Source organism: Trichechus manatus, unplaced genomic scaffold, assembly GCF_000243295.1.
Source record: "Trichechus manatus latirostris isolate Lorelei unplaced genomic scaffold, TriManLat1.0 scaffold00134, whole genome shotgun sequence".
Classification (NCBI taxonomy): domain Eukaryota; kingdom Metazoa; phylum Chordata; class Mammalia; order Sirenia; family Trichechidae; genus Trichechus; species Trichechus manatus.
The window spans coordinates 4818299-4890387 of NW_004444070.1; the positions used below are offsets into that span (position 1 = coordinate 4818299).

General features: G+C 41.2%; 2 protein-coding genes across 3 annotated transcripts in view; both read left to right on the forward strand.

Moving 5' to 3' along the window:
- The first annotated feature begins 4408 nt into the window (after nucleotides 1–4408).
- Nucleotides 4409–37713, forward strand: LOC111818989 (zinc finger protein 883-like). The gene is made up of 4 exons (XM_023739428.1): nucleotides 4409–6364; nucleotides 29847–29973; nucleotides 30945–31098; nucleotides 31789–37713. Exons 1-4 carry the CDS (start codon nucleotides 6362–6364, stop codon nucleotides 33629–33631), a joined length of 2127 nt encoding a protein of 708 aa, XP_023595196.1. The 5' UTR covers nucleotides 4409–6361; the 3' UTR covers nucleotides 33632–37713.
- A 19176-nt stretch (nucleotides 37714–56889) lies between these two features.
- The window catches only part of LOC101354457 (zinc finger protein 883-like), a 17541-nt gene continuing 2341 nt past the window's right edge, over nucleotides 56890–72089 (forward strand). Inside the window, exons 1-4 of one of the 2 annotated variants that reach the window (XM_023739429.1) lie at nucleotides 56890–57054; nucleotides 68426–68552; nucleotides 70138–70285; nucleotides 71216–72089. The exon at nucleotides 71216–72089 is cut by the window's right edge and continues 2341 nt beyond it. In XM_023739429.1, the coding sequence (XP_023595197.1) occupies nucleotides 57052–57054; nucleotides 68426–68552; nucleotides 70138–70285; nucleotides 71216–72089 (1152 nt within the window). In that variant the 5' untranslated portion in view covers nucleotides 56890–57051. The remainder of the gene's footprint in view (nucleotides 57055–68425; nucleotides 68553–70137; nucleotides 70286–71215) is intronic. The other variant, XM_023739430.1, reaches the window with a different exon arrangement.

Below are 72089 nucleotides of genomic sequence, written 5' to 3' on the forward strand. Positions count from 1 at the left end.
GAACAGTGACTTCCAATTTCTCCAACCTGTCTCTTAAAGGTGGACTCCCTCTCACAGAGTCCTGTTATCTTGAAAGGTGGACTCTCTCACACAGAATCCTCTTGTTTTAATTGGGACAAAAGATTTTTGCCCTCAAAAAAAATTTAGAACTCAGTTTCTCTTCTTGGTGTCCTGGTAAAGGTTTTTTTGCTACCCTTAGGCATGAATCTCTTATCGGAGAAATTTTAACCAGCAAAACTACAGCCTGATGCTACACATCTGCCTTTATGCTTCCCTTATCAACAGAGAAACCTGAAAATAAAATAGACTAAGATCTTTAAACAGGAAACTCAAGAGACAACAAAAAGAAAAGCTTTCAAAAAAATCCTCAAAAGAGCCACATGAAGCTTCATTTTGAGAGGACTCACCTTGGCCTCCTCTGAAGACCTATGAAAAATTTGATGGGATGCAATGGATTCAAGCCAGCACCTGGCTTCCAAATCCATGATACCTCAGGGGTCTGCTGAGTGGGCTCCTTTAAAATCTTATCCTTATTGCCAATTTGTGTCTATGTCAAAGTAGCTTAACTGATGTCATGGATTGAATTGTGTCCCCCAAAAATATCTGTCAACTTGATTAGGCCATGGTTTCCAGTATTATGTTGTTGTCCTCCATTTTGTGCTTGTAATTTTCCTATTTGTTGTAAGTCCTGATCCCTGCCTGTTGTTAATGAGGCAAGATTGGATTATGTTGAAGAGGATTAGAGGGGGTTCTAACACCCTTGCTCAGGTCATATCCCTGATCCAACGTAAAGGGAGTTTCCCTGGGGTGTGGCCTGCACCACCTTTTATCTTACAAGAGATAAAAGGAGAGGGAAGGAAGCAGAGAGGGGGGACTTCATGCCACCAAGAAAGCAGTGCCGGGAGCAGAGTGCGTCCTTGGTACCTGAAGTCCCTGCACTGAAATGCTCCTAGAGCAGGGGAAGATTGATGACAAGGACCTTCCTCCAGAGCTGACAGAGAGAGAAAGCTTTTCCCTGGAGCTGACACCCTGAATTTGGACTTGTAACCTACTAGACTATGAGAGAATAAATTTTTCTTTGTTAAAGCCATCTACTTGTGGTATTTCTGTTAGAGCAGTATTAGATGACTAAGACAACTGATAAATAAGTAATCTGTAAAATAAATGATTTTAGAGGTTTTACTGAAGCACGCAACACACAATTTCTAAATTGGAGAAGTACCAAACCCACAGAGTGAAAACAAGTCTCACAAGTGAAATCAGTGTTTGGAGGAATGGGGGATAGTATCAAGAAATTATACATTCAAAAAAGGAACTAAATCATGGGGAGGGCAGTTGTGGTGAAATCAATGAATATTGTAATGATCACACTTTGGATAAACATCACACAGTTACAGTAAATGTTGTGGTAAAACTCACACATATTATAATAAATTTATAAATAGCTTGAGACTGATGGATCTAACCAACTACCACATCAGAAAACCCATCACCTTAGACTGAAGGAGGCAGAGTGAAAGGAAAGAACACTTTCTACCTGTTGGAATTCTACAGGCAGGAAACAGGCCAAAGGATCTATATCTGTTGTCCTCTAAGGAAAGAAAAGAACCTTCCCAGGAGCAGCTCAGAGATCAGAACTGTTGGAAGGAGCACAGTGAGAACTGCCTTGATCTCAAAGGGTGGGCCATGGAGTCTAAAAGAATGGGGCCATGGCCTCTGGGGTGTCAAAGGGTAGAGTCAAATCTTCACCAACTCAGTTTCAAAGCATGGGGCTACCATTCGGTTTGGCCAAGAGGATGAACCTAAAGCTGAGGGGGCAGGGCTGCCATGCTCAAGGGACAGAAGAAGGAGGCCTGTCAGGGTGAGGGTCGTGGTCACCACTGAGATGGACTAGGAGGATGGGGCCACCCAAATCCGAGGGAGTAGAGTTGCCATCCCAGTAGACCTGAAAGGCTCAGCTGAAGCCTAGGGCTCAGGGATCTCCACCCAGAATCCAGAGAGCATGGCCAACATCCAGAGTCTGGATGGCAGGGCCATTGCCTAGATGTTCTCAGAGAACAGAGAGTTATTTTCAAAACTTAAGAGCTAATATAATTTACTCCGCTGGGTTTTGGACTTGCTTGATGCCCATTATCCCTTCTTTCCCTCCAATTTTTCCCATTTGTGGTGGAAATGTCTACCTTATGCATGCTTCACCATTGTACTTTGGAATCAGATAACTTGTAATCTAGATGTCACAGGTTCACCGGTGAAGAAGTATTTTGCCTCAGGATGGAATATGCCTAAAGTCTTTCCAGTGTTTGATTTAGATGATTTGGAAGATGAGATTTTGGACTTAGAACTGATTGAAGATTTTGGAATGATATAATGGGGTGAATGTGTTTTGCATCTGGGGAGGATATGAATTTTAGGGAGCCAAACAAAGGATGGAATGTTATGGATTGAATTATGTCCCCCCCAAAATATGTGTTATAAATCCTAACCTCTACGCCTGTGGTTATAAACCCATTTGGGAATGGGTTGTCTTTGTTATGTTAATGACATAGGTTAATGTAGGATGTGTCTTGATTCAGTCTCTTTAGAGATATAAAAGAGATCAAACAAGCAAGGAAGAGAAGCAGAGTTGGGGAAGTCATGCAAAGCCAAATGAACATCGCCCAGGAGCAGATACTCAGAGACAAGGAACTTCCTCTAGAGTAGACAGAAAGCCTCCCACTAGAGCCAGCACCCTAAATTTGGACTTCTAGCCTCCTAAAGTGTGAGAAAATAAATTTCTGTTTGTTAAAGCCGCTCACTTGTGGTATTTCTGTTATAGCATCACTAGACAACTAAGACAAACACCATCAACTATCTTCACCTAATTGACATTCTTTGAATACTCCACCCAACAATAACATAAGGTACATTCTTTCTAAGTGCTCATTAAACATTCAGCAAGATAGACCGTATGGTGTGTTATAATACAAACTTTAATATAAGAATAAAATGAATGAATAAGTGAATACGAAAAATGGTTATATATCCATCCATTGGAATAAAACATGGCAGAAAAAAATAACAAATCACTGCTAAGTGCAGCAACATAGATAAAATCTGACAGATACTATGCTGACCAGATGAAGTCAGACACAATACACGTCTTACAGTATGATTCTCATTGTATGAAGTCCGAGAATGGGCAAACCGTATCTCTGGCAGTAACAGAGTACTGGTTACCCCTACCGTGAATATCAACCGGGAAAAGCGCAGGAGGAAAGCTTGTGTGTTGGAAAATTTCTCTAACATGATCTCAGAGGAGGTTACATGAGTGTATATCCAGATGTAAAAGTTCATTACATTCAACACTTAACACGTTATGCATTTTATTACACGTGTATATATGAGACAAACGTAAAAACTGTTTATAATGGTCATTTTCAAAGGTTCTTGACCTTTTACCTACTGGCCCTGAGAACGACTGATACCTTTCTGCCTCTCACCCTGGAAAACTACTGTCTCCAGAGTCCTCAGCAGTTGGAGAGGTCAGACTGGGTGTGCACAGGCTGTGCCCTGCTCCTAGGGAAAGATACCTAAAACCCAAGAGATGACAAACCATGAAACAGAAGCCAGACTAGGGTCTTCAACAGTTCTAAAGATGGGCAAATATCTATGAGGAGTAACGAAATTAATTCTCTAAAGAACATGGTAAAATTTTTTCAAATGGCCAAATATGCAAACACTAACTTCCTCTGCTCCCGAAGATATCTTTGATTACTGAAATTCGCATTTCAGTACATATACACATTTAAGAAAACCCAGGCGTTTCTCTATAGAGGAAATAAACCGTGGGCAAATCCCAAACATCAGGGGGAACTACTGAACCCCACGGTCCCTAGTTGGAGGGCTCTGGGTTCCCGAACGGAAGCCCTCCCCTGAGCACCGAGTGACTCCTAAACCGGAAGCGGAAGCGAGCGTCCTTGTCCTCGGTTTGGAACCTCGGTCGTGCCTCTCCTACTGAGGTGTGAGGTCGGTGTGGCCCTGTTGCCGGTTGGCCCGCTCCGCTAGCGGGTGACCCGCAGCTCCTGTCCCGGGTCTGAGGGCGCTGCGCCCGCTCCGCGCGCACTCCTGGTCTCTCCGCTCCCGGAGCCTCGGGACTCCCTGTAGCCGGGGAGCCGCCGCCGCTTGGCGGCTTCTGCGCCCCCGGCCCCGCGGCCGCAGCTGCTTCCTGGAGGCCGCGGAAGTGGGACCTGTGTCTCTCGGTGCGTTCACAGGTGAGGTCGTGGGAACCCTCGCCGCGCACACGCGTGTTTCTCGGGGCAGCGGCGTCAGCGGCACAGGGAGCGCGTGGGAAATGCAGGGTCCCGGGCCTTACGGGCGCCGGGGTCGCTCGCCTGCCTCTCAGTGCCCTGCCCCCACCTCCCGCCCGCCGCCCCCGCGCCGTTTTGTCGTCTTTTCTTTACAAGCCAGCCTCAGCCAGACTTTCCGGGCTCTTGTTAAGATGCGGATTTTGATTCAGCAATTCGGAGGTGGGGTTTGAAAGTCTACATGCTGAACAGGCTGCTAGTTGATGTTGGAGATAATAAGTCTGTAAATAAGAATGTGAATTAAAATTAGAGAGTGCTCCTAGAGAAGAGGATAGAAGGAAGGATAATCCTTAAAGGGGAGACACCGCTGTAAAGATGACGCGCGAGAGAGAACATTGACCTGAGGCCAAGAAATGGAAGACTAGGAGACAGCTTGGAGGGGAGCAGGGCGGAAAGAAATGGGAACACCGGGGGGAGATGCTCCTCAGAGAAAACCTCATGATTTCCTGATTTATTTGTTGATCGATTTATTAGAAGGTTGAAAGCACAAAGGTGTTCAGGAATCCTCCCAGATCTCTCAACAGCTTAGGGATTGGTGCTGTCATGGTTTGAGAACGAAGGAAAAAGAAAAAACTCAAGAGAAAGAAAGAAATATTAATTGTAAAAGTAATAGTAAAAATATTTATCTCATACTACAGTGGTATAAATGCAATGAAAAATTGTTTATAAAGCACAAGAACCCCCGCGGATACCTAAATCTGTGGGTGCTCAAGTGCCTTATATAAAATGGTGTATTTCCATATAACTTATACCCACCCTAGCATATACTTTAAATCCTTTCCTGATTATTTGTAATACTTAATACAACGAACAGGTTATGTAGATAGTTGTTATTTCATATTGCTTAGGAAATAAAGACAAGACAGGGCAACAATGCTCAGACGGGTAGTGCTGGAGTGAGACTGAGGATCTGTGACATGGTAGGAGGATACAGCAGGGTGTGCCTACACGTCACTTCCTGCCTGTGGATTCAGCTTAGTGCTAAGCATGCTGCACATTCAAGTTCTGGTGTTTGGAATTTTTTTCCTCAGTTATTTCCGATCCACAGTTGGTTCAGTGCACGGATATGGAACCCGCAGATACTTAGGGCCAGCTGTAGAATGAAAAAATTGTTGAAACAGCATATTAAAATGGTTATTACTGCACATAATTAAAAATGAATGAACCATGATGAGTTCGTTGACAAAAGTTGAAAAATATGTTACTTATAATTTGAAAAAACCAGAAAACCAAACCTGTTGCCATCGAGTCCATTCCAACTCCTAGCGACCCTATAGGACAGAGTAGAACTGCCCCAGAGGGTTTCCAGGGAGCTCCTGGTAGATTTGAACTGCCGACCTTCTGGTTAGCAGCCATAACTCTTAACCACTACGCCACCAGGGTTTCCCCAGATAGTTTACCCATGTTAGTATCAAATAACAGTGTGTGTGTTGATGTATAAGAGACAAAGTTACACAGGTGAACCCACAACTTCAACGCTGGACCCCTGACTCCCTGGAGGAAATCAGGTTCAAGTTTTGCAGCCTGGCCAGGCCTGGTTGCTTCCCATGCTCTGGGATAAGTAAATTCCTCCGTCTGTGATCTTGCTGGCAGAAAGAAGAGGCCCATGGAGCCGCATGAAGAATGCAGGTGTGTGCTCTGGAGGCTGGAGCCTGTTCTGCCTTCAGTGCAAATGCTCTCAGGGTGGAGCGTGGCCCTGAGCCTGGGAGGAGGCCAGAGACCTGTCACTCCCTGCTTCCTCAACACTTTCCTCCCCATCCTTCTTCCATTTCAGGTCTCAGGTGTGGTGCAGGGAGAACTAGGCCAGTCCAGGCAGCTGGGGACCTAGGGTGACCATCTTGCACATCCGTAAATCACAGGGAAGGATTTCAGCTGCTCAGACTAGTGTGTGGACCAAACATTATTCATCTGCCTCCAAACTGCCCAGTGCTCTGCTTCCACTCCCGTCCCTCTTCCTGACGTGGCTTCATGGGCTCAGAGACGACATTCCCTTAGACTTCCAGAAGCTGGAGAAGGAAATGGTGAGTTCTACGGAGAACTGGGTTATCCTTAAGTGCGTGAGGCTGGGTATGAATTGTTGGGGCAGGAGCTATGTGCTGCGGGAATGGGGTTCTTCAGTGAAAAAGAAAGGTGGCAGAGGAGGCCAGGGGTCAGAGCCCTAGGAGGCACCTTGAGGCCCTGCTCCACTGTCAGTTGGCCTTTCCTGTATACATATGTGGCTTTTCAGGGTTTGGATGCCTGGGTCACCTTCCTTACGTGACTCTCAGAGCTGGCACCATGGGGCGTTAACGTCCCCACCCTGGGCCTTGGTGCTCTGTGTTGAATGACAGAGTCTCCTGACAAGAGCCTGAAGACACAGCAGCTCTGGCTGTGGAGGCTGAGCCCCGCCCTCCAGAGCCATCCCTGTCCCATCTCGCTGAGCAGTGTTCTTGACCCTCCCCAGGCACTGGAGCATTTTCTGTGTGGTTCTAAAACTGCAGCACCCGCTGTCACACTGTGTTATATTTCAGAAAATGGGGGGAGAGTTCATAGGGGAAGGTTCCACCTGTTTATGGGGTCCTGGTGGTGGAGCTCTCCCGCTGTCACAAAGGCATGAAGCTGGGGACAGTGAGTCCAGTTGGGTCCTGTGTGAGGTGTGCAGACCCATTTTTCCCCCAGTGGGGAAGGCTTTTGTCTTGAGGCTTTCAGGTGTGTGGAAAGCATGACTCCCCAGTCTAGGTCCTTAGTCTCCCACCAGTGCCTAGAGCTGGTATTTAATCCTCTAATTGATGATGTTCTTCATATTATTGAGCTAGAATCTAAACGTATTCTCTTTTGCTAGAGAAGCGTAACATATGAGATGTGTGTAGTTACATTATTGGGTTTACATTTTCCACTGAATGAAAATTTCTTAGGTTACTTACTATGTTTCTGCTAAAAAATTTTCAATTTACTTTAGCAGCAAGGGAGAATGAAGAAAACAAGATACAAGGAAAAGATTAGTGCAGAGGACTAATGGACCACAACTACCACGTCTTCCACCAGACTGAGTCCAGCACAGCTGGATGGTGCCTGGCTATCACCACCGACTGCTCTGACCAGGATCACAACAGAGGGTCCTGGACAGAGCTGGAGAAAAATGTAGAATAAAATTCTAACTCACAAAAAAAGACCAGACTTACTGGCCTGACAGAGACTGGAGAAACCCCAAGAGTACGGCCCCCGACACCCTTTTAGCTCAGTAATGAAGTCACTCCCGAGGTTCACCCTTCAGCCAAAGATTAGACAGCCCCATAAAACAAAACGAGACTAATGGGGCACAACAGTCCAGGGAGAAGGACTAGAAGACAGGAGGGGACAGGAAAGCTGGTAATAGAGAACCCAGGGTCAAGAAGGGGGAGTGTTGACATGTCGTGTGGTTGGTAACCATTGTTATAAAACAATACGTGTACTGTTTAATGAGAAACTGTTTTGTAAACCTTCACCTAAAGTGCAATAAAAAGAAAATTTTAATTTAATAGATATAAACTTCTCAAACACAGAGGAATGCCTATCTTAACTGACATAAGTATTACTCTAAAGCTTACTTAAATCTTGAGAAGGTTGTTGAAGACTCCTATTACATTTAACAGGTCATGCCAGAACTCCTAATGTGTTAAGTATTTCAGCCATTTTAGAAACGTTCTCCTGGCTGAGAGAAAATGAATGTAGAGACTCTGACATCCATGATTACTGTGTTTAGAAAAAGAGCTCTTATTTATGCTTTTGTGATCTGCACAAGTACATTATACCATTTAACGACACTTGGGTCCTAAATTTTATTCTATTATTAACATGAACTTCTAGTAAAAACACTTAATATCACATTTGACTTATGTTTAAAAGGACAGTATAGTTTGCTGAAATTATGTTTTTCCAATAGGTAAGACCTTCGAAGTTCGAAACTCAGTAGGAAATTTAAAAGTATGCTTTATGGAGACTTGTTTCTACTCTTGTCCTCATCCAGCCCACCCTCTTCTCTTGGCTTCCTGTAAATAACCAGCTTTAGTACTTTCTGAGGCATCTTGCCAGTGTTTGTGTAGAAGCAACCAAAGAGAAGTAGAAATTTTTTATTTCACCTACTTTGTTCCACAGAAGATAGCATGGAATTTACTCTCTTTTTTTATATTGTAATTTAGATGAAGGTTTACCGAGCAAGTTAGTTTCTCATTAAACAGTTAATACACAAATTGTTTTGTGACCTTGATTGCCAACTCCATGATGTGTCAACACTCTCCCCTTCTCCACCCCAGGTTCCCTGTTGCCATTCCTATAGTTTTCCTGTCCCTTCCTGTCTTCTCGTCTTCGCTTTTGCGCCGATGTGCCCGTTAGTCTCGTATGCACGATTGAACTATGAAGCACATCTCTCCTGTGTTGTTGTTGGCCCTGTAGACCTGTTTAATCTTTGCCTAAGGGTGAACTTCAGGAGTGACTTTAGTGCTGAGTTAAAAGTACTGAGAGTACTGGGGGCCATACTCTGGGGTTCTTGCAGTCTCAGTCCAGTAAGCTTGGTCTTTTTTTTATGAATTTCAATTTTCTACAATTTTTTCCCATTCTGTCTGGGATCCTCTTTTGTGATCCCTGCCAGATCAGTCAATGATGGTATCCAGGCATCATCTAGTTCTGGGTTCACGCACTTTTTGATGAACAAACTACCTTGGTTATCTTTTCATAACAGTACATGTTGTTAGGTGTTGTCGGGTCACATCCCACTCACAGTGACCCCGTGTACAACAGAATGAAACACTGCCCAGTCCTGCGCCATCCTTAAAAGGGTTGTTAATGCTTCAGCCCATTGTTGCAGCCACTATGTCAGTCCATCTAGTTGAAGATCTTCCTCTTTTTTGCTGACTCTCTATTTTACCAAGCATGATGCCCTTCTCCAGGGTCTGATCCTCCTGATAACATGTCCAAAGTATGTGAGATGAAGTACTGCCATCCTCAATTCTAAGCAGCGTTCTGGCTGTTACTTCTTCCAAGACAGATTTGTTCATTCTTTTGGAAGTCGAGGTATATTAATATTCTTTGCTAACACCATAATTCAAAGGCGTCAGTTCTTCTTCGGTTTTATTCATTGTCGAGCCTTCAGGTGCATATGAGGCGATTGAAAACACCATGGTTTGGGTCAGGCCCACCTTAGTCTTGAAGGTGATATCTTTGCTTTTTAACACTTCAAAGAGGTCTTTTGCAGCAGATTTGCCCATTGCAATGTGTCTTGATTTCTTGACCGCTGCTTCCATGGGTGTTGATTATGGATCCAAGTAAAATGAAATCTCTGACAACTTCACAATCTTTTCTCCATTTATCATGATGTTGCTTATTGGTCCAGTAGTGAGGATTTTTGTTTTCTGTATGTTAAGGTGTAATCCATACTGAAGGCTGTAGTCTTTGATCTCATCCGTAAGTGCTTCAGGTCACCTTCACTTTTAGCAAGCAAGGTTGTGTCATCTGCATAACCCAGGTTATTAATGAATCTTCCTCCAATCCAGATGCCTTGTTCTTTTTCAGATAGTCCAGCTTCTCAGGTTATTTTTTCAGCATACAGATTGAATAAGTATGGTGAAAGGACACAAACCTGACACACAGCTTTCCTGACTTTAAACCACACAGTATTCCCTTGTCCTGTTCAAACAACTGTCTCTTGATCTATATACAGGTTCCTCATGAGCACAGTTAAGTGGTTCTAGAATTCCCATTCTTCATAATGTTATCCATAATTTTTTGTGATCCACACAGTCGAATGCTTTTTTAGTCAGTAAAACACAGGTAAACATCTTGGTATTCTCTGCTTTCAGCCAGGATCCATCTGACATCAGCAATGATATCCCTCATTCCATGTCCTCTTCTGAATCTGGCTTGAGTTTCTGTCAGTTCCTTGTTGATGTACCGCTGCAGCCATTTTTGAATGATCTTCAACAAAAATTTTACTTGCGTGTGATACTAATGATATTGTTTGGTAATTTCCACATTCGGTGGGATCACCTTTCTTTAGGATAGGCATAAATATGGATCGCTTCCAGTCGATTGGCTAGGTAGTTGTCTTCCAGGTTTCCTGGCATAGACAAGTGATTACTTCCAGCGCTTCATCCGTTTGTTGAAACATCTCAGTTGATATTCCGTCCATTCCTGGAGCCTTGTTTTTTGCCAGTGCCATCAGCACAGCTTGGACCTCTTTCTTCAGTACCCTCGGTTCCTGATCATATGCTACCTCCTGAAATGGTTAAACGTCGTCCGGTTCTTTTTGGTGGCTCTGTGTATGCCTTCGATCTTCTTTTGATGTTTCTTACGTTGCTTAACATTTTCCCCGTAGAATCGTTCAGTATTGCAACCCGAGGCTTGAATTTTCTCTTCAGTTCTTTCAGCTTGAGAAATGCCAAGCATGTTTGTCATGGATTGAATTATGTCCCCCAAAAAACGTGTGTATCAGTTTGGCTGGGCCATGATTCTTGGTATCGTGTGATTTTCTTATATGTTGTAAATCCTGCCTCTTTGATGTTAATGAGGGAGGATGGGTGGCAGTCCTGTTAGTAAGGCAGGACTCAATCTACAAGATTGAATTGTGTCCTGAGGCAGTCTCTTGAGATATAGAAGAGAGAAGTGAGCAGAGAGACGGGGACCTCAAACCATTAAGAAAGCAGTGCGAGGAGCAGAGCGTGTCCTTTGGACCTGGGATCCCTGTGCGGAGAAGCTCCTAGTCCAGGGGAACACTGATGAGAAGAAGGGCGACAGAGAGAGCCTTCCCTTGGAGCTGACGCCCTGAATTTGGACTTTTAGCCTACTTTACTGTGAAGAAATAAATTTTTCATTGTTAAAACCATCCACTTGTATTTCTGTTGCAGCAGAACTAGATGACTAAGACAGAATTTGATACCGAGAGTGGGGTGCTGCTCTAACAGATATCTAAAACGTCTAAGTGGTTTTAAAACTGAATGGATAGAGAAGCGGCAGTGGCAGAGGACCAGCAACAGCGGAGAACCTGCAGTGGCGGAGAAGCGGAAGCGGCAGAGAACCAACAGCAGCAGATCCGGGAGACCAGTGCAAGACAGCGCTGGAGCTGACCCACAGAACGAGAGAGCTGAGTGCCTGTGCGCAGGAGGCTCTCTGGCAGAGTGGGGTGCCTCTGGGTACTTATCGGTGGAGCTAGGTTTGCTGATCCATGGAGCGAGAGAGCTGAGTGCTTGTGGGCATGAGGCTTTCTGGTGGAGTGGGGTGCCTCCAGGCACTTATTGGTGGAGCTACCGAGCTTTGGAACAGTTGCCCCAGCAAGGCAGATGTGGACCTGAGGCCCGAGGGCCAAGAGGCCACAGGAAACAAGCAGAAGCTGAAGAGACCAGGGACACAAGAAGCTAAACTGGTTCAGGTGCGGCCATGACCTCGGGTTTCTAAGGATGGAGCCATGGCCTCTGGTGCTTCTAAGTGTGGAGTCGCCACTCAGATGGACTGGGAGGATGGTGCGCCTAAAGCCAAGGGAGCAGATTTGCTGTCCCAGTGGGCCTGGAAGGCAGAGCTGAAGCCCAGGGTCTAGGGACCTCCACTCAGAATCTGGAGAGTGTGGTTAAAATCTAGAGTCTGGAGGGCAGGACCATTGTGTAAATTGTCTCACAGGACAGAAGATTATTTACAAAGCCTTGAGGGCTAATGTAATGTGTTCTCCTGACTTGCTTGGGGCCTGTTATGCCTTTTTTCCCTCCAGTTTCTCCCATTTGTAATGGAAATGTCTAGCTTGTGCCTGTTCTGCCATTGTACCTTTGGGAGCAGATAACTTGTATTCTAGATTTCACAGATGAAGAGGAATTATTGGATTTTGGACTTGGAGTTAAGACTTTTGCTATGATATGCCGGGTGAATATGTTTTCCATGTTGAAAGGATGTGATTTTTGGTGGGCCAAAGGACCTAATGTCATGGATTGAAATATGTCTCCCAAAGAACGTGTGTATCAATTTGGCTGAGCCATGATTCCTAGTATTGTGTGATTTTCCTATGTGTTGTAAATCCTGCGTTTGTGATGTTAATGGGGGAGGATGGGTGGCAGTCCTGTTAGTAAGGCAGGACTGAATCTACAAGATTGGATTGTGTCCTGAGGCAATCTCGAGATTAAAAGAAGTGAGCAGAGAGACGGGGGACCTCATACCATCAAGAAAGCAGTGCCAGGAGCAGAGTGTGTCCTTTGGACCTGGGATCCCTGTGTGGAGAAGCTCCTATTCCGGGGGAACACTGATGAGAAGAAGGCCAACAGAGAGAGCCTTCCCGTGGAGCTGACGCCCTGAGTTAGGACTTTAGCCTACCTTACTGTGAAGAAATAAGTTTCTCTTTGTTAAGACCATCCACTTGTGGTATTTCTGTTATAGGAACGCTAGATGACTAAGACAGTGTTCTTCCCTTTTGTTTTTGCACTCCAGGTCTTTGCATGTGTGATTATAATATTTTACTTTGTCTTATTGATCTGCTCTTTGAAATCTTCTGTTCAGCTATTTTACCTCATCGTTTCTTCTGTTTGCTTAATCTACTCGATGTTCAAGAGTAAGTTTCAATCTCTTCTGACATCCATTTTGGTCTTTTTTTTTGTATTTTTAATGGTCTCTTGCTTCACGTATAATGTCCTTGATATCGTTCCACAGCTCGTCTGGTCTTCGGTCATCTGTATTCAGTGCGTCAAATCTATTCTTGGGATGGCGTCTAAATTCAGGTGGGATATACTGAAGGTCGTACTTTGGCTCTCGTTGACTTGTTCTAATTTTCTTCAGCTTCAGCTTGAACTTACACATGAGCAATTGATGGTCTCTTCCATAGTCTGTCTCTAGCCTTGTTCTGACTGATGATACTGAGCTTTTCCATCATCTCTTTCCACAGATGTAGTTGATTTGGTTCCTGTGTGTTCCATCCGTTGAGGTCCACGTGTATAGTCGCTGTTTATGTTGTTGAAGAAAGGTATTGCAATGAAGAAGTCGTTGGTCTTACAGAATTCTGTCCTACCATCTCCTGCATCGTTTCTGTCACCAAGGCCATATTTTCAACTATCGATCTTTGTTTCCGACTTTCGCCTTCCAGTCACCAGTAATTATCAATGCATCCTGATTGCATGTTCGATCAGTTTCAGACCGCAGAAGTGGGTAAAAGTCTCTATCTTTGGTCTTAGTGGTTGGTACGTAAATTTGAATAATAGTCGGATTAACTCGTCTTCCTTGTAGGCATATGGATATTATTCTATCACTGATAGCATTGTACTTCAGGATAGATCTTGAAATGTTCTTTTTTGATGATGAATTCACATCATTCCTCTTCAAGTTGTCTTTCCCGGCATAGTAGGCCATGTGGTTGTCCAATTCAAAATGGCCAATACCAGTCCATTTCAGGTCACTAACGCCTAGGATATCGATGTTTATGCATTCCATTTCATTTTTGATGATTTCTAGTTTTCCTAGATTCATACGAAGATAAGTAAAATCAAAATGATGGAGTTTGCAGGTGACTTTGTAAAATTAATACATGAAAATTACATTTGTATTATGGTTTAAGTAATGGGTGACAGCTTCCGTTGCCAAGTATATTATTAACAAAGAGTTGGTAACTTTCCATATATAATTTAAATAGTAATCTGAGTTGATAATGAATAGATCTTGGTAAGTTTTTATGGCCTCCCAGTGTGTCCCACCTGATCTCATCTCCTCCTGCCTGGACAATGTTACTATGTATTCAAAAGTATATGAATATTACTAATATTATTGCTATTATTATGGTTTTATCACCTAACTCTTAATCCATAAGTTCTATATTGTTTCGTTTTGCCTTTTTTAAGTTTCTGTAAATTCAGTTATTACTCTGTGTGGGTTTTTCAGTGACTTGTTTTCTCAGGATGCTTTTAAGTTTCATATGTGTTGGTGTCTGTAGTTGTAGTCTACCCCTATGTGTATGTATTTATGTCCCCACAGTATGAATGGGCCACAATCTCCCTAGCCATTGTAGAGCTTCCAGGATTTGGGTGGTTCAAGTGTCATTTTTGCTCTTGTCAGTCTTACTGCTCTCTGGTTCATTGTCTTTCCACACTCCACGTGGTTCTGCACAATAACTTTGCAGTGAGGGAAAATGGCTGAGTTGTAGACCATAAAACCAAAAAAAAAAACGAAACCTGTTGCCCTTGCTCGATTTCAACTCATAGCTACCCTATAGGACAGAGTAGAACTGCCCCATAGGGTGTCCAAGGAGCGCCTGGTGGATTCAAACTACTGACGTTTTGGTTAGCAGCTGTAGCTCTTAACCACTACGCCACCAGGGTTTACTTGGTAGACTGTAGCTACGTTCAAATATACTAGGAAATACGGATGTATTTTACAGCTTTTTCTCCACAAAGTAAGCACGTGGGTTTTATTCTACTTATGTAATGAATTTTTGCTGTCATAAAGAGTATGAAATGGTATCTTTGATTTTATTCTGTAGTTACTTTACACTACTTCGCTACTGACAAAGCTGTGCATATTTTCCCACTGTTTATTTCTATGAGTTTTTGGAGCCCTAGTGGCATAGTGGTTAAGAGCTCGGTTGGTAACCAAAAGATTGGCAGCTGGAATCCACCAGCTACTCCTTGGAAACCCTATGTGGCAGTTCTAGTCGGTCGTATAGGGTCACTGAGTCGATATCAACTCAAGGGCAATGGGTTTGGTTTTTGTGATAGTAAACCTTTGATACTTATTTTGTAATCTGAGTATTTCTTAAGTTTTCTTAGTCATATAATCATCTATACCTTCTTTTGGGGTTCTCCATTTAAAATTAATCTATAAAATGGGGTACCCTGCCCCCCCCCCCCCGTTAACATTCTTATTTACCTTTTTTTCTTCCTTGTTGTTTTGGCACGTACCAGCTGTAACAGGATAACGTTGAATAGGAATGGAATAATGGGTAGCATTGTTTGCTGTCTTCTTTTCTTAGGAAAATGAGAAATTTTTCAATGTGTATGTTTTTTGGTCTGTTTCTTTTTTCTTTTTACGTTTTCTTTTTATTGTAGTTTAAGTGAAAGTTTACAATTCAAGTTAGTCTCTCATACAGAAATTTATACATACATTGTTATGTGATCCTAATTGTTCTCCCTACACTGTGACAGCACACTCTTCCTTTCCACCCCTGATTTCCCATGTCCATTCAACCAGCTCCTAACCCTCTCTGGTTTCTCACCTCACCTCCGGACAAAAGGTGCTCATTTAGTCTCATGTATTTACTTGAGCTAAGAAGCACGCTCTTCACGAGTATCATTTTATATCCCACAGTCCAGTCTAATCTTTGAAGAGTTGGCCTCGGGAATTGTTTTAGTTCTGGGTTGACAGAGTCCAGGGACCATTCTTTCTGGGATTCCTCCAGTCTCAGACCATTAAGTCTGGTCTTTTTACTGGAATTTGAGTTCTACATCCCACCCCTCCCACGCTCCATCAAGGACCCTCTGTTGTATTCCCTGTCAGGGCGATCATTGATGATGGGCACCATCCAGTTTTTCTGGTCTCAGGCTGATGAAGTCTCTGGTCTCTGTGGCGCTGTCTCTTGGGCTAATGTTTTCTTTGTGTCTTTGGTGTTCTTCATTCTCCTTTTCTCCAGGTGGCTGGGACCAATTGATGCATCTTAGATGGCCGCTTGCTAGCTTTTAAGACCCCAGACGCCACTCAACTTTGGTCTATTTCTTGACTGCTGCTGCTTTTTTTGTTGTTGCATTTCCTTTAATTATGTTCACTTTAATTTTTTTTATTGTGCTTTAGATGAAGGTTTACAGAGCAAAGTAGTTTCTCATTAAACAATTGATGCATATATTTTGTGACATTTATTGCCAACCATGCAATGTGTCAGCACTCTTCCCTTCTTGAACTTGAGTCCCGTTTTCATTTATCCAGCTTTCCTGTCCCATCCTGCATTTTCGTCCTTGCTCCTGGGCTTTTGTGCCCATTAAGTCTCATATACATGGTTGAGCTGTGTATATTAGTTTGTTTTATGGGTCTGTCTAATCTTTGGCTGAAGGGTGAACCTCAGGAGTGACTTCAGTATTGAGTTAAAAGGGTGTCCAGGAGCAATACTCTGAGGGTTTCTTCAGTTTCAGACCAGTAAGTATGGTATTTTGTGAGTTTGAATTTTGTTCTACATTTTTCTCCAGCTCTGTCTTGAACCCTCTGTTGTGATATTGTCAGAGCAGTTGGTGGTGGTTGCCAGGCACATTATAGTTGTGCTGTACCTCTTCTGGTGGAGGCTGTGGTAGTTGTGGTCTATTAGTCCTTCTGACTAATTTTTTCCTTGTGTGTTAGTTTTCTTCATTCTCCCTTGCTGCAGACGGGATGGGACCAGTGGAGTATCTTAGATGGCCACTCTCAAGCTTTTCAGACTGCAGGGACAGCTACTTACCAAAGAATGGTGTAGAACATTTTCTTTATAAACTATGTTATTCCAGTTGAGCTAGATGTCCCGAGACCATGGTCTTCAGCCCTCAGTCCAGTAATTCAGTCCTGCAAGGAGCTAAGATGTGTCTATGAAGCTTCTATGGCTTTGCTTTAGTGAAGTTCTGACTTCCCCAGTACTGTGTATTGTCTTACCTTTCACAATTGACTGCTGCTTGTAGGGGTGTTGTCTTAGTCATGTAGTGCTGCTATAACAGAAATACCACCAGTGGAAGTTTTTAACAAAGAGAAGTTTATTTCCTTACATTAAAGTAGGCTAAAATTCCAAATTCAGGGTGTCAGCTCCAGGGGAAGGCTTTCTCTTTCTCTTGGCCTTCTCATCAGTGTTCCCCTGGACTAGGAGCTTATCGGCACAGGGACCCCGGTCCAAAGGACGCGCTCTGCTCCTGGCACTGCTTTCTTGATGGTATGAGGTTCCCTTGTCTCACTACTCACTTCTGTCTTTTATGTCTCAGGAGATTGCCTGAGGATACAATTCAGTCTTGTAAATTGAGTCCTGCCGCCCATCCTCCCTCATTAACATCATACAAGCAGGATTTACTACACATGGGAAATCACACATTACAAGGAATCACGGCCCAGCCAAATTGATACACACATTTTTGGGGGGACATAATTCAGTCCATGACATTCAGTCCTTTGGCCCCCCAAAAATCACATGCTTGCAACATTGAAAACATATTTACCCCATTGTATCATAGCAAAAGTCTTAATTCCAAGTCCAAAACCCAAAAATTTTTCATCTGTGAAATCTAAAATACAAGTTATCTGCTTCCAAAGGTACAATGGCAGAACAGGCACAAGCTAGACATTTCCATTACAAACAAGAGAAACTGGAGGGAAAGAAGGGGTAACAGGCACCAAGCAAGTCAGAAGAACACGTTTCATTAGCTCTCAAGGCTGTGAAAATAATCGTCTGTACTCTGAGACAATTTACACAATGGTCCTGCCTTCCAGACTGTAGGTAGTGGCCACATTCTCCAGATTCTGACTGAAGGCCCCTCAGCCCTGGGCTTCAGCTCCGCCTTCCGGGCCCACTGGGACAGCAACTCTGCTCTCGGCTTTAGGCGCAGCATTCTCTCAATCCATCTGAGTGGCGACTCCACCATTAGAAGCACCAGAGGCCATGGCTCCACCCTTTGAAACCCCTGAGGTCATGGCCATAGCTTTTAAGACTGAGGCAGCTCGGCTTCTTGTGTCCCTAATTGCTTCAGCTCCTGCTTCCTGTGGCCTCTTGGCCCTTGGGCCTCACGTCCATATCTGCCCTGCTGAGGCAAGTGTTCCAAAGCTCTGTAGCTCCACCGATAAGTGCCCGGAGGCACCCCACTCCGCCAGAAAGTCTCGTGTACACAGGCACTCAGCTCTCTTGCTCCATGGGTTGGCAAACCTAGCTCTACCAATAAGTACCCAGAGGCACCCCACTTTGCCAGGAAGCCTCCTCCGCACAGGCACTCAGCTCTCTTGCTCCGTGGGTCGGCTCCAGCGCTGTCTTGCACTGGTCTCCAGGTTCTGCTGCTGTTGGTTCTCTGCCACTGTCGCTCCTTTGCCACTGCAGGTTCTCTGCCGCTGCCACTTCTCTGCTGTTGCAGGTTCTCTGCTGCTGGTGGTCCTTTGTTGCTGTCACTGCTCTATCCATTGACAGTTTCAAAACTGCTTCCACATTTTAGGTATCCGTTAGAGTAGCACCCTAGTCTCAGTACCAAATGTCTTAGGCTGGGTTCTCTAGAGAAGCAAAACCAGTAAAGCATGTAAATATGTATACAGAGAGATTTATATCAACGAAATAGCTCATGCAATTGTAGAGGCTAAAACGTCCCAAGTCCACACATCAGGGTAGAGGCCTCTCCCAGTTCACATAGCCACAGAGGCTGGTGAACCCAAGGTCAGCGGGTCGGAGAGGGGCTCCCACTCACAGGCCGTGAAGGTCAGTGAATTCCAAGATCAGCAGACAAGACGGAAAGGTTTCTCCTGATTCACATAGCTGCAGGGGCTGGCAAACCTAAGGTCAGCAGGTTGGGGAACCCGACTCTTGCTCGCAGACGAAGTTTGACAAATTCCAAGATCACCAGGTAAGCTGCTAACTCAGGTCCCATGAACCAGAGGTGAGACAACAAGAGGCACTGCTGAGTCTGGGACAAGCCAAAAATCTTGGCAAGGCGAGCAGGCAGAAAGTAACCGGTGGAAGGCAGGGAGATGAAACAGAGGGTGGTGAGCTGCCACAGGTCCTGCCTCTGCCAGTACCACTCAGCAGATTGCATCATGGGGGTGATCACAACATTATACAACTGCTAAAACACTGAGAATAATGGTCTAGCTAAGTTGACATACAATCGTAAACATCACAGGTGTTGATTATATATTAAAGTAAAATCAAATTCTTCACAACTTCAACGTTTTTTTCTTTATTATGATGTTGCTGATCGGTATAGTTACGATTTTTGTTTTCTTTATGTTGAGGTTTAATCCATACCGAAGGCTGTAGTTCTTGATCTTCATGAGTGCTTCAAGTTCTCTTTAAGCGAGCAAGATTGTGTTACCTGCATATTGCAGGCTGTTAATCTTTCTGCAATCCTGATGACTCATTTTTCATATGTCTAGCATTTCACATTATTTGATCAGTATACTGACTAAATAAGATGGTGAAAGGATACACCCCTGGCTATAGGAGAAATGTCACCATGTGTTGGACGCTGGTTTAGAGCATATGCAACCTCCTAGAGAACATTACCACAACCCTGCAAAGTATTGCCACCTAGGTGGTGCCGTAATTGTGTCTTTAGAAGGCTTTTCCATGTTCTATCAAGCCAGCTGCTTCAGGATGATGGAAACGTGGTAAGAATAGTGAATTTCATTAGCATGGGCCCATTGCCAAACTTCATCTGCTGTGAAGTGAGTCCCTTTATCTGAGACGATTCTGTGTGGGATACCAAGATGGTGGATAAGGCATTCTGTAAGCATGGATGGTAGTTTTTGTAGAAGGATTGTGTGCAGGGAAGGCAAATCCATATCCAGAGTATCTATTCCAGTGAGAACAAAACACTGCCCTTCCCATGATGGAAATGGTCCAATGTAATCAACCTCCCACTAGTTTGCTGGCTGATGACCTCAAGCAATGGTACTATATCAGAGATTCAGTGTTGCTGTCTGCTGTTGGCATATTGAGCATTCAGCAGTGGCTGTAGCCAGGTTGGCTTTGGTGAGTGGAAGCCTGTGTTGCTGAGCCCATGATAACCTCCATTCCTGCCACCATGGCCACTTTGTTCATGATCCCACTGGGGAACGACAGGAGTGGCTGTGGAAAGAGGATGACTGATTTCCACAGTACGCGTCATCCTATGCACTGAATTGTTAAAATCCTCCTCTGTTGAGATCACTCTTTGGTGAGCATTCACATGAGACGCAATTATTTTCACTTCTTTGGTCTGTTCAGAGGTCTATCCATATACCTTTTCCCTATACCTCCTTGTCACCAACTTTCCAATCGTGTTCCTTCCAAGTCCCTCACCTTCCAGCCAAACCATTAGCCAGAGCCCATGAATTAGTATACAATCACATATCTAGGCATTTCTCCTGCCAAGCAAGGTGAATAAGGTACACTACTTGAAGTTCTGCCCTTTTGGAGGATTTCCCTTCACCACTGTCCTTCAGATAGGTCCCAGAAAGGGCTGTAGTGCTGCTGCTGGCCCCTTTCCAGTGGTGCCTGCATATCATGCAGAACATCTGTAAACCAGGCATGAGTTTTCCCTTCTTCAAGCAACTGATCGTGAGGAACTCTCCATGAGGCCATAGGTGCAGACTGAGGGAGAGAGCAGGTAATGTGACAGGAGTGGAGACCATGGGCTTTTGGGCCACTTCTTCATGCAACTTGTCTCTTAGGTCCTGCTAAGGCCCCATCTTGTATATACCATTTCTGTTTAATGATGGAGTGCTGCTGTCCGACTTTATGGCTTTGTGGGTCAGACAGCACCCAGTTCATGATGGGCAGCTCAGGTCACATGGTGACTTGGTGGCACATGGTTAAGCATCCAGTGTCTAAGGCCCAATAACAAGCCAAAAGCTGTTTCTCAAAAGGAGAGTAGTTATCTACAGAGGATGGCAGAGCTACGTTACAAAATCCTAAGGGTCTGCACTGTGATTCACCAATAGTGGCCTGCCAAAGACTCCAAACAGCATTTCTGTCTGCCACTGACACTTCAAGCATGGTTGGATCAGCTGGATTATATGGCCCAAGTGGCAGAGTGGCTTGCATGACAGTCTGAACCTGTTACAGAGCCTTCTCTTGTTCTGGGCCCCCACTTAAAATTAGCAGCTTTTTGAGTCACTTGATAAATAAGCTGAAGTAACACACCAAAATGAGGGATATGTTGCCTCCAAAATCCAAAGAGGACCACCAGATGTTGTGCTTCCTTTGTCGTCGTGGGAGGGACCAGATGTAGTAACTCATTCTTCAGTTTAGAAGGAGTATCTTGACATGTTCCACATCACTGGACCCCTAGAAATTTTGCTGAGGTGGAAAATGCCTGAATTTTTGTTGGATTTCACAACTTGTAGCATGCAAATGTCTTACCAATACGTCCAGAGTCCTTAACAATTCTTTCTTACCAGGTCTAATCATCATAGTATAATTAGTGTTATAGACCAGCGTAACATCTTGTGTAAGAGTAAGACGATCAAGGTACTAAATTATGACAGTGCTGGAGAGTTGTTATACTACTTTGGTTGGACACTGAAAATGTATTGCTGGCCTTGCCAGCTGAAGCAAAACTGCTTCTGCTGTTGCTTGGAAACTGGAATTGATAAAAAAGGCATTGGCCAGATCAGTAGTTGCATACAAGCTACCAGGAGATGTATTAATTTGCACAGTTATACCACATTTGGAATAGCAGCTGGTTTTATATGGTAATCCGTCATTCTCCAAGATCCATCTGTCTTTTTGCTCAGGCTAAATAGGTGAGTTGAATGGGGATGTGGTGGGAATTACCACCCTTGCATCCTTCAAGTTGTTGATGTTGGCAGTAATCTCCACTATTCCTCCAGCAATGTGGTGTTGCTTTTGGTTTACTATTTTCCTAGGTAAGGGCAGTTCTAATGGCTTCCAGTTAGCCTTTACTACCATAGTACCCCTTACTCCATATGTCAGGGATCCAATGTGGGTGTTCTGCTGGTTGCTGAGTATGTCTGTTTCAGTTATACATTCTGGAACTGAGGAAATCACTACAGGATGTGTTCGTAGACCCACTGGAACCGTCGTGAGATGGACATGAGCTGACTTCATTATAACCTGATCTCTATATGGCCTTACTCTGGTGGGCTACAGTGACGTTTTGGGTCTCCTGGAATTAGTGTCAGTTCAGAGCCAGTGTCCAGTAATTCCCAAAAACTTTTGTTATTTCTTTTACCCCAATGAACAGTCACCCTCTTTCCTTTGGGGAAGGTTGGAAGAAAGATGAACAGTATGAATTTTTGGCAGTGCAGGGTCCTTCCTCAAGAGGACCCAGCCTCCCCTTCATTCAAGGGGTTCTGGGTGTGTAAACTGCCTCAAGTCTGGGAATTGATTGAGGGACCGTGATTCTCTAGTGATTCAAGTTAGACTGCTATTCACTTGACCTACAATTATTCCGTTTGTACAGATCAAGTAAATATTTAATAGATTTTCAAGCTATTTCATTCTTAGGGATACCATGACTAAGTAGCCAACGCCATACCATTCCATATCATCAGAGTTTTCTGATTACTGCTTTGACTCTGCTGTGTGTTACAGTAACCATGCCCACCTTGTCTTTGTTGACTGATTGCTCCCACTTGATCCCTACTACCACGGGGTCCGATCAGCCCCATTGTAGTTAGGTCTTAATTCAGTCAGGACAGTTCCGCTGTCAAATTTGACTTACAAAAAATAGCAATCACAGCAGTCTTCAAGGATGCTGGGGTCCCTTCACAAACTTATTTGTCACCGTTGTGTCCTCTGGGCACTCCATGTTTGGGTCTAGGGATCCAACCTGATGAATCCACTCTAACATGCCAGTTTCCCTAAGTCTTTTGTTATTTTCTTCTATAGTATACCAAGGGAGGTCTGATACTTCAACTTGATTTAGTGTAGGCATCCGTATAATCTGTGCTTCAATGACTCAACCGAATAAGCGATTAGATCCTTTCGTAATTTCTTGAGCTGAAACACTGAACGAAGAATCTGTGCTTAGTGGGCTCATATCAATAAACCCAAGACTGATCGGATTTTATATTCTTTGCAGCATTATCCCACAACCTCAGTAGCCATTCCTACACATATTCCCCAGGTTTTTTTGTATATTAGAAAAGTCAAGCAGTTTTTTTGAATGGTGGCATACCTCTTCCTGGATTTCACTTTGTACTTCATCTTTTGGGGCTCACTGGGACTTAAGGTAGTTATAAGTCTGTAAGCCAAAATGGGTAGTGGGGGTTTGTTCTCAGAGCATTCAGCAATGTGTTGTAAGGCATCTGCCTCCGACAGCGCCACAGGAAAAGACTCAGATGCCTCCCCAAAGGATGACTCAAAGGCTCATTGACACTGCTTAGTTAATCTCATCAGATGGGGGTGGAGGGGATAATGGTTTTACTGGGGAGGGTGGCTTAGGAGACAAAGATGGAATTACCTCTTTGGATGGGAGAGGGCTGGTTCTGTTGGCAGCAGTGTTTCTACAGAATTTAGGGGTTCATTTTCCCCACTTTCCTAATTATCCATTCATAGGTCCCCATCCAAACTTTCAGGATCCCATTTCTTTCCAGTCAGTGCCCTCACTTTAACTTCAGATATTATTCGAGGTTGGAAATTCAATTGATGTTGTAATTCAGTCACTGTCACAGTACAATAAGTTGACACTGGTTTTTGGCAGTATCAGCTGTTTCTACAAGAAATAAGGCTTTAAGGGTTAAACTGGCAAATTTGAGGTCAGCTATATGGCGCTTGAGCTGTGACTCTGAAGCCCTGAGCTCATTTCTTTCACCACTTTATCTAGCAGAAATAGGACCAACCAACCAGCTTCCTCATGCTTCTTATTCTGACAAAATTATAGAAAAATTTCAGACGTGATAACCCAGAGCCTTGCTTCTCACCAGTACTTGATCTGTTGTTGGTGATATTTTGCATATTTCTATTGCTGTGTCACGTCATGGAGTAGCAGCAGTACCCTCTTTACTACTGGAGGCAGAGTCATCAACATTTTTAAGACCGATCAGACTTGATAAGCAATTAAGGAACTCATACATAAATTTTTTGTTTCTCTGGAACCACTCTTTATGTGTGTGTGTGCTTTAGGTGAACGTTTACAGCTTGTTTTCTTACAAAAATTCATACACATATTGTTTTGTGATAGTTTCAATCCCCTAATGTGACAGCACACTCCCCCTTTCCACCCTGGATTCCTTGGGTACATTCACCAGTTCCTGTCCTCTCCTTCCTTCTCATCCTCCTTTTGGACAGGAACTACCCATTTGGTCCTGTATATCTGATTGAAGTAAGAAGCACATTCCTCATGTGTATTATTTTTTGTTTTACAGTCTTGTCTAATCTTTGAAGAATGGGCTTCTGGAGTGGTTTTAATTCTGGGTTAACAGGGCATCCAGGGGCATAGTTTTGGGAGTTCCTCCTCAGACCATTAACACTGGTGTTTTTACATGAATTTGAGTTCTACATTTTTTCCCTGCTGTGTCCGGGACTCTCTGTTGTGTTCCCTTTATTCAGGGTGGTCATTGGTGGTAACTGGGCACCATCTAGTTCTTCTGGTCTCAGGCTGGTGGAGTCTCTTGATTCATGTGGACCTTTAGTCCTTTGGGCTGATATTTTCCTTGTGTCTTTGGTTTTCTTCATTCTCCGTTGCTCCAAGTAGGATGTGACCAATTGATGTATCTTATATGACTGTTCACAAGCTTTTAAAGCCCAGACGCCAGTCACCAAATCTAGAACCACTGTTTATACCAAATGTCCTAGCCTGGGTTCTCTAGAGAATGAAAATTAGTGAAACGTATATTTATATGTATATGTAGTGAGAGGGTGAGAGACTTTTCTCAAGGAAATGGCTCACTTGGTTGTAGAGGCTCGAAAGTCCCCAGTCTGTGATCAGGCATCAGCTGGAGGCTTCTAACTCACATAGCTACAGGGCTGATGAACGCAAGAACAGCAGGTCGGATGGCAGGCCTCTGACTCACAGGCTACAGAGGCTGACTGTATTAGTTATCTAGTACTGCTTTAACTAAAATACCACAAATGGAAGGCTTTAACAACCAGAAATTTATTCTCTCACAGTTTAGGAGGCTAGAAGTCCGAATTCAGGGCACCAGCTCCAGGGGAAGGTTTTTTCTCTCTGTAGGCTCTTGGGGAAGGTCCTTGTCATCAGTCTTCCCCTGGTCTAGGAGCTTCTCAGCACAGGGACTCTTGTTCCAAAGGACATGCCCTGCCCCAGGAACTTCTTGCTGGTGGCATTAGGTCCCTTTCCCCTCTGATTGCTTCTCTCTTTTTATAAAATCTCGAAATTGACTAAGATACAACCTAATTCTGTAGATTTAGTCCTGCCTCATTAACATAGTTGTTTGTAATCCTTCTTCATTAATATCATTGGTTGATCGATTGATCCTGTTGTTGTAGAGTCAGTTCTGACTCATAGCAACCCTATAAGACAGAGTAGAACTGCCCCATAGGGTTTCCAAGAAGTGACTGGTGGATTCGAACTGCTGACCTTTTGGTTAGCAGCCAAGCTCTTAACCACTCTGCCACCAAGGAGGTTAGGATTTACAACACATAGGACAATCACTTCAGATCACAAAATGGAGAACAAATACACCATACTGGGAATCGTAGTCTAGCCAAGTTGACAACACATTTTTCTCTTTCTGGAAAAATCTCTTCTCAGAAATCCCTTGGGTAATTCCTTCACATCTCTGAAGTCTTAGTTCAGGTGTTTCATTTCAATGAAGTGCACTTTGAACAGCCTCAGTAGTGCTGCTACTTGGCATTGTCATCACTGCCAGTACTCTAGATCTGCTCTACTTTTCATTTTTCCCATGGACTCATCTCCTTTCCGTATATTGATGATGTAATGTTGTTGATTGCTGAGTCATCAACCGTTAGAGTAGAGAGATCGTTTTTAGTTATATATCTCAATTACATAGAAGGCTACTTTACATATTGTAGCATATCTGATTTTCGGTTTATTCATTTTTATGTTCTAATAAATAGATTTTCTTTTTTAGAGCAGTTTTAGGTTTACAGAATTGAGTGGAAAGTACAGAGTTCCTATAGACACCTACTTCCTCCTGTCTCCCCACTTCAGTTTTCCCTATTTTTTTTTGTTACCGTTTTCATCTCTCATGTTTCCCATGTATCGTGACGTGTTATATGCTTTATTAGCGCCCGTAGCATGTTATAGTTGTTTGGAATTTCGATTTGTTTATTCCAATGTCTGTGCTGAATCTTAGACTGATTTTGAAACTCGCTCTGTCCATGCAGTGTTGTTGTCTTTAGGATGCTTGGTAGTTTTTTTTGAAAGCCAGGGATCATGAACTAAGTAAAAACAAATGAGGTAAATAAACAGGCCTTCAGTTTGAGGTTTTATCTTTATCTGGCTAGATGTTAGGCTGTGTTAACAGTTTGCTGTAGTTGTCAGTTGCTGTGATCTTGTTTTTTTCTTGTTGTGTTTGGGTTTCTTGGAGACTTCTTAAATCAGGTCTGAGACTTGGAGTCCTTTTTGTTGTAATCCCGTTATTTAAGAGCCCAATGGATGGAGTGGTAAGGTGTAGACAAAGGGAAGCCTGAGATAGTCCGATGATTAAGTCTCAGTCTTAGTGAGCCTGTGCCCAGGGTAGTGACCCTACAAGTGCTCTTCTGCTTCTCCTCTCACCCACTTTGGTGAGACAGGAAGCCTAGATGGGGCTGGAGTTGGGTATTTCACTACTGCAACTCAGAATCTGGTAAAATAGATTCCTTTGAGGGCAGGCCTTGTCAGGGAGAACAGAATCCTCTGGGAAATTTTTGAAATGGATGTTTTTCCTCTTCCCCCTACTGGAAGGAAGCGCAAGGAGATTTTTCTCTGATGGTCACACCAAAGACTTAATGGGTTTTCTGCAGGTAAAACTCACAAAACTCTGGGGGTCCCCTTAAGATTGGGCCACCTGGTATTTTTAACCCTGAAGTTTGTTCACATCAAGCTTCTAGCTGTTAATCAAATTGCATTTTAAGTTTTCCTACACTGATACTGATCCTAGAGGTGGTTTCTACTTCTAGATTTTTGCTCTGCTATGATTCTCTATAGCTGCTTATGTGTCCCTCCAGTTTTGGGGCAGCACCTTGTCCTGTGACCTCAGTTTTCTGAGTTCAGTATGTTTAGATTTTTTTCTTGGGAGGAGGGGAGTGACAACTTCCAAGCTCCTTATATATCAAATCAGAAAGTGGAAGTCTTCATTTGTGTTTTCTCTCATACTATAATCTTTATTTTTATGTTACTTTCTTTGTACTATTCATTTATGGTATTTTCGTTTTTCCAGTTTCCCCAAATTATATGTTTTTCTTACTGTTGATGACGTTTATCTTTCTGGGTACAAGCAATATATCTTCCCTTTCTTGGGCAGGAAGGTTAGTGAAGCCAATTCACTCCAGTGCCTCTATATTGGGTCTTGTTGAAGTCGACCAGCATGTGAAATGTATGAGAAGAGTTTGCAAAATCATCTTAGTCGGCTTCCAAGTTTTTAGAATTGAAAGTGCGATCTTTTTTTTCTCTTACCAAGGCAGGTTTCACTATGTAAAGTTGTCTATAATGAGTATTTTTCTCCTTGTGCTAATTTACTAAAGGTAAATGTGCTTGTGTTTCTGGCTGTTTATCCCCTTATTGTGCTGCATTTTCCATAGAACATGTAAGCACTTGACATTTTGTGTGTGCATGTGTATATTTATATATATATATATTTACTTTGCACACTCAGAAGAACTTACAACTCATGTTCGTCTGGATCTTTGTTTTGTTCACTGCTGTATCTGCTTTGCCAACGTGAAGTAGGCTCTGTTTCAGTATAACCTAAATCAGTTTTCATAAATGAAGGCAGCCACAGTTAAGAGCCTGAAGGGAAGAAGTCTTGGCTGAGACAAAGGACTTTTCCTGGAGAAGTAGCTGTAGGTTGTGTGAATTGAATAGGATGTTTCCTTTGTCTGTCCCCAGTATCCAGCAAGGCTCTAGATCATTCATGGTGTTACTGGAGAATAACAGCCAGAATAACAACAAAACTGCATGCGTATAATCAAAAATGGAGTTGTCAGGAATTTAGACGTCGAAGACAAATTGACCTGCCTCTTGACCCTGGCTCAGCAAAAGTCCATGTGGGCAACATTGAGCATGTGATTGATTGTCTCTAACTTTACTAGCCATTACATGTTTGAAATAATGTCTGTTCAGGAGAGTCGTGATATAGAAATGAGCTTGTGTGTTGAAAAGTTTTTGTAAAACTTTTCACATATCATAGTTGCTTAGTGCATGGAACATTTTATCATTACTATTATTGTATAATGAGCTTTGGAGTTTTGATGACTTTAAAATACATAACCTGGCCCATTGCAGTGAAGGAAGCTTTTGGATTTTGGCTCTAGCTCAAAGTTTGTTGTGACCCCATCATACCAGGACTGATTAGAGATCACATAGACAGCTCACTTCAGCACTTCCTGACAAGAGCAGTCTTATTCTAAAGCTGCTCTGGTTTAGCACTCAGAGTAGTTTAGGACCCTTTTCTGTCCTCATGACATGAGGAAGCCTATGGATTGGTGCTGTTTCACACAAATCACTCTTATAGACCAAGGGATTCCAGTGGTCAGTGTTTAGGTAGTCATGGTTGTGTCCCTTCCAGGGTCTGCAAATGTGAGAGAATTTTGGAGTGGAGCCTCTAGAGGCCTGGTGTGTAAGTCTTTGTTTTCTAGGCTTCGTGGGGAATTTAACAGGTAAACCGTCTGTACTTCTACTTATAAAATTAATTTTTTCTGGTAAAAATTATATACAATAAAAAGTTTGCCAATTCAGCAATGTTTATATGTATAACTTCATAACATTGATTACATTTATTATGTTGTACTGTCATTACAAAATGGGAATCATAACCTCTTCTCCCTTAACAAAAATGCATGCTGTTCTTGTTTCTGCAGAGGTTGTGTTCTTTGTTCTCTTACATCATTAGACAGTGTTTGTATGAGAGTATATAAGTTTACGTTTGTTGAGGGAGCAGTCACTAATATTTGGTGTACAACTGCATCAGGTCTTGAAATTTTAGAATTGTGGGGAGATCTGGATTCTCAGGTTTCCTGTGTCACCTGAGCTCTTTTTAACTTTTGTTACCTTTGCCTGTCTCTATGAAAGGGACAGAGAAGATGACAGAACAACTTAGTTTTTGAAAAATCGGTCACTGACATGTAAAGGTTAATAATTCTTCAAAAGAATCTTCTTTTATCACCAGGTGGACCTGTGACCTTACGATCTCTTAGTGTTCAGGAAGAGATGACCAGCTCAGTGCCTTCGGTTGCCAGTTTGTTTTTGCTGGCCCTTGGTCCTCCAATGGCTGTGAGGAGCAAAAAGAAAAACTGCCATTCTGTACTGCCTCCCAGTTGCTAATACCTCATCCTGCTTCACCCTGTGCTTTATGTTTTGTTGAGTGTGCTTTATGTTTTGTTGAGTGTTCTGGTTAATGTTATGGAAGGGGTGGATTTGTTCACAAGGAAGTAATAGTCTGAATGAGAGGGTTTGCCAAATTCTTCCATGTTTTCTAACTGTTCTAGACCATGAAAAGAGAAATTAAGACTATAGTCACACTCAAACTGTGTAGAAATGTTTTCAGTGTGTTGAAAATCTATGATACAGGATGCAGTGAGGAAGTAAATGTAGTTAGTGAGGGGACAAGGCTGATGACTATACTCTAGGTCTTCGTGGATCACAGAACCTTGTGTCAAATCCCTAAGAACTCTCAGTTCCCCTGGACTGTCAGCCTGATCCTTTGTTCTTATACACATTGGAGTACATGGTACCTTGCTGATCCAGAATGTGTGGGATGTTTTAGGACTCAGTGGTGATTGAGGATGTGGCTGTGGTCTTTAGCCAAGAAGAATGGGCTCTGCTGGATCTTGCTCAAAAGAAACTGTACAGAGATGTGATGATGGAAACCTTCAGAAACCTGGCTTCAGTAGGTAAGAATGGCATCATTTTTTTCTAAATTCCTTTAGTGAACAAAATTATTTCATTTGTGTATTTTTCTCCTGTATTTGGGCTGAGGAATGAGAATAAATTGTTAAATAAAACAGACAGGGTTTCATAGGGAGCTCATATATCCTGTCTTCCCATGAATGCAAAGCTCTGTGTATTAAAATTAGTTTTTATTTATTTTATGGTTAAAAGCCCTAAAAGCCCTAAGTTTCTTTAAATGTTGTAATTGTAAGCATTGGCATCAGGGATCGCTTTGAGACACTGAGATGTGGTTTGGGACCTTGTAGAGATTTTACTATGTTGATTGCAAGTTTGACATGATTATTTCACTGCAAATTAACTCACACCTGTTCATCTTCAGAGACTCTGAAGAGCACATTAGCTTAGTGTCAAGAAAACGTTCAATATTCTTCATTGTTTTCTTCATTTCTCCATGAGTACCATGTCACCTATACACTTTTATTTTCGCAGAGAAGCAGGAGAAAGTTCTAAGGACAGTGGAGATAGTACACATCCAGGGTCCCTGTGTTGGGAAGCACCAGGAAAGCCAGGATTTTTTAAAGGAGCAGCCTGCACAGAGGGAATGACATTTGAATCAGTCATTTAGACCTTTGGGTTGAGGACACAACTTCCCAGATACCTGAGCTTACTTTCTGACTTTAGCAGTCTTCTCACACCTGTGGTCATGGATTTTTTTTTCCCTATTTTAATGTTACATGTGTATTGTGTCCAATTATCTTTCTACTTAGCTCTCATAATTACACACGTTCATGTCACCATGACTGTCAGTCTTCATGGAAGTATTTTCTAGTAAATTGGTTTTTAACAATTGCCAAAGTGTTGAAACAGTGAAATGTGGCTAATTCTTTCTTTGTTCACAACAGCCTTTTTTTCGCTAATAATTCCTTTCCTTTTTGTTTTCTATTGTGAACGTTACCTTGAATTATTGGGTCAGACTCTCAAAACTTTAACGATGGAGAAAAGTTATCCAGTGAACATATAATGATGCAGTTCATGAAGAATAATCTGTGGTCCTCCATGTTACGAGAAATCTCCGACCAATCACATGACAATAAAGATCAACTTAAAAACCAGAAGAGACATTTGAGGTGAGTGTCATTCAAAGAAGAGTGTATACTCAGAGATGGACACCAACTGTGCTGCTGTGGATGTGTCATCTCCACAGTCCTGCCAGTGATCCAGTCTCCCACATCATGCTCCTGAAACTTTTCTGGATCCATGCAGGAGATTGGATTATTGGCAGGAATTTGAAGAGTGACATACCTTCAAAGTAGCAAGCTTGGCTGCCATCTTTGAGCGCGGCACAGCTGTTTATTTTGTACTCGGGTCAAAGTCCGACATGCAGCAGATTTGGTTGCTGTGAAACGTGTACTCTGCCCTCATTTATGCTAGCAATTAGTGAGCCATTACAAACCAGTTCAAAGCCCTGATGTATATTAATATATATGTATAATTGTATATGTACGTACATATGTATGTATATATGTACATAACGTACGTGTGTAGGTGTGTATATGTAGCTCTAGATATAAAATTACATGTTCAGAGAATTTTTATAGTTCAATATTTTCACAAATGTGAGTCACATTGAGTATTTGAAACATTTCATGTGGACACAATTATCAGAAAGCCTCATATTTTAGAAAAACAATGACAGTAATGGTAGTATTCCTGCTAGATGATTTAAACCTATGAAACGTGAAACAAGTCAGGGCAAAAAACATGCATGTTTACTGTTTTCATAAATGCTCAAATGGGAATGAATTTATTTCCAATAGCATGTTGCCTGTTTTTAACAGAAGTCATACAGTAGAGAACCTCTGTGAAAGTAACGAAGGCAATAAGTGTGGGAAAATCTTCAGCCAGATTTCAAATCCTACTGTGCTAAAAAGAAATCATCCAGAAGCAGATCCTTTTGAATGCTGTAAGCATGGAAAAGCCTTCGTGAATCACTCATCACATAATCATCATGCCAGCTGTCATACTGGATGCAGTACCTGTCAGTGTAAGCAATGTGGAGAAGCTTGCAATTGCCCTTCTCACTTAACCACTTCTATGAGAACTCTTAACGGAAAGAAACTCCATAAATGTAAAGTATGTCGGAAGGACTTCATTTGTATCTCAACTCTTAAGACTCCTGTGACAACACTCACTGGTGAGAAACGCTATGAATGTAACCAATGTGGGAAGGATTTTTGTAGTTCCTCATCCTTTTGGACACATGTGAGAGGTCATAAGCGTGAATGCAAAGACAGTTGTAAAACCTATAGTCGTCATTTATCTCTCATTTTACATAAAAAGTTTCACAGGAGAAATAAGCCTTCTGAATGCAAGGAATGTGGGAAAGCCTTTAGTCGTTCCTCATACCTCACTACACATATAAGAACTCACAGTGGAGAGAGGCCTTATGAATGTAAGGAATGTGGGAAAGCATTTCGTGAGGCCTCATCCCTCACTAAACATAGAAGAACTCACAGTGGAGTGAGGCCTTACAATTGCAAGGAATGTGGGAAAGCCTTTAGTCGTTCCTCATCCCTCACTTATCATATGAGGACTCACAGTGGAGAGAGACCTTATGAATGTAAGGAATGTGGGAAAGCGTTTAGTCGTTCCTCATCCCTCACTACACATACAAGAACTCACAGTGGAGAGAGGCCTTATGAATGTAAGGATTGTGGGAAAGCCTTTAGTCAGACCTCAAGCCTCACTACACATATGCGAACTCACAGTGGAGAAAGGCCTTATGAATGCAAGGCATGTGGGAAAGCCTTTAGATGTTCCTCACACCTCACTACACATATAAAAACTCACAATGGGCAGAGGCCTTATGAATGTAAGGAATGTGGGAAAGCTTTTAGTCAGACATCATCCCTCACTAAACATATAACAAGTCACAGTGGATTGAGGCCTTTTAAATGTAAAGAATGTGGGAAAACCTTTAAATGTTCCTCAGACCTCACTACACATATAAAAACTCACAGTGGACAGAGGCCTTATCAATGTAAGGAATGTGGAAAAGCATTTAGTAATTCTTCAGCTCTCACTAAACATAGAAGAATTCACAGTGGAGAGATGCCTTACGAATGTAAAGAATGTGGCAAAGTCTTTAGGCAACCTTCAAACCTCGCTACACATAGAAGAATTCACAGTGGGGAAAGAGCTTATGAATGTAAGCAATGTGGGAAAGCTTTTAGGCGTTCCTCACACCTTAATACACATGTAAGAATTCACAGTGGAGAGAGACCTTATGAATGTAAGGAATGTGGTAAAACCTTTAGTCGTTCCTATTGTCTCTCTGAACACATAAGGACTCACACTGGAGAGAGGCCTTATGAATGTAAGGAATGTGGGAAAGCCTTTAGTTGTTCCTCATCCCTCACTCATCATATAAGAACTCACACTGGAGAGAGGCCTTATGAATGTAAAGAATGTGGGAAAGCCTTTAGTCAGTCCTCAGCCCTCAATACACATAGAAGAATTCACAGTGGAGGAAGGACTTACGAATGTAAGGAGTGTAGGAAAGTCTTTAGTCGTTCCTCACACCTCACTTCACATATAAGAACTCACATTGGAGAGATTACTCTGTGTCATAAGTGGGATGTTTCATCCATACTGTTATAATTTCAAATAGCAAATTTCTTAAAGTCTGCAATTAAAGAACAAAGTTTCTCAGTGAGTAAGGGAGCAATACGCAAAGGTGTCATTACAGCTATTTTATGCCTTTGGGAGAAATGACTGTTTCATTGTAACTATGAGGTAGTTCTCATCAGTGTTTGTTACTTTCTTAGTCCAAGCTAAATTTTACATTTCTGAAAGTTTTAGTCTATTACAAATAAGGCTGTAGTGAATAAGCTTGAGCAAATGTGGTTTTGTATTTTTTAATGATTTTATTGATGTTATTTTGTATATGATTAGAAACACTTAATTTGGTTTAAGAGTGTTTTGTTTACCTATTTAATGCATTTCTTTCCACTCTTTTCTGTTATAAAGGTAATTTTATTACCCTTTGTAATTAGTAAGTTTCTCATAGGGAAATATTTTCAGACTATGTAAATATTGGTTTTTATCGTGTTTTGGAGTACTTATTTTTGTATCCATTTATAATATCTATTGTTATTGTTACTCTGCTGTCTACCAAATGATATTGCCTCTTCCATTCATTTCCTCTATGTTCATCAATTGGAATTCTGCAAAAAATAGCCTTGCTTTTCCTTTCTCTTCCGTCTATTTATTAAATTGTTTATAATAGTACAGGCAGCTCCTAATTAGTAACAAGTTCCATTTGTGAATCTGTCTTTCAGTTAAATTTGTATGTACGTTGGACCAGCGAGGTACCATTCGTATCTAACATAGGTTAGGGAAAAGTTTGTTTTGATATGTAGTATATAATGTAAATTACTGTGCATAAAAAACATTAAGAAACACTTCTAGATATACTAAGCCAGCGTTAATATGATGATGCAGTAATAATAATTTGATATATGTCACAAAGTAGTGCCTGTTTTTTTATTACAAATCTTTGCCGCTTCATTAGATTTCCTCTTGGTGTGCCTCCTGTACTCCTGACCGTGGGAGTCCAAAAAGCCACCCACATGGGCACTGTGCATGCAAACCCCCACATTTGGGTGGGATGGGTAGAGGTGGGAGGGAAGTGCAAAGCATAGACCTTGCACTTGTGCAGCTGCATGCATGGCATTGCAGGGGGTGCCAGCTTCTGCCTGGCTCCAAGTAGCGAGAGTAAGCTGTGGGCAGACACTGCACAGTCACCAGACAAGGAATGCAGGGTTTGACCTTCTGCAGGAAGGGTTTTCATTTGTAATAAGCTATATGGGCATTGGTTTGTGACTACAGGTTGTACATTTATAACACAGGGACTGCTGCTTATATAGGCTAATCCATTTTTTTCCTTGCTCAAATTATCACAGATTTGGTTATTAGGAACTCTCTTAAATAGGTTCCTGTATTTATCTGACATGTCCCTAGTATAGTTTGAATATTCCTTCCTGCAAGCATTTAGGGATAGTGTTGTCCTTGTCATGCCCAAGCCCTGGCATCACTTTTCTCCAGGAAAGCTTGGTTCCTATTAGAGAATGATATTTAGAAAGAACTGGGAGTTAGGTGTGCTTATTGCTACTGGACTCTCAAAGTGGAAAGAGCTAGGAAATACGTGCGTATACACACACAAAGACACATATTTATACCTATTTCTGTAAGTATGTATTTTTAAAACCATGAGATAATTTTCATGTATCTTGCAGTCCAATACTACAGTTTTTAGTATTTTCCATTACTTTATATGTCACTTCTTTGATAGTGATATTCCTGGTTCTCATTATTCGCCATGCATTATTTGCTGAGTCTTTATAAGTAAAGCAGTTTCGTAACTGCTGTAAGGTGGTGAACCACCTTGGAGACACCAATTTGGCATTTGTTTGAAGTTCCTGAGAGTTGGATTGCAGCTGAGGATGATGAGTGAGGGCAAGTAGGATTGGAGGGAACACCTGATGGTCTGATATTAACCTCTTGAGGCATAATGTAGCTTTTATGCAGAACTGGTGTATGGAAGTGCAGAAATCGTAGGCTTAAGGGAGCTTCCCAGGTTTTGAGAAACATCCATCCGTTTGGAGGGTAGCATGTTGGGGGCACATGGCAGCTTTGCACTGGGACCCTCCCAGACCTCACCCAATGCATCTCTTCATTTGTATCCTTTTTGGTCATATTTAAGCAGTTATTGTAAGGGTGGCCTTTTCGTGAATTCTGTGAGTCATTCCAGTGAACTAAACCGAAGGACATCTCAAAATTAAGAGGCCTGGGGACCCTTGATCTCTTGGCTCATATTCTATGGGGTTTAGAGGGACCCCCAGACTTTTACCCAGGAGATGAGAAGTTAGGAGTCATTTAGACTTCTAAACTCACAACTGGTGTCTGCCTGTTTGGCTGTCTGAAGGACGATGTCCTTTTAACTTGAGGTCTGGCCTAGCTCTGAATGGCTAGAGTCAGAGAATCCTGTGTGGGTGGCTGGTGTCAGAACTAAACAAGGACAGGAATCTGCAATTTTCACATGACACAGTTGGCCTGTGAGGTGGGATTTTTTAAGTCTCCTTGGTATACGTAGTTGAAGCCATTAAGTTCCATCTGATCTTAAAACTGATGTCTCAACTACTGTATTACACGTTTGTTGGAGTTTTAGTGAAGGTTGGAAAATGGGTTGACCCAGACTGTCTGTGCACCTGATGTCTGTATATAGTAGTCAGTAAATAACTTTGAGTAAATGAATGAATGAGTACATTTAGAGGCAATCGGAGAAACTTTCTCAATTTCCTGCCTCTCCTTACAAAAGTTTCTACTCCCATACCCATCCACACCTTCATACTGTGTCTCAAAGAAGAATTTGGCCCTCTCCATCAGCTCTGGGTTCTTTCCCTTCTTTTCTGATCATCACACCATGAATCATTTACTCTCTCCAGCATCATCAATATCTCTTGTCTCCAGACTATTTGCCGTTAGTATCAAATTTCTCCAATCTAATTGAGCCCTTTTCTAGCTGTTTTCAGCTCTTTTCACGATCTTCATGTTTAAGCTTCTTTGAAAAGGTGCTACAGCTACCCATGTTATTGGCTTCAACCACCAACCCAATCAGCTCTCACATATCCACATCGCCAGCACAGATCACTTTCCCAGACTTAAGCCCCAAATATTCTATAATCATTACAATGGACTCCGAAGAGTTTCTCCTGTCATACTTATATCCTTTAGCCACTTCACTACTGCCAGTGGAATGTTGGTTTTCAAACTCGGCATCTAATTACATTCCTCTTCTACTTATCTGTATTGCTACCTCACCTATCTAAAATGCATTTCTCTCCCTGTTTCTTTAATTTTACATCAAGACTTCTCTGTAAGGCCACCACTTCTAGGAACCCTTCAACCATCACGCCAACTGCCCTTTGTACTATCCTGGTAGTCTTTCTTGGGACCTAGTATAGCACTAATTATTCTCTGTCTCACTTACTATAAATCAATGATATTAAACCCATCTCCTGCCTCTAATTTTCTAATCACATGTTTAAGTTTATAAGTTGCGTCTAGTTCCTTTCAAATCTACAGCATCATTTGTTATTGTTTCCAGTTTCTGCCTTTTATCCTCATGACCATGGGAAGCATAGGTATTTTACATTTGTGTATCTGTTTCTGTTGTCCAGGCTGGTTTATTCCCTGTGTGTCTGATAATTTGTTTTTCTGTGGTAGACATTATATTCCATTCCAGTGTTTTGAGCAGGGTTCAGCAAACATTTTTGTTAAGGGCTAGATAGTAAACATTAGGCTTTGCAGGCTGTATATTCACCTTTGCAAACACTTAACTTTGCAGTTGTAGCTCAAAAGCAGCTGTAGACAATATGCCTGTGAGTGGTCATAGCCACGTTCTGAGAACATGGTATTTACAAAAGCAGCTGTTGGGCACATTTATCCTGGGACTGTGTAGTGTATGGACTCCTGAGTTAGCGAGTAGATTCAGATATAGGGAGCAGGCAAATCACAGAGGACCCTGTAAAATCAATAGAACAAATAATATGCAGCTTCCTTTCTGCTAATGAGACTCACCTAGTAGAAGGTTCATCATGAGTATGTCTCTTTGGCTCTGCCCTGTGTACCTGGCCAATGCTGATGTGACTGTCAGACTGTCATTCTGACCTTCCCCTGTACCACCCTACCCCATTAAAGAAAAAAAAAAAAAAGGTTGGTTCCAGTCAACTCAGACTCAGGCATTTAGTTTCTTCTCTTTATACTGATGGAAAATTTCACAACAGATATTGGTGATGGTTGCACAGTATGATTAATGTAATTGAGGTCATTGTAAACAAAAAAAGTTAAATTGACAAATGTGTTTTACGTATACGTATGTATATATATACATATTTTTATTGGGAAAAAATTACAAGGTAAGGCAGAGAACTGAACTGTGAACTGTCTTTGTTTTCTTGTATTCCGTGTATTTTATGATTCTTGTCTTTTATATTTGGAAAATGAAATACCCATGATAAAAATGCATATTGAAATTGTACAGAGTGTACAATGAGAAGTCTCAATCATCTTCCTCAGTGGAATCCTTGTGATCATTTTCTTGTGTATTCAGAGATATTCTTTGCATTTACAAATACAAATGACTTTTTCTGCTCAAATAGATTACCATACGTATTGTTCGTACCTTGCTTTCTTGTATTGTCACTTAATAAGTCTCAGAAATCATCCACACAGCATGTAGAGATTGACCCCTTTCTCTCTAACAGCTAATGGTATATACTGCATAGATGAACCATAATATATTTTTCAGTTTTCTAGTGATGATTGCTTTCTTTCATTTCTACAATGTTGCTAGCCACATTCTTGCCCTTGCTGCACATGCATGAGTAATATCTGTAGAATAAATTCCTAGCAGTGAAATTTTGTTAGATCAATGGATGCATTCTAAAGTGCACACTTCAAATTTTGATAGATGGTACCAGATTGCATTCTGTAGGAGCTGTGCCAATTTAAACTCTACCAATGATATATAAACATACCTGTTTCCCCATACCATCGCCAACAGTATTACCAAACTCTAATCTTTGCTAAACTTGAAGTAAAAAAAGGGGTATTGCATGGGAATGCCACTTTGGAAGACAGTCTGGCAGTTTCTTACAAATCTAAACGTAGGGTTACCATTTCGATCCAGCAGTAGCGCTTCTAGGTATTTACCCAAGTGGGTCAAAAACATGTCCACATAAAAACCTGCGCACAAGTGTTTATAGCAGTTTTATGCATAATTACAAAGAATTGGAAGCAACCAAGATGTCATTCAGTAGGTCAGTGGGTAAACAGATGGTGGTTAATCCATACAATGGAATATTATTCAGTGATAAAAAGAAATAAGCTATCATGCTAGGAAAAGATATGGAGGCATCTTAAATGCATTCTGCTAAGTGAAAGAGGCTGGTCCAAAAAAGGTACATACTGTGTGATTCCAAGTCGGTTACATCCTGAAGAAGCCAAATCTGTAGAGGTAGTACAAAGATCATTGGTTGCCAGGAGTTCAGGGAGAGGGAGGAGGAATGAATAGGTGGAGCCAAGGGGATTTTTACAGCAGTGTAACTATTCCATAGGATACTGTAATTGTGGAAACATGACATGGCATTTGTCAAAACCCATAGAACTGTACAACACAAAGAGTGAACTCTGATGTATGAAGGCTAGTGACGTATCAACATTGTCAGTTGTAACAAATGTACCCCACACCACAGGTATGCAAGATGTTAATAATAGGAGAAACACTGGGGGGGTGTAAATGGAGTGCATGGGGGACTATGCACAATATTCTGTAAACATAAACTTCTCTATAAAGACTTCAAATACAATCAACAAAAAATGAGTATTTCATTTTTAAGTTTTTATAACAAAGCCTGAATAATCTTTCTAATCATCTGATAATCTGATGTGATTTTCCTATATATTGTAAGTTTTATCTCTATGATGTTAATGAGGCAGGATTAGAGACAGTTATGTTAATGAGGCAGGACTCTACAAGATTAGGTTGTATCTTGAGTCATTGTCTTTTGAGATATAAAAGAAGTGATCTGTCCGGAGGTGAGATGGGAAGGCAGAGAAGGTTAGAAGCTGGTTGAATGGACATGAGGAATCAGGTGGAAAGGAGGAGTGTGCTGTCACAGTATGGGGAGAGCAATTAGGGACACAACAATATATAAATTTTTGTATGGGAGACTAACTTGAAATGTAAACTTCATTTAAACTACAATTAAAAAACAAAAAAGCGAGCAGAGAGACCACCAAGAATGAAGAATAAGGAGGGGAGCCTGTCCTTTGGACCAGAGTCCCTGTACTGAGAATTCTTAGACCAGAGGAAGATCAATAACAAGGATCTTCCCCTAGAGCCGACAGAGAGAGCCTTCCCCTGCAGCTTCCATCATGAATTTGGACTTCTCTTAGACTGTGAGAGAATAAATTTATGTTTGTTAAAGCCACCCACTTGTGGTATTTCTGTTATAGCAGCACAAGACAAACCATCAACAGATGGCGCCACCCAGGGACTCCATATACATATTGTTCAGTGACATTGGTTATGTTCTTCATAATATATCAGCATTCTCATCATTTCCATTTTTGTTATGTTTCCATTAATCTAGCTTCCCTGTCCCTCCTTGCCTTCTAATCGTTCGTCTAGGGTAGATGTTTACCATTTGGTTTCATCTAGACAATTATTTTGAGGAAGATAGTACTCATGAGTGATATTAATTTTATGGGCCAATCTGTCATTTGCCTGAAAGGTGACTTCTGGTTGTGGTTTGAGTTCCATGTTTAAAGATTATCTCAGGGCAATAGTCTCCAGGATTCATCTAGTGACTGCTGGTCCACTAAGTCTGGCCTTCTTTTAAAATTCCAGTTTTCTGTATTTTTCTCCCATTCAGTATAAGACCAGCTATTGTGTTCCTGGTCAGAACAGTCGGTAGTGGTAGCTGGGCACTGTCTAGTTCTGGTCTAAAGGTAGAGAAGCTTCTGCAGGGCTCCCTTCATGCATTTGTTCCCATGCATTTGTTCATGGGAGCAGCCACAGTGTACAGGACTGAGGCAAATGGCCCTGCCCAAGAGGCATATGTGGATGTAGAACTGAGATAAACACCCAGGTGAGCTCCACAGGACAAGGAGATGACTGAGAGGTGAGACCTACAGGTGGAAACTGTTTCATACTTCCTGTTATGGATTAAATTTCAACCCCCCCCAAATATGTGTCATAAATCCTAACCCCTATACCTGTGGATATAATCCCACTAGGGGGTGCGTTTTCTTTGTTATATTAATGAGGCAGTATTCGTGTATGGTGTGTCTTAAGTCAATCTCTTGAGATGTAAAAAGAGCTATTGAGCAAGCAAGCAAGCAGAGTTGGGGGGAGTTAGATGCCACATTACATTAAGATCACCAAGAAACCAAGATCAGAAGCTGAGAAGAAACAAGGACTTTCCTACAGAGCCCAGAGAGAATGAAAGCCTTCCCTAAAGGCGCTGCCATCAGTTTGGACTTCTAGCTTTCTACACTGAGAAAATAAATTTCTGTTAGTTAAAGCCACCCATTTGTGGTATTTCTTTTATACCAACATTAGATCAATAAGACAGAATTTGGTACCAGAGATGGGTGTGCTTTAAAATATACCTAAAATGTGGGGAAGGTTTTTTGAATTCGGTACTGGGTGGAGGCTGGAAGAGTTTTAAGGTGCTTAATAGTAAAAGCGTAGATTGCCTTGAAGAGATGGTTGGTAGAAGTATGGAATTCAAAGGCCATTCTGGAGAGAGCTCAGAAGGAAGTGAGGAGAGCCAGAGAAAAGTCTCTAATGTCTTAGCGAATACATATGGTGCCATCAGCAGAATGTTGCCAAACATGTAAACATTATGCTTCTGGTGAGGCTTTAAAAGGACATGATGAGTATGTGATTGGACAGTGTATTTCGGGTGATGCTTTTTATGCAGTGGCATAGAACTTGTCTGAATTATGGTCAAATGTTTGGTGGAAAGTAGAACTTGTAAGTGATGGAGTTGGATATATGGCTGAGGAGATTTCTAAGCAAGATCTTAAAGGGACCACATGGTTTCTTGCTGCTTAGAGTAAAATGTAAGAGGAAAGAGATGGACTTAAAAATGAACTATGAAAAATGAAAATAGAATTTAAAGCTTTGGAAGGTTCTGTTGTACACTCTAAGGACATGTCCTCTGAAACTCTTACCAATGTTTTGGTAACTCAATCTTTTGTTAAAGAGATTAAGTGTGTGACTGATGGATCTAACCAATTACCACAGCAGAAAAACCATCAGCTTAGACTGAAGGGGTCCGAGACAGTACTGAAAGAAGCAGAGCTGTCTACCTCTTGGAATTCTACAGTCAAGAAATGGGCGAAAGGAGCTACATCTATTATCCTTCAAGTAAAGAAAAAGACCATCCCTGGAGGAGCTCAGATGAGCAGAACTGTTTGAAGGAACACTAGAAGCAGGGCAGATTCAGTTTCAAAGGTTGGAGCTATGGCCTCCTAGGTTTCAAAGAGATCTCCCCTAGCTTGGTTCTGGAATGTGGGACTGACATTCAGGTGTGCCAAGGGGATTGGAGCACTGCTGAAAGGTGAGGGGGCAGCTGGGGCCGAAGGGGTGGGATCACTACTAAGATGAACTAGGAGAATGGGGCTGCCTGAAGCCAAAGAGCAGAGTTGCCATACCAGTGGGCTTGGAAGGCAGGCCTGAAACCCAAGGTCAAGGGGCCTCCACACTATCCAGAGAGCATGGCCAAAACCCAGAGCCTGTAGGGTGGAACCAATGCCTAGATGATCTCAGAGAACAGAGGGTTATTTTCAAGCCTTGAGAACTAATGAAATTTGTTCTCCTGGGTACTGGACTTTTCTGGTACCCATTCTCTCTTTCCCTCCAATTACTCCTATTTGTAATGTAAATGTCTACCTTGTGCCTTTTCCACCATTGTACTCTGGGATTAGATAGTTTGTATTCTAGATTTCACAGGGTCACAGATGAAAATAATTTTACCTCAGGATGGAATATGCATAAAGTCCTGCCCAGATTTGATTTAGATGATTCAGAAGATGAGATTTTGGAATGGAGTTGATTTAATACTTTTGGGATTGTGTGATGAGGTGAATGTGTTTTGCATGTGGCTTGGACATGAATTTTGGGGGGCCAAAGGGTAGAATGTAATGGATTGAATTGTGTCCCTGCAAAATGTGTGTTGGAGCCCTGGTGGCACAGTGCTGAAGATCTCAAGCTGCTAACCAAAAAGGTTGGCAGTTCAAATCCACCGGCCACTCCTTGGAAACCCTATGGGGCAGTTCTACTCTGTCCTGTAGGGTCGCTATGAGTCAGAATCAACTCGATGGCAACGGGTTTGTTTTTTTTAAATATGTATTGTAAATCCTAACCCCTATACGCTATGAGTCAGAATTAACTCGAGGGCAGTGGGTTTTTTTTTTTTTTTTTTTTTTATACCTGTGGTTCAAATCTCATTAGGAAATAGGTTTTCTTGAGAGTTCATTATCTAGGTTGGTATCTGGCTGATGCTGTCCTATTTGCTAGATTCAAGTTGTTGTCTGATGTTGATTTTCTAACCAAAGAACTCCCTTTAATATTTCTTGTAAGTTTAGTTAGATTTTTATGTAGTCTCAATTTCTGTTTATCTGGAAATTCCTAATTTTGCCATCATATTTGAGTGAGGGTTTTGCAGGATATACTATTCTTGGTTGGCAGTTTTTTTATTTCAAGATTTTATATATGTAATCCAATTTTCTTCTTGCCTGCATGATTTCTCCCAAGTAATAGAGCTTAGTTTTATTGTTTCCTGTTTGTATGTGACTTTTCATTTTTCTCGAGCTGCTCTCAGGATTCTTTCTTTGTCTTTGGTTTTAGGGAGTGTGATTATGGTATGTGTTGGTGTTTTTCTTTTGGGTTCTATCCTATATGGGATTCATTGAGCTTCTTAGATAGTTGGCTTTTCATCTTTCATGATATTAGTGAAGTTTTCTGTCAGCAAATTTCTTCAGTGACCCTTTCTGTGTCTTCTGTTTTCTCACCCTGTTCTGTAAGTCCGATCACATGCAGATTTTTGCTTTTGATTGTATCCCACATCATTCTCAGGTTTCTTCATTTTTCTTTGTTCTTTTCTCTGATTTTTCCTCAAAGTGGTATCCAAGGATTTGTCTTCAATCTCATTGTTCCTGTCTTCCCTTATTTCAGATTTGTTCCTAAAACCTTCTGTTGCACTATCCATTTCTGAAATCTTATTATCTTTTGGATTTCTAATTGCTGTTTTGTATGATTTCTAGTTAGTTTATTTATTTAGACATTTTCTTCCTGATTATTTTCCTGATTTCTTCCATTTTGTCTTTTCCGTGAATTTGTCTGTATTTTCCATGATTTTGTCTTTTTTTTCTTATTTTTTGTCTGCATTTTCCTTCATCTGTTGGAGAATCCTGGATATTAGCGTTCTGAATTCCCTATCAGGTAGTTCTAGTGCCTTTTTTTCTAGCATAAGGTCCTCTGGCGTTTTATTTTTGTCACTCTCTGGAGCCATCCTCTCCTGTTTTTTTATGTTTTGATATTGTCTGCTGTCTCCACAACATTCAGGAATTATTTTCTTCGTTTATTGATTGTAGATTTGTTTCATCCTGCTTTTTTGTTTTATTTGGTTATGTCTGGACAGGTAGGCTGGGTGTGTTTTGTTGCTTGCCTGTGGGCATGATACTTCTCACCACCTTGTCCAGGTGGGCAGGGTCAGTCACTCAGCTATGGTGCAGGAGGGTGGGTCTAGCGGGAATGGAGGGGCAGAGATGGGTAGTTTGCAGCACGAGCTAGGGGTGACGGGGTGGGGCTGGGAGACAGTGCAGGGACCAGAAAATCACAGCCCATCAAGAAGGGTTGGAATGGCACACAGGGCTAGCTGGGCGGAAGAGAGAGAGAAGCAACAAAAAAAGCCAAAAGAAAATCAAAACAACAAAAATGCAAGCCAAAAAAAAAAAATAGTGCTGAAGGGGCCAGCCAGTGGAGACAGAACAGATGCTGGCCTCAGTGAGCTAGCGTTTCTCCAGCTGAGCAACCGTGGCCAGTTGGAAAGTGGCAGATGCCGCATAGAGGGAAGAAGGATGAGGAGTGGGAAAGCTGTATTCCTGGTTACTGGTTGCTCTGTTTCCTGTTGGGAGTTCCGTGAAGTTGTCTTCCCATACTCACTGTCTGAGTTCTTTGGCAGCTGTAGCTCAAGATGGCAAATCTGGCCACGTTAGCTGGTATGGGTCTTCCACTCCATAGCTCTCCTCGTTCACTGTTCTGTATCTGTTTCTTATTCCGTTCGGTGCTTGATCGAGTTCTTATTACTTCATTTGGTACTTAAGGTTCCAGGATTGCTGTTTATATCTGTTTTACTTAGTTTTTCAGGTCTTTGCTGCAGAGGGACAGCATGGTGCTTCTATCTAGAGCACCATGTTGGCTCCGCCCACAGGAAGTAGGTTTTCTTATGTTAATGATGCATTAGTATAGGCAGTATTGATCATCTTGAAATCTCAGAAAACTTATTTACTTAAGTCAGTCTCTTTTGAGATATAAAGAGGAGATTGAGCAAGCAACCATGCAGCAGGCAGAGATAGGGGAAGACACATTCCACACCACATGGAGATCCCCAAGCAACCGAGAAACAAAAGCTGAGAAGAGACAAGGACCTTCCCCTCAATCCTATAGAGAGAGAAAGACTTCCCCTAGAGTTGACACCCTGAGTTTGCAGTTCCTAAACTGTGAGAAAATAAATTTCTGTTTGTTAAAGTCACTCACTTGTAGAATTTCTGTTATAGCAGCACTAGCTAAGTAAGAGACTTCCCTTCCTCTCTTGAGATGCTAAGTACATAAAAACAATATGTGCATATGTGTAGAGCCAAACAAGAGGAAAAAAGCTCATGATGCATGCCATAATATATAACAGAACATTATTGAAGGTTTTGCGGCAGGTGAGCTTAACTTCAGGGAGTTCACAGAAACAGTGGGGTTTCAAATACTGTGCAGAAAGCAGCAATACATTCAAACTCTGTTGGAGGGCCTACAGCATGATGACAAGCCAGGGGTTTGTGATGACCGTGTAGTGAAAGGGATGATAAATAGCCACAAAGCAATCATAGGCCATCGGAGTCAGAAGAAAATAGCCTAAAAGTCCAAAAACTGTAAGAAAGTAAAAGCACATGTGTGTGATAGAGTCTGCATAGATAACTCTGTTCCGCATGTGGATGTTCAGCATTTTTGGGATGATGGGGTGAAACAAATGTCAGAAAAGGACAGGTTGGAGAAGAAGTAGTACACAGGCATGTGGAGATGTCAGTCCAAAGTGATGGCCAGGAAGACAAGTAGCTTCCCAAGCACAGTGGTCAGGTACATGGACAGGAACAACCAAAAAGAATAGCCTCTTCTCAGAAAGTCCCAGGAGAAATACTGGAAACCCTGTGTGGTTTCCTGATTCCATGTCAAGGAAGTGTCTGGCATGAGAGAGGCAGAACAACACTAAACTAACAACAAACAGGATCTCAGAAATGCCTTGAGGTTGAACCCAGTATATTGACAAGATAATATGTTAATGATGCCATGTTCTGTGCTGCCACCACTAGCTGGAAAACTTAGACTCTCAGACTCTCAACCTAATTTTGTACCCAAAGCAGACATCATCAGTTCAATATCCTTGATATCTGATCAACAAGCCTTGCTCCATCTTAGGTATATTTGTGTTTTTTTAAAAATGCCTGTATACTAATAAAATGCATGTGTCTGTATATAATTCCCATAAGCTATGAGGATCTCAGGAAACCTAGTGGTGTAGTAGTTAAGGTCTGCAGCTGCTAACCAAATGGTTCGCAGTTCGGATCCACCAGGTGCTCCTTGGAAACTCTGTTCTACTTTGTCCTATAGGGTCACTATGAGTCAGAATCGACTTGATGGCAATGGCTGGTAGTAGTAGTAGTAGTATGAAGATGTCAAAACAGTTTCCACACACTTCATAAATTAATATGTAGGACAGAAGAAATTAGTCATCAACCGAATTTACATCCCACAGAGACTATGTTGCCAAACTTATCATTTTGAAATCTCAGAAAAGTTACTTTGATTAAAAATGATTTGAAGGCACTCAAAAAGAAGACATGTGTCAGTGAATTTTCTAAAGGCATCTTGATCAGGATATCAAAAAGCTATAAAAGACCACAGTGCAACAAGTGCAACAGCAAAACAAAAACTAGTGATCTCATTAATTGCATATATGGGAAAACCTGAAACAAAATAGCAATGAAAAATATTCATTAATTTATCAAGCAAAGCAAGTACATGGCCAATGCTCAATGCTTCTTTCAAGCCAAGGGAGCATTGAGCGTTTCATATTTGTAATTTATCTGTCTAGTAGAGTATATGAGTTGGGGGGAAAAAAGCATACAAAAACAGTAGAATCATCTTCATAGGTGCGAAAGATACTCTATGAAAATAGTTCTGAGAAACTGAATAGGATGATGCTTACATATGTTAAGAAATCTGTATAGCTATCTGAGAGATACAAATCAAAACCATAATGACATACCATTTCACTCCCACTAGGATGGCTAAAACAATAATAACGAATGTTAGTGAGAATGTGGGGAAATTAGAACCCTTACCCGTTGCTGGTGTGATAGTAAAATGGTACAGGTGGTATGGAAAAATGTGGCAGTTCCTCAAAAAACTATAAATAAAACTACCATATGACACAGCAATTCCACTCCTAGGTATATACCCAAATGACTTGAAAGCAGACACTCAAATAGAGACTTGTACACTGATGTTCATTGCAGCACTACTCACAATAGCTATATAAAGATGGAAGAAAATCGTACACAAGTTATAGTGGACCAGAGGTAGAAACTGAAAGTCTTTTTTTCTGCATGAGGACTTAGTGGTTCATGAAACCCATCTCCAACTAAACGAAGTGCCATTTCTACTTGTAACATTGCTTCCTGCCTTCCCAGCTGGTCACTCTGGAGCCTCCCGTGACTCCCATCTCTCCTCAATGAACTTAATGCCTGAAACCCCCTCTTCCTTCTAATTCTTAAATCTCTATTGTCTATTTTCATTTCAGAAGCCCCTCTCTCCCAGCAGCACTTTTTTATTTCCTGGAAGGAAGGTAAAAAATTGTCCCATGCACACCCTTTCAGTTGCTAATCCCAGCCTGGAAACCCTTACAAATATGACACAGAGAGTAGATTAATCCCAGGGGGTGGGGGGCGGGGAAGAGAGAGAAATATATATGTGTGGAGGTTCATTTATCCCACCTGTTTCAAGGATCAATGTCCACTAAGTTTGTCATCTTCCCACTGATGAAGAACACGCATGTGAGAGACCATGGTGTGTTATGGAGGTTCACCTTGCCTGCTACTCATTGGTGTTATGTACAGATGTCAGCTTACCCACCAAGAAAACATTTGTGCACCGTGTATTCCGACACCATCAGGAAAATGTCTCCCCCATTAGTAAAATAATTAGATGGTAATAATTCTAATCACCCTGTAATGCCTCACTATTCCAAGTGTGGTCCATGGACCAGCAGCACCAGCACTTGCTATCAGAAATGCAGATGCGAGGGCCCCATCCCAGATCTACCTACAGAATCAGAATCTGCATTTTAACAAGATACACATATGTTTTCTTTGTGTAATTAAGTTTGAAAACCACTGGTCTAACTGACTGAAGAGTAAATAAGGCCAGAATTACTGAGGCAATGGAAGTTTGAAGTAAAAATAGGGTTTGGGGGACCATAAATTTCCTATATATTATAAGGAATTGTGGCCATTTAAAGACAATAAGTGCATAAACTGATACACAGTATATCTGGGGAATTAATTTTAATGAGTGATTAGGAAGAAAAGTCTAAAAGACTTTTTTGGGCAATAAAGAAAAGTTGAGAAACACTGGCCCAGGTTTATGGAGGGAGGGAAGGCTTTGGTGAATAGTAACTGATATTGACTTGATAAATATTCATTCTAATTTAAGGTAATATACTTTTGCTTTATGCCACAGAGAAAGGGTCTACTAATAAATGTATTAATTTTTGCACCTAAAAGATTGTACTATAAGAGATATATAACAAAGCTTAAAAGGTTTATTTAATGTGTTATGAGTTACATGAAATGTGTTGTCAAATCAGGAGAAGTGCCAAATTTTCTTTGGGTTAAAAATTTATGTGTCATTTTGCCTGATATTAGGCAACAAGCACATAATATTATGTCTTATTTTTATTATTATTTTAATTGCTAGCTTGGTCACAACTTTCTTTTGAATCATCATCAGAGCCTATGATTTTAACTGAGGAATTCACATTGTTTACTCATGGATTTTATTATTATTATTATTCAGACGTTTAGAGACTTGATAATCTTGGTATATTCTTGCTATATCCTGATAATATGGTATTGCAGGTAAAGATTATTATTTGTTATATCTGAACTTCTTCAAAAATAAGGTTAATCATTATGTTTTGAGATATGTTTGTCTAAATTTTAAAAAATTGACTTTATTCTGCATTACTTGCATAATTAGTTCCCATCAGGTGTGTCACTTTTAAGAATTATCATTACCATAAGTTTATCATGCCTATTTTAAGTTTTGTCATTGGATGATAAGTTTTTACTTTGCTTACTCGCTGGAAACACTTGACCAAGTATTTCAACAAAATATGGACAATATCAGACTTATGAAAAGGACAGTGATATTTCAAATGTTAATACCACTATACTGAATCAAGATTTCCAGAACTCTTGTATAGAAGATGATGGCTTTATAAACTGCAACTGATCCAAAATTGCATGGAACCGAAATTAACTACCTAGGTCTTAGTGGACTAAAACATCACTCCGATTACTATTACTAGATCAGAGTCAAGCTCTCGGAACAAAACGAGATGGAAAAACCACGGAAACTCACCTGTCCGTGAGGCCAGCTAAAATTACAACTCTTCAGACAAAGATTAGACAGGACTACAAACATAAAATAATACTCGTAAAGAGTGTGTTTCTTAGTTCTAGTATATACCTGAGACTAAATGTCCAGAGGCAGGATGAGAAGGCAGAAAGGGATAGGAGCTGGTGGAATGGACGTGGGAAACATGGGCTAAAAAGGAGAAGTGTGCTGTCACATTATAGGGATTATAACTAGGGTCATATAACAATATGTGTATAAATTTTTGTATGAGAAATTAACTTGAGCTATAAACTTTCACCTAAAGCACAATAAAAACAAACAAGAAAAAACATCAGGCTTATACTCCTTAACAACATAACAGAAAACCAAGCAAGTAGGGAACCTAGTTTCTTAAAAGGTATACAGCAATTCTTTGGTAAGATTGAGTCAATTCAACGGAAAAGCAGGTTCTAGATGAAACTCATTAACTTGCCAGAGTCTCGGAGGCATATCAGAGCTTCTGACAAAGGCTGAACAGCAAACAAGAGTTCCCCAAAGGGGAGAGAAAAGACAACAAAAAAGGGAACTCCTTTTCCCAAAGTTGAAGGTAAAAGACTGTGCATTGGAATTCACTTTGCCAAAGTGCTCACTGAAATTCCAAATTCTAGTGTATTCAGCTTCTAGCGTTTTTGAACATGAATCCCAAGCCAGTGTCCTAGTAGGGAGAGCTCCTGGCTCACTTGTCAAGGATCCCATTCCTTTAGGTTGAAACTTCGGTCTCCCAGAATCCAGTAAAATTCATAGGAGGTAGTCTGCTGCGAGTCTTGGTCAGCGTTTTTGTTTCATAGTTTCCCACTGTTACTTGAGAGTTTTCTTGCAGCTGGGAGCCGCCTAATGCCATGGCCCATCACATGTTCCAGCTTATCCTAAAACAAGTGTCTTTCTGTGAAGGTGCTCGAACTCTTGCCCACATATTTTTACGGCTTAAACTCTGTGATTCCTTTGTAACAGCCATATGAAACCTAGTTTCATTCTTTCTGAACCTAGTTCATTCTGCCAATGAGAGACCCGTCTCTTACCGTGTACAATCATTTTCAATTAAGCAGCTGAGCTCCAACACAAAATGCGGAACTCAGGACCTGAGAGTTCCTACCATGACCCTGAAGAAACTGAAAGAAGCAGGGAGCACAAAGAGTGCTCTATGGTATGGATTCAGTTCCTGATTTCCTCCAAGGACTTGGGTACATGGGAAGATGTCTTCAAGGTCCCACTTCTGGCACCATTTTCGTTAAAACAAAAATCATACTAAGCCAATAATAGAAATTCAGTGAAGTTTATTTCATATATGATTTGCAAATTGGGATTAGATTTCACCTAGAGAGTCAAAACTCTTCCACAGATGAGTGCTATACCAAATCTTACTGGCATTGCCATGGCAAAAAGGCTTGGAACAGAACTGTTAAAGAAATTTGTGGTCAGGAAGGATTTTTATATAGCATAATCTTGAAGAACAATTAAAATAATTATTTATTTACCCTACAACATTGCTCCCAGTCTGACTTGGAGTCTGCTTCCTGAAACTGACTGCACATAGATAATATTCCAAAAGAACCCAATGCCTAGGGCAAAACAGTCTCCTCTAAGCTGCTTGCTAGGCTATTGTTTGACCTGAAGGTGACTCCAGGGAACCAGTTCCTTCAAGGCTCAAAACGACACCTAAGGGCGCATGGCCTGGATGAGTCACCCCAATTCCATAAACCCAGAAATGTAGATTTCAGGACAAACAAAACAGTTTTGTCACAATGAAATAATAAGTGATAAAGAGGTGAGAAAAGCAAGACAGAGCAAAAATCAGACCTAAGGAAGGAAACCTCCTGCTAGGGAAATAGAGAAAACCATTGGGAACATAATTTAATAAAATAATATAGAACATACAACCAAGTCCTTCACCCCTTGAGGTAACACCCTAACTCATGGACAGCAAGCTTTCATACTTTAATGTGTAGATTTACATCATCAAAGAGAGATCTTATACACAGTAATTCAACGTATCATATAGGATTTTACTTCATCCTATTTAAAATCATCTCTACCTCTATCCATATGAAGTCAAACCATTTATATAAAACTGTCTTCTGTGTAGACACAACTATTAAAGAGTTGTATTTGAATTAACTGTTGCAGTTTGAAGAGCCAGGAGTTCATGAGGACCATACAGTGCAGAAGGTGACAGAAGGCCACAGACAGGTCATAAGCCATCATGGTTAGAAGGAAGTTGTCTAGCCCTGCAAATAGAATAGAATGTACATCTGAATGAGGGCAATAGGTCTAAAATCCATAGGTCTGCCACCTTAATGAAATTTCTAGGAGTCCAGGGTCTGGATAATGGTGATATGGCCTTTCCAATGTGAAGGGCGAGCTTTTGCATCTGTTCCCTCCTATCACTGAGAAAGAGGCACCAAGACTAGTGGGCCTCTTTGGATTTTGGAGACATCATGCACATCATTTGGGCCTGCTATGCTGACCCATTATCTGAGTAACCCTAACGACTACTAGTTTTGAATGGAGCCCAGAACAAGGGAAGGTTCAGCAACAGTTCTCAGCTGCAGGCAAGCTGCTCTGCAACTTATGCCACAGGACCCACCAGTTGTGATGGTGCTTGATGCTTCTGTGACAGGGATGTTCCATGGAGCTTTGGCAGGTGGCTCACACAACAGACCTTTAGGATCAAGGAGCAAGCCGTGCCATCCTCTGCAGAGAACTCTTCTCCTTCTGAAGAACAGTGTCTGGCTTCCTCCAGGACCCTACTAGAGACTGAGTGGTGATCATGGTCCTCCCAGTTAGATGTGAGCTGAGCTACCCATCAGGAATTGGGTGTTGTCTAACCCACCAAACCATAAAGTTGTGTGTGCACAGCAGTACTCCATCATCAAGCTGTTTTTGTTGTTAGGTGCTGTCAAGTCGGTTCCGACTCATAGGACCCTATGTACAACAGAATGAAACACTGCCTGGTCCTGCGATATCCTCACAATCATTGTTATGCTTGAGCCCATTGATGCAGCCAGTGTGTCAGTCCTTCTCGTTAAGGTGCTTCCTCTTTTTTGCTGACCTTCTACTCTACCAAGCATGATGTCTTCTCCAGGGACTAGTCCCTCCTGATAACATGTCCAAAGTATATGAGACGAAGTCTCACCATCCTTGCTTCTAATGAGCATTCTGCCTATACTTTTTCCAAGACAGATTTGTTTCTTCTTCTGGCAGTCCATGGTATATTTAATATTCTTCACCAACACCATAATTCAAAGGCATCAATTCTTCTTTGGTCTTCCTCAGTCATTGTCCAGCTTTCACATGCATACGAGGCAACTGAAAACATCACAGCTAGGGCCAGGTGCACCTTAGTCTTTAAAGTGATATCTTTTCTTTTTAACACTTTAAAGAGATCTTTTGCAGTAGATTTGCCTAATGCAATCCGTCGTTTGATTTCTTGACTGCTGCTTCCATGGGTGTTGATTGTGGATCCAAGTAAAATGAAACCCTTGACAACTTCAATATTTTTTCCATTTATCATGATGTTGCTTATTGGTCCAGTTGTGAGGATTTTTGTTTTCCTTATGCTGACGTGTAATCCATACTGAAGGCTGTGGTCTTTCATCTTTATCAATAAGTGCTTCAAGTTTTCTTCACTTTCAGCAAACAAGGTTGTATCATCAGCACATCGGAGGTTGTTAATGAATCTTCCTCTGATCCTGATGCTGTGTCTTTCTTCATGTAGTCGAGCTTCTCGGATTATTTGTTCACCATACTGATTGAATAAGTATGGTGAAGCGATACAACCCTGATGCACACTTTTCCTGACTTTAAATCATGCAGTATCCACTTGTTCTGTTCGAACAACTGCCTCTTGATCTATGTACAGGTTCCTCATGAGCACAATTAAGTGCTCTGGAATTCCATTCTTTGCAATGTTATCCATAATTTGTTACGATCCACACAGTCAAATGCCTTTGCATAATCAATAAAACACAGGTAAACATCTTTCTGGTATTCTCTGCTTTCAGCCGGGATCCATCTGACATCAGCAATGATATCCCTTGTTCCATGTCCTCTTCCGAGTCCAGCTTGAATTTCTGGCAGTTCCTGAAAATGTTCTTCCAATCTGTAGGTTGTCTTTTCACTTTGCTGACAAAGTCGTTTGATGAACAGAAGTATTTAATTTTTACGAGGTCCCGTTTATCTATTTTGTCCTTTGCTGCTCTTGATTTTGTTGTCATATCTGATAATGCATCATTACAAACAGGTCTCGAAGCCTCACCCTTATAACATGGGACAGTTTGTAGTCCCGGTGCTTTTTTTTTAAATTACAAAAATCCTTATTATAATAGAATTGTGATGCTTTTTAAACCCTGGAGTATTAGTCAAGATATAAAGTGAATAAGATCAGAATAGAGGAATAAATAGTATTTTAATATTGTAAAAATAACTTCAAATATAACAATCAGCACAAAGCCAATTCCTGAGGTGGAGGTTAAATATATCCCAGATTTCCACATATCCAAGCTGTTGTACTATGTCATCTTTGACACCGTTCACCTCTGACACCGTCACCCTCCCTCCCCTTTGCACTGTTCCCCTACCTCCTTTAGGTTTGGCAGGCGATTCTCCGCAGTCTCACAGAACTCACCAACTGTATTTACAGTTAAGTGGCTTATTAAGGCAGTAACAGGGTATTCAACTCGGGATAAGGTTCAGGAAGCACGTAGGCAAAATCTGTCTTCCTCAGTGCAGGAGAGCTGTCTCAGCTTGCAGGCCTCCCCTCCGCCCCCTCAGGACAGGCTCCTCTCAGCCCCTGAGAACGGCCTCCCCTCGGCCCTCTCCGGGCCGGCTCCCCTTGGCACCTTCAGGACAGGCTCCTCTGCGATCCCTCTAAAACCATTTAGTTTGCAAATTACTTATTTAGCAGTTAATGCCACACTGACAATGCAAATAACTTCCTCTGCTCCCCAAGGGTATCTTTGATTACTTAAATCCACGTTTCAGTTCATTCACGCATTTAAGAAAACCCAGGCTTTTGTCTGTAGAGGAAATAAGGAAAACCGTGGGCCGATCCCGCACACGAGGGGGAACCACTGATCCCCACGGTCCCGAGTTAGAGGGCTCCGGGTTCCCGCTCGGAAGCCGTCCCCTTAGCACCGAGCGTCCAGAAACCGGAAGCGGAAGTGAGCTTCCTTGGTCGGCAGCTTCGGTCCGTGCCCACCGGCTTCGGTGCGAGGTCCGTGTGGCCCTGTCGCCTGTCGGTCTGCTCCGCTAGCGGGTGACCCGGAGCTCCTGTCCCGGGTCTGAGGGCGCTGCGCCCGCTCCCCGCGCACTCCTGGTCTCCCAGAGCCTCGGGACTCCCTGTAGCCGGGGAGCCGCCGCCGCCTGGCCGCTTCCTGCTGACTCCTCTGGGCTCTCTCGGTGCGTTCGCAAGGTGAGGTCGTGGGAACCCTCGCCGCGCCCACGCGTGCTTCTCGGGGCAGCGGCGTCAGCGGCACAGGGAGCGCGTGAGAAATACAGGGTCCTGATACCTGTAATAAAACCACCTAACCCAGGAGTTAGGTTTTTTCCCACTCTTTGGCTATTATAAATAGTGCCACAGTGAGTATTGGCGTAATAATACCTGTTTGCGTCCCTGCTTTTTCAAGTCTTGAATATTTACTGTTGTTGTTAGGTGCCCTGCTGGCAGTTTTAGACTCGTAGCGACCCCATGTGACAGAGTAGAACTGTGCCATAGGGTTTTCTTGGCTGTAATCTTTATAGAAACAGATCGCCAGGTCTTCCCCGGCAGAGCCACCGGGTGAGTTCCAACAACCAACCTCGTTAGCAGCCGAGTGTTTAAGCATTTGTGCCACCAGCGTCCTAGAAATGGAAATTTCTGGGTTGTAGGGTGATTGTATGTTTAACATTTTGAAGAACTGCCAAACTTTTCCACAGAGCCTGCAGCATTTTACAATCCCACTAACAGTTTCTCCATATTCTTCCCAACTCTTGTTGTTTTCTGTTTCTGACAGTAGTCGTTCTGGTAGGGATTAGGTGGTATCTCATGTGGTTTTGATTTGCGTTTCCCTAATGACAGGGGCATCGAGCATCATTTCACGTGTTTTTTGAGCATTTGCTTATCATCCTTGATGAAACGTCTATTTAAATTTTTTGCCCATTTTTAAAATGGTTTGTTTGTTGTTGAGTGGTAGTTCTTCACATATCCTGGATACTAAACCCTTATGATTTAGATGATTCCCAATTATAGTAAAACCTATGAAAGCTGGAACTTGTCTAAGGCAGAAACCTGCCAAAGAAGGAAAGCTCCAATTTATTTTTCACTGAAACAAGCGATAGAAAAGTAGTAAGGCTGTACCCTGTCAAAGAAAGAAAACTTGTGAGACCCAGAAAAACAAAACAGTCCCTTTTAGTTCCATTTTTCACAGGCTTCACTGCCTTTTCTCCCAATCCATGCCAGAACTGTGTTCTTCCTTTCCTTTAGCTTCAAACTTCAGAAGTGGGAATGGACCCTGTTTCAGAGGTCAGTTTGAGTCTACGTGGCCAGGCGGTGACAAGCTACAGATTGAGATGTGGGCTCTTGGGTACCAGTGGACTCAGACACCAAACCCTTCCCATAGTCCACCTGGCACACTAAGAACTGTAAGGCTCTGAAACCTAACATGCCCAAGACAGAGCTTTTAAAGTCTCACCTGAACAAATCTACTTCTCACCTGGCTTTCCCAACCAGTAAGCAGCATCAGCCTCCATTCACTAGATTAGGGGAAATGGTCCAAGCTACCCTGAGAGGAGAGCTTCCTTGTGAAAGCAGCCTCTGAACTTTCGTCTACTTTTGTCACAGGAAGATACACTCTCCACCCAGCAGCAAGAGACATATTTCAACAATGTAAACCAAGTAAGGTATCAGTCACATACAGAATAAAATCCACATATTTTACGGGCCAGCAAGATCCTCCACATTCAGGGTTATGAGTAGCTCTCTTGAGTTAAATCTACAATACCCTCATGTTCGATAAGCTCTTGACACATTTTTAAAACACTTTTTCAGAGATGTCAAGATTTTCCTTGCCTTACAGCGTTTGCACCAGGTATTTCTTCCGATTAGAGGAAAACTTTTAAACCGTAGGAATTCACTAATTCCTGTAATTCAGGTCTCACCTCAAATGTCACCTCCTCTGAGAGTGCCCCTCCTGTCTCCTCATTTACTGCCACTCATGTGTATGTTTAAATATCATTGCGATTTTCACAATGGAGTAAATCCAATTAAGGTTGATATTAGCCTTCAACATGTAAATACAAGCATTTTAAATTAAATATTACTTTTGCTTTTAGCAGTTCTATTTCCTTATGTGACAGGCTTCCACAAGTAAGGATATCAACCGCTCAGACTGGTGTGTGGACCAAACATTCATCTGCTTCCAAACTGCCCAGTGCTCTAGTTCCTCTCCCATCCTTCTTCCTGACGTGGCTTCTTTGGCTCAGAGACGACATTCCCTTAGACTTCCAGAAGCTGGCAAAGGAAATGGTGAGTTCTGCGGAAAACTGGGTTATCCTTACTGTAAGTGGGTGAGGCTGGATATGAATTGCTGGGGGAGCAGCTGTGTGCTGTGGGACTGTGGTTCCTCAGTGAAGAAAGGTGGCAGAGGGGACCAGGGGACTGAGCCCTAGGAGGAACACTGAGGCCCTGCTCCACTGTCACTGGGTCCTTTCTCTGTTCATATGTGGCTTTTCAGGATTTGGATGTCTGGGGTCACCTTCCCGTATGTAATTCTCAGAGCTGGCACCGTGGGGCATTAACGTCCCCACCCTGGGCCTTGGTGCTCTGTGTTGAATGACAGAGTCTCCTGACCAGAGCCTGAAGACAGAGCAGCTCCGGCTGTAGAGGCTGAGCCCCGCCCTCCAGAGCAATCCTTGTCCCATTTCTCTGAGCAGTGTTCTTGACTCCCCCCAGGCACTGGAGCATTTTCTGTGCAGTTCTAAAACTACAGCTCTCCCTCACACTGTGTTATGGGTTACAATGGAGTGGGGGCGAGGGAGTTCGTAGGGGAAGGTCCTGACTATTTATGGGGTCCTGGGTGATGTGGGTGCTCTCCTGATGTCACAAAGGTATGAAGCTAGGGACAGTGACTCCAGCTGGGTTCTGTGTGGGGTTTCCAGACATATTTTTCCCCCAGTGGGAAAGGCTTTTGCCTTGAGGCTTTCAGGTGTGTGGAAAGCATGACTCCCCAGTCTAGGGCCTCGTCCTCCCACCTGTGTCTAGAGCTGGGATTTAATCCTGTAATTGTTGATGTTCTCCATAGTCTTAGATTAGAATCTTAAATTCAGCTGTTCTCTTTTGCTGGAGACGCTCTACATATGAGATGTGTGTATTTAAGTTTTTGGGTTTACAATTTCCATGGAAGAAAATTTCTAAATCATTTAGTGTGTGTCTACTGAGAATTTTTCAATTTAATGGATATAAACTTTTCAAACGCAGAGGAATGCCTATTTTAACTGATGTAAAACTTAAATCTTGAGAAGGTTCTTAAAGATTCCTGTTATATTTAACAAATCATGCTAGAAGCCCCTAATGTGTTAAATACTTTAGTCATTTTAGAAACATTCTTCGGGCTGAGAGAAAATGGATGTGCTGACTGATATCCCTGGTTACTGTGTTTAGAAAGAGAGCTCGAGTTCCTACTTTTGTGATTTGTACAAATGGGTTAGACCATTTAATAAACAGTTGGGTCCTAAATGATTAAATTTTACATGACTTTGTTATTACAAACATGAATTCCTGGTAAAAACACTTAGTATCTCTTCTGACTTATATCATGTTTAAAAGTACAATACAGTTTACTCAGGTTATGTTTTTCCAATAGGTAATACCTTCACAGTTTGAAACTCAGTATGAATTTAAAAGTATACTTCATGAAGACTTGTTCCCACTCTTGTCTTTATCCAGCCCGTCCCTCTTCCCCCAACTTCCTTTAAATAATTAGCTTTATTACTTTCTGAAGCATCTTGCCAATGTTTATGTAAAAGCAAGCAAATAGAAGTTATTTCCCCTCGTTTGTTACAAAGAAGATGGCATGAAATTTATATGGTTTATAAACAAAATATCTCAGTGATGTTTTCATAACAATACGTAGAAAGCTTAAATCTAAGTTACTATAAAACTCTAGAATGCTACATATGATTGACTGTTGTTTTTGTCTATATTGCCATGAATGGACGCTAGGATTGTGGCCGTTATTTTGGTCTTATAACGCTTGTTGTAGTAAGTATAAATGTAAATTTCTAAAGTTCAGGAATTAATAATTTAGATATAAAAGCCTTTCTGAAGTAAGATAAGGAAAATCAAAATGAAGGGATTTTCACATGACTTTGTAGAATAGATGAAAATTATATTTCTTTGGTTTTTGAAAGAATGCTTTAAAGTTTCTATTGTCAACTGTATCATAAACAAGGAGTGTGTAAACTTTTCCTGTAAAATTTGAATAGTAATCTGAATTGCTGGTAATACATAGGCCTTGGTCGGCTTTTATGTCCTTCTACCATGATCTCATCTCCTGCCTGGAGATTGTTACTATCTGGAGGTAGAAGTTTATGACTATTACCAATATTATCACTAGTGTCATAGCTTATAACTTCTGAAAGTATTGTAATTTTACTTTTTTATATATAGAACAAATTACCTGGAATGGAGTTTTTACATACAGAGTACACAAGAATAGATTAATTATTCAAATCAGATAATTAGTTGATTTAAAAAAAAAAGACAACTAGTTGCCATAGAGTCGATTCTGAGTCATGGTGATCCTGTGTGTTTCAGAGTAAAACTGCACTTTCTAGGGTTTTCGGAGGCTGGATTCTTGTAAGTAGATCACCAGACCTTTTTTCAGAGGTGCCTGTGAGGCAGTTCTTCTCTGCCCTATAGTGTTGCAATGAGTCGGAATAGACTCGACGGCAAGGGGTTAAAGATGGACTCAAACCACCGACCTTTCAGTTAGTAGCAGAGCGCTTAACCCTTTGTGTCACTTAGGGACCCCATTGAGTTGCCACTACCCCACATATTGAAGTATATGTGCTTTCTGTCACTGCCCTGCCTTGCTCGCTGTGTCCAGAATCAACTTAATATAGGTAGGTGGACCTTTTTCCGGGGCTGAGTGTTTTTTTTCCATTGGGAGTCCTGGTGGCGCAGTGGTTAAAGTGGTTGGTGGCTAACTAAAAGTCGGCGGTTTGAACCCACCAGCCATTGCGTGGGAGAAAGATGTGGCAGTCTGCTTCTGTAAAGATTTACAGCCTTGGAAATCCTATAGGGCCGCTATGAGTAGGAACTGACTTCACGGCAGTGGGTCTGGTTTTGGTTTATACTGATACTACATTGTCTAATATAGCTTTATTTATCAAGTAAATATATGAAAGCATAGTTATATATATGACATGTTTGGATAAGTCCCCTTGCCTTTTTCCATAGAGCATGTTGGCTATTCGTGGGCATTTGCATTTCTAAATACATCTTTACTGTATTCTTTTGTGAAGTCATAAAAAATAATTAAATTGCTTGGAATTCTATAGAAGTGAATTAGAAATAATGATCCATCTGGGAGAACAGTTTTCTAAGAGCATGCTCTACACTTCATTTAGTTCAGTCTATTTGCGTGTCATTTAATGTTTTATATAATTTTTTTCATTAGGATCTTTAAGTTTTCAATTACACTCCTTTTAGATACCTTTTATTTTTAGTAAAATACATGTTATCTTTTAAAGTTAATTTCTCAGTGTCTAGTACTAGTGTATGTACGTGAGATATTTAAAGTAAACCTTTCTTTGATACTTCGTAATCTGAGCACTTGCCAAATTCTCTCAGTCCTGTAATCGTCTGTATCATCTTTTGAGGTTCTACATATACAGTGGAAACCCTGGTGGCATAGTGGTTAAGAGCTATGGCTGGTAACCAAAAGATCGGCAGTTCAAATCCACCAGGCGCTCCTTGGAAACCCTATAGGGGCAGCTCTACTCTGTCCTATAGAGTTGCTACGAATCGGAATCGACTCGATAGCAATAAGCAATGGTAATACATAAACAATTATTTAATCTATAAAGTAAAATGGAGTGGGACTCTTCCCCCCCCACTTAACATTCTTTTTACTTTTTTTCTTCCTTCTGGTACTTTTTTGGCATGTACCAGCTACGACCTTTATGGTAATATTGAATAGGAATTGTTTTGTTCTGTTTTGTATCTGTTTTTACTAGGAAAATGTGGAATTAGTAGCTTCATTCTTTGGGGTATGTATTTTGTTTATGTCCGTTTTCTGATTGTACATGTTTCTTTCCATTTCTCAATCTAAGAGGTGTTTTCAATGGAGATTTAGAAAAATTTATAATAGATGTACAATTAATATATAAAATCAACATCCATGTCATAGAGATAGATCGCTCCTGACTATGCTTCACATGAGTTGATTTTCAGTCACAGTCTTCACTCTACCCTTTCGATGTAATCAGTATCTCGACATTTATAATGATGGTTTATTTACTTTCGTTTGTAATTTATCACCTATATGTTGTTATTGTTAGGTGCTGTCAAGTCAGTTCTGACTCATAGTGGCCCAAGTACAGGAGAAAGAAACACTGCCCAGTCATGTTTCATCCTCACAGTCATTGCTATGTTAGAGCCCATTGTTGCAGCCACTGTGTCAGTCTATCTCGTTGAGGGTCTTCCTCTTTTTTGCTGACCCTCTACTTAACCAAGCATGATGTCCTTCTCCAGGGACTGATCACCATAATTCAAAGGCATCAATTCTTTGTGTCTTCTTTATTGTCCAGCTTTCACATGCATATTAGGCAGTTGAAAATACCATGGCTTGGGTCGGGCGCATCTTAGTCCTTACAGTGACATGTTTACTTTTATCACTTTAAAGAGGTCTTTGTGGCATATTTACCCAATGAATGTGTCTTCTGATTTTTTGATTGTCGCTTCCATGGGCGTTGATTGTGGATCCAAGTGAAACGAAATCCTTGACAACTTCAATCTTTTTGCCATTTATCATGATGTTGCTTATTGGTCCACTTGTGACTATTTTTGTTTTCTTTGTTAAGCTGCAATACATACTGAAGGCTGTAGTCTTTGATCTTCATCAATAAGTGCTTCAAGTCCTCCTCACTTTCAGCAAGTAAGGTTGCATCATCTGCGTATGGCAGGTCGTTATTGAGTCTTCCTCTAATCCTGATGCTAAGTTCTTCATATAGCTCAACTTCTCTGATTATTTGCTTAGCATACAGATTGAACAAGTATGGTGAAAGGATACAACCCTGATGCACATCTTTCCTGATTTCATACCACACAGTATCTCCTTCTTCTGTTGGAACAGCTGTCTCTTGGTCTGTGTACAGTTTCCTCATGAGCACGAGTAAGTGTTCTGGTTCGCCCATTGTTCATAATGTTATCCATAATTTGTTATGATCTGCACAGTCAAATGCCTTCGCATAGTCAGTAAACATCTTTCTGGTAGTTTCTGCTTTCCGCCAGGATCCATCTGACATCAGCAATGATATCTCTTTTTCCATGTCTTCTTCTGAATCCTGCTTGAATTTATGGCAGTTCCTGTCGATGTACTGCTGCAACCGCTTTTGAATGATCTTCAGCAAAATTCGTGTGTGTTATTAATGATATCGTTCGATAATTTCTGCATTCTGTTGGATCACCTTTCTTTGGAACAGGCACACATATGGATCTCTTGCAGTCAGTTGGCCAGGTAGCTGTCTTCCAAATTTCTTGGCATAGACGAGTGAACGCTTCCAGCACTGCATCCATTTGTTGAAACATCTCAATTGGTATTTGTCATGGATTGAATTACGTCCCCCCAAAAATGTGTGTATCAGTTTGGCTGGGCCATGATTCCTGGTACTGTGTGATTTTACTATATGTTGTAAACCTGGCTCTATGATGTTAATGAGGGAGGATGGGTGGCAGTTGTGTTAGTAAGGCAGGACCTGATCTATAAGACTGGATTGTGTCCTGAGGCAATCTCTTGAAATATAAAAGACAGAAGTGAGCAGTGAGTCAGGGGGACCTCATACCATCAAGAAAGCAGTGCTGGGAGCAGAGCGCGTCCTTTGAACCGGGGTCCCTACGCTGAGAAGCTCCTAGTCTGGGGGAACACTGAAGAGAAGAAGGCCGATAGAGAGAAAAAGCCTTCCCCTGGAGCTGATGCCCTGAATTTGGACTTTTAGCCTACTTTGACTATGAGGAAGTAAACTTCTCTTCGTTAAAACCATCCACTTGTGGTATTTCTCTTGTAGCAGCACTAGATAACTAAGACAGTATTCCATCAATTCCTGGAGTCTTGTTTTTCACCAATCCCTTCAGTGCAGTTCGGACTCCTTCCTTCAGTACTGTCAGTTCTTGATCATATGCTATCTCCTGAAATGAATGTCGACAAATTCTTTTTTATATAGTGACTCTGTGTATTTCTTCCATCTTCTTTTGATGCTTCCTGCATCGTTTAATATTTTTCCTGCAGAATCCTTTAATATTAGAACTCGAGGCTTGGATTTTTTCTTCAGTTCCTTCAGCTTGAGAAATGCCAAGCGTGTTCTTCCCTTTTGGTTTTTTAAGTTTGCACATTTCATTATAATACTTTGTCTTCTCGAGTCACCCTTTGAAATCTTCTGTTCAACTCTTTTACTTCATTTCTTCCTTTCGCTTTGCTGCTTGATGTTCGAGAGCAAGTTTCAGATTCTCTTTTAACATTTATTTTGGTCTTTCCTGTCTTTTTAATGACCTCTTGCTTTCTTCATGTATGATGCCCTTGATGTCATTCCACAACTCATCTGGTCTTCAGTCATTAGTGTTTAATGACTCAAATCTGTTCTTGAGGTTTCTGAATTCAGATGGAATATACTCAAGGTCATACATTGGCTCTTGTGGACTTGTTTTAATTTTCTTCACCTTTAAATCAATATGTAGTGGTAGGTTTTTGTAGTAATTTGCAATTTCTTAACGATATGATGTTAAGCATTTTTTTATTGTAGTTTAAGTGAAAATTTACATTTCAAGTTAATCTCTCATACAAAAATTTATGCATACGTTGTTATGTGACCCTAACTGCTGTCCCGGTACTGTGAAAGCACACTCCTCCTTTCCACCCCTGATTTCCCGTGTCCATTCGTCCAGCTCCTAACCCTCTCTACCCTCTCATCTCACCTCCAGACAGAAGCTGCCCATTTAGTCTCTTGCATCTACTTGAGCTAAAAAGCACACTTTTCACGCGTATCATTTTATGTCCCACAGTCCAGTCCAATCTTTGTCTAAAGAGTTGGCCTCGGGAATTGTTTTAGTTCTGGGTTGACAGAGTCCGGGGCTGTGCTTTCTGGGGTTTCTCCAGTCTCAGACAATTAAGTCTGGTCTTTTTACTAGAATTTGAATTCTGCACCCCACTTTTCTCCTGCTCCATCAGGGACTCTCTGTTACGTTCCCATTAGGGCGGTCATTGGTGGTAGCCAGGCACCATCTATTTTTCTGGTCTCATGCTGATGAAGTCTCTGGTTTATGTGGCCCTTTCTGTCTCTTGGCCTAATACTTTCCTTTTGTCTTTGGTGTTCTTCATTCTCCTTTACTACAGGTGGTTGGGACCAGTTGATGCATCTTAGATGGCCGCTTGCTAGCTTTTAAGACCCCAGGCGCCACTCACCAAAGTAGAATTTTTAAGCATGTTTTCACATGCCTATTTGTCACCTATTCAGATCTTTTGCTCCTTTTCTATTTGGGTTTTTTGGTTTTGTCATTGTTGAGTTTTAAGAGTTCTTTCTATATTTTGGATAAAAATCCCAGGAGAAAAACCAAACCCATTGCTGTCAAGTCAATTCCAACTAATGGTAACCCCACGTATTACAGGAAAGAGCTGTTCCATAGGATTTACTTGGCTGTAATCTTTATGGAAGCAGATCACCAGCTCTTTATTTCATGGTGCCGCTGGGTGGGTTTGAATCCTAAACCTTTATATTAGCGTCTGAGCACAAACCATTTGCCCTACCCAGGGACCTTCTATTTTGCATATCAATCCTTTATTACATACGTGTTTGGAAAAAGTTTTCTCTTAGCTTTTCACTTGTTTTTTTATTTTCTTGACTGTGTCTTTTCCAGAGCAGAAGTTTTTCATTTTTTAAAATCTTTATTTTTGCTTTATTTTTAAGCATATAGGTAACAAAATATTTGCAAAAGTTTTTAATTTTAACGAAGTCCAATTTACCCATTTATTTACCGTCATGGATCGCTCTTTTAGTGTTGTATCTAAAAAATCATCACGAAACCCATGGTCACTTAGGTTTTCTTCTATGTTTTTTCTTGGAGTTTTATAGTTTTGCATTGACATTTAGGTTTTTATGCCGTGTTGTATCATTGTTTGTAAAAGGTGTAAGAACTTTGTGTAAATATCTTTTTTTGCTCATGGATGTCTAGGTGTTTCAGCACCATTTATTGAAAAGGCTTTCCTTTCTCCATTGATTTTCCTTTGGTTTACTCAAAGCTCAGATGATTATATTTGTGTCTATTTCAGTGCTCTCTTTTCTGTTCCATTAATCTGTTTGTTTTTTGGCCATTACCACACTGTGTTGATTACTGTAGCTTCAGAGTTAGTCTTGAGGTGGTGCAGTGTCAGTCTTCCAACTTTTTTCTTCTGTATTGTGTTGGCTGTTATGAGCCTTTGTTCTTTCCATGTAAATGTTAGAAAAAGTTTATCAACAGTCATAAAATGACTTGCTGGAATTTTGGTTGGGATTGCATTGAATGTATAGATCACTTTGGGAAGAATTGACATCTTAACAATATTGAGTTTTCCCATTCACGAACTTGGAATAGCTCTCCTTTCATTTAAACCTTTGAATTCTTTCATCAGAGTTTCGTAGTTTTCTTCGTATATATATTTTGCATATTTTGTTAGATTTATACTGTTTCATTTTTGTTGTTACCAGCGTAAATGCTGTTATGTTTTTAATTTGAAATTGCAAGTGTTGTTTATTGGCATATAGAAAAGCATTTGGGTTTTGTATATTAACCTTTTATCTTGCAACTTTGGTATGATCAATTATTTTGTGAGTGGTTTTCTTGATTCTTAGGGATTTTCTATATAGATAGTCGTTTCATCAGTAAACAAACAGCTTATTTCATCCTTAACAGTCTGTATACTTTTCTTTCCTTTTCTTGTTTTATTGCCTTGCCTGGAGGACATGCACCAGACCCAGATGTGTATGTGGATGGACATAGCTTGAACGACTGTTATGCGCACCTGACAGTGTATATGTGTGTGTGTGTGTGTATGTATATATTGTGTGTATGTATATATTTAAATTTCCTATTTAGAGTCAATTTACAATCTATGGACACCTTGATATTTCTATATTCACTGCTGTATCTGCTTTGCCAACATAAAGCAGGCTCTGCGTCAGTATTACCTAAATTTTAATAAATGAAGGTAACTACAGTTAAGAGTCTGAAGGGAAGAAGTTTTGTGTGTGACAGAGGACTTTGCCAAGAGAAGTAGCTCCTGGTTTTCTCAAATTGTATAGGATATTTCCTTTTTCTCCTCTTCCTAGTATGGAGCAGGACTCTAGATTATCCATGGTGTTATTGGAAAATAATAGCCAAAATAACGTCAAGATTATATGCATACAAACAGAAATGGAATTGTCAGGAATTTAGGTGTCAAAAAGACAAATTGACCTGCATTGTGATCCTGGATCATCAATATTCCATGTGGTTGACATTGAGCATGTGATTAATTGATTGTTTCTAACTTTACTCAGGTATTAACTGTTTAAAATAATATGTGCTTAGGAGAATCATGGGATATAAGTAAGCTAGTGTGTTGAAAACTGCGAAACTTTTCACAAATCATAGGTAATACTTGGAACATTTTATCATTATTGTATAATTAACATGAGAGTTTTGATGACTTTAAAACATGTAACCTGGCCCACTTCAGTGGAGCAGATTTTTGGAGTTTGGCTCTAGCTCGAAGTTTGTCGTGACCCCATCATACTAGGACTGATTAGAGAGGACATAGACAGCTCATTTCACCACTTCCCTGACAAGAGGAATCTTCTTACTCTAAAGTTGCTCTGTTTTAGCACCCAAAGTGTCTTTTAGCAGTCTTTTCTTTCCTCACAACAAAAAGAAGCCAATGAATTAGTGCTAACTTACAGAGGTCACTGTTACAGACAAGGGTATTCCAGTGGTCATAGTTCAGGTAGTCATGGTTGTGTGCCTTCCAGGGGCTGCAAATGTGAGAGAATTTTGGAGTGGAGCCTCTAGAGGACTGGTGTGTAAGTCTATGATTCCTAGGGTTTACAGACCATTTAACCATTAAACTGGCTGCACTTCATCTTAAAAAATTAACTTTTTTTGTGGTAAAAATTAATATAAAAAATTTGCCAGCACAACAGTGTTTATTTGTATAACTTGGTGACATTGATTACGTTCATCATGTCGTGCAGTGATTACAAACTTGGAACGAAACCTTTGTTAGCAAACAGAAGGACATGCTGTTGTTTCTGGAGAGATGGTGCTCTATGTCATAACATTAGACTGTGTGAGGGTGTATGGGTTTATGTTTATTGATGGGAACAGTCACTAATGATGTACAGTTGCATGCGTTCTCGAAATTTGAGAATTGTGGGGACATCTGGATTTTCATGTTCCCTGTGTTACCTAGATCTTTTAACCTTTTATTACCTTTATCTGTCTTTATGCAAGGAACAGAGAGGATGACAGAACGCTAAGTTTTTGAAAAATGCGTGACTGACATGAAAAAATCCGTAATTCTCCAAAAGAATATTCTGTTCTCAGCAGGTGTACCTGTCACCTCCTGAATTACTAGAGTTATTCAAGAAAATACGACCAGCTCAGGCCTTGCTGCCAGTTTGTGTGGGTCCTTGGTCCTCCCATGACTGTGAGGGGTAAAAGAAAAAAGAGCCATTCTGAACTGTTTCCCAGTTATTAATACTCATTCTGCCTTCATCCTGTGTTTTCTTTTGTTAAGTGTTCTGGTGGGTCTTGTGGAAGGAAGCCGTCTCAGTTATCTAGTGCTACTATAACAGAAATACCGCAAGTAGACGGCTTTAACAAAGAGAAATTTATTTGTTCACAGTCAAGTAAGCTAAAAGTCCAAATTCAGGGCATCAGTTCCAGGGAAAAGCTTTCTCTCTGTCGGCCTTCAAATCAATCTTCCCCCAGACTAGGAGCTTCTCTGCGCAGGGACTCGGGGTCCAAAGGACACGCTCTCCTCCCAGCTCTGCTTTCTTAGTGGTGTGAGGTCCCCCTGTCTCTCTCTTCCCTTTTTTTATATCTCTGAGAGATTACTTCAAGGTATAATTCAATCCTGTAGATTGAGTCTTGCCTCACTGACATAACTGCCACTCATCCTCCCTCATTAACATCACAGTGGCAGTATTTACAACATAGAGAAAAATCATACAGTACCAGGAATCATGGCCCAGCCAGATTGATACATTTTTTGGGGGAGATAATTCAAACCATGATAGAGGTGTAATTGTTCCCAAGGAAGTGATGATCTGGATGAGACCATTTCGCTAAATTGTGCTAGGTTTTCTAACTGTTCTGGAACAAAAATCAAGAGGAATAAGATGCACTTGATCTCAATAAAACTATGGAGAAATCATTTCAGTGTGTTGGAAGTCTGTGAGACAGGATGTAATCAGTGAGGAAGTGAATGTAGTTAGTGAAGGGAGGAGGCTGATGGCCATACTCTAGAGTAGACCTTGGTAGACCACAGAACTTTGTGTCAAGTCCCTATGAATACTGAGTTCCCCAGGACTCTCAGCCTTACCCTTCATTCCTGTACACACTGGAGTATGTCGTGCCTTGCTGATCCAGAATGTGTGGGATGTTTTAGGACTCATTAGTCGTTGAGGATGTGGCTGTGGTCTTTAGCCAGGAAGAGTGGGCTTTGCTGAATCTTCCTCAGAGGAAACTCTACAGAGATGTGATGATGGAAACCTTCAGAAACCTGGCCTCAGTAGGTAAGAACAGCATCTTTTTTTTTTTTAGTGAACAGAAGTATTTTACTCATGGACTTTTCTCCAGTATTTGGGCTGAGGAATGGGAATAAATTGTTAAATAAAACAGTCACGGTCCTTTGGTGTTTAAGGAGCTTACAAAATTTGGTTTCCCCATGAACATAAAGCTCTGTGTATTAAAGTTAATTTTCATTTTTCTTCTGATTTAGGAGCCCTGTTGGCATGGTGATTAAGGGTTAAGCTGCTAACCAATAAAAAGGTCGGCAGTTTGAATCCACCAGCCACTCCTTGGAAACCCTATGGGACAGTTCTACTCTGTCCTGTAGGATTGTTATGAGTCAGAATCAACTTGAGAGAAATAAGTTTGTTTTGTTTTTCCCTTTATGTTTAAAACCCTTGGCTCTTTAAGTGTTGTAAGTAAAACATTGGCTTCAAGGGTCATTCTGGGGCACTGAGAGATTTGTGATTTAAGAGCTTGTAGAGAGTTTGTGTTTATTACAAATTTTACATGATTTTTTGCTATAAATATACTCAAACCTGTTCATTTTCAGAGACTCTAAAGAACAAAATAGTGGCACAGTTTTGAGGAAATGTTCATTTATCTTCACTGTTTTCCCTCATGATAGGCATTTCTCCATAAGCACTGTGTCAGCTATAAACGTTTTCCCAGAGAAGCAAGGGGAAGATCTGAGGATAGTGGAGCTAATTCTCATCCAGGATCAGTGTGTCGGGAAGCACTAGGAAAGCCAGAATTTTTGAAGGACTGGTCCTGCATGCAGGGGATTACATTTCAATTAACTAGTAAAAAGTTTCTTTTGGGTTGAGGACACAATTTCCCAGATACCTGAGCTTCCTTTTCTGACTTTAGCAATCCTCTCACATCTGCAGTCATGGAGACTTCTCTGCTTTTAGTATTACATGTGTATTGTGCCCAGTGTCTTTCTGTTAGCTCTCCTAATTACACCTACTCATGTCACCATCACTGTCAATCCTAATGGAAGTATTTTCTAGTAAATTCCTTTCTAACCATTGCCGTCTTAGTTATCTAGTGCTGCTATAACAGAAATACCACAAGTGGATGGTTTTAACGAAGAGAAGTTTATTTCCTTACAGTAAAGTAGGCTAAAAGTCCAAATTCAGGGTGTCAGCTCCAGGGGAAGGCTCTCTTTGTCAGCCTTCTCATTGTTTCCCCGGACTGGGAGCTTCTGCTCTTCTCCTGGCACTGCTTTCTCGATGGTGTGAGGTCCTCCTCTTCTCTCTGTGTTTTATATCTCAAGAGATTGCCTCAGGACACAATCCAGTGTTGTAGATTGAGTCCTGTCTCACACAACTGCCGTCCCTCCTCCCTCATTAACATCATAGAGGCAGGATTTACAACATATAGGAAAATCACACAATACCAGGAATCATGGCCCAGCCAAACTGATACATTTTTGGGGGGACATAATTCAATCCATGACAATTGCCAAAGTGCCAAAACAGGGAAATGTGCTGAGTCTGTCTTCGTTCACAGCAGCCTTTTTTTACCCTAATAATTCTTTTCCTTTTTGTTTCATATTGTGAACCTCAACTTGAATTGTTGGGTCAGTCTCTCGGAACTTTGATGATGAAGAAAATCTATCCAGTGAACGTATAATGGTACAATTCATTAAGAATAAAACGTGGTCCTCCATGTTAGAATTCTCCAAATTGCATGGCAATAAAGATCAGAATAAGAACCAAAGGAGACGTTTGAGGTGAGTGTCATACATATAAAGGAAAACAGTGCTTCAGGAGAAAGTACTAAAGTGTCATGACATTATATACTTATATAGATATGTTTATGCAGTTCTTATTTATCGTCTGTCTTGCATTTATAACAATAGTATAAAATCTTCTATTTGACTACTTTGTGAATTAATGACATGTCTGGAAGTAACGAATGTGAGGTGCAAAGTGACAGTAATGCTGGTTGTGATGGTTAAGGTTGTTTGTCAGCTTGGCTGAGCCATGATTCTAATCGGTGGTTTTGTAATCATGTAATTTGGCAGTTATGATATAATTTGGCATTTTCAGAGCATCTCGCACATCAGGTATACTATGTTAAAATAAACGCTCACATTCCTGGTTACACCTAGGCTACCATAATTTTTGCATAACGTTTTTGCATAACGTCTTGTTCTTTGCAACCTAACCATATCTATAAGTAAGTAGTGGTTGTATATACAATGCTTGGTAAAGCAGAGAGCAAAAAAGAAGATCCTCAACAAGATGGATTAACACGGTGGCTGCAACAGTGGGCTCAAACAAAGTAATGAGGACGGTGCAGGACCAGGCTGTATTTTTTTGTACATGAGGGTTCCTGTGAGTCGGAAGCCACTCAACAGAATCTAACACCAACAATATATGTAAATTTAATGGTAATAGTATGTGTTCAGAGAATTTTTACAGTATATTTTCATAAATCTGGGTCAGATATCGAGTACTTGAAGCGTATTTCACTTGGACAGTTATCAGAAAACCTCATATTTTAGAAAAACAGTGGCAATAATGATAATATTTCTGCTAGATGATTTAACCTAGGAAACGTGATAAATCAGGGCAAAAACTATGCATGTTCATTGTGTTTGATAATGATGAAATGGGAACAAATCTAATTCCAACAGTATGTTGCCTATTTTTAACAGAAATCATACAACAGAGAACCACTGTGAAAGTAATGAAGGCAATCAATGTGGGAAAACCTTCAGCCGGATTCCAAATCTTAGTGTGCTAAAAAGAAATTCACTGGAAATAAATCCTTTTGAATGCTGTGAGTATGGGAAAACCTTCATGGATCACTTATCACCTACCCATCATGTCACATCTGACACTGAATGCAATACCTCTCAGCATAAGGAATGTGGAGAAGCCTGCAATTGTCCTTCTCACCTAACCACTCCTATGAGAACTCTCAATGGAAAGAAACCTCGTAAATGTAAGGTATCTGGGAAGGACTTCATTTGTATCTCAGCACTTAAGAATCCTGTGACAATACTCACTGGTGAGAAACGCTATGAATGTAACCAATGTGGGAAAGATTTCTGTAGTTTCTTATCCTTTTGGACACACGTGAGATGTCATAAGCATGAATGTAGAAAACGTAAAACCTGTAGTTGTACTTCATCCCTCACTTTACATAAAAAATTTCATAACAGAGGTAAGCCTTATAAATGTAAGGAATGTGGGAAAGGCTTTATTTGTTCATCACACCTCACTGAACATATAAGAACTCACAGTGGAGAAAGGCCTTATGAATGTGAGGAATGTGGGAAAGCCTTTAGGTGTTCTTCACATCTAACTAAACATATAAAAACTCACAGTGGAGAGAGGCCTTATGAATGTAAGGAATGCGGGAAAGCCTTTAGTCAGGCTTCACACCTCACTACACATATAAGAACCCACAGTGGAGAGAAGCCTTATAAATGTGAGGAATGTGGGAAAGCCTTTAGTCAAGCCTCATCCCTCATTACACATATAAGGACTCACAGTGGAGAGAAGCCTTATGAATGTAAGGAATGT

Coding starts and splice junctions, on each gene's coding strand:
- LOC111818989 (XM_023739428.1), top strand. Junction 29,974..30,944: donor CAGAAACCTGGCTTCAGTAG/GTAAGAATGGCA, acceptor TTATTGGGTCAG/ACTCTCAAAACTTTAACGAT. Junction 31,099..31,788: donor AACCAGAAGAGACATTTGAG/GTGAGTGTCATT, acceptor TATTTCCAATAG/CATGTTGCCTGTTTTTAACA.